The sequence below is a fragment of the Benincasa hispida genome, chromosome 4 (genome assembly GCF_027475165.1).
Source record: "Benincasa hispida cultivar pf3 chromosome 4, pf3_genome.v1.1, whole genome shotgun sequence".
Taxonomy (NCBI): Eukaryota; Viridiplantae; Streptophyta; class Magnoliopsida; order Cucurbitales; family Cucurbitaceae; genus Benincasa; species Benincasa hispida.
This window is the reverse complement of record NC_143481.1, coordinates 47,686,608-47,758,696: the sequence shown is the minus strand read 5'-3', so window position 1 is coordinate 47,758,696 and position 72,089 is coordinate 47,686,608. Positions and strand designations below refer to the sequence as shown.

Genomic DNA, 72,089 nt, shown 5'->3' with positions numbered 1-72,089 from the left:
ACCACTTATCCATCTAATAAACAATATGTTTATGGTCTTACCATAATCCTTCATCCTTCTCCTACTTAAGCATATACTCCAGCTAATAAAATATAACCTAAGTCTAGGTGATTTATCCAAGACTTTAAATGTCTAATCCATTTTGTAACACTTAAAAAACATAGACAAAACCTATGGCATACATCTAACGTGCATTATATAACACTTATATAATATCCATTTCATAAATCAATATAACAATTTACACTTAATTCTCATGAAATCCTACACATGCATACTATAGACATAGTATAACATTTATAACATACATTAAATTCATGTTTCATGCTTATCCTATGATGGGGTTTTAAATCTATATGATATACTTTATACACAATAAATGTTAATTATAATATACATTTATAATGCATAAATAATTAAAAACACTAAAATTGGACCGGTTTTGTCATCTTAAGCAAGCGAAAGAACCAAATTATTAGAATAATAATTCTTTTAAAAAACCCCCGAACAACTCCCGGATCCTTCAAAATAGCTCGAATGGCTTAAAATTGCTTGTACTGGGATTAAAACTGCTTGAACCAAGCTTAAAACTGCTTGAACCAGGCTTAAATATGCTTGAACTGGGCTTAAATCGCTTGAGCCGAGTTTAAATATGCTTGAATCGAGCTTAAATCTACTATAACCAAGCTTAAATAGCTTGAATCAGGCTTAAAAACAAAGAAAAAACCATTGAACCACTTGCAGCAGTCGAATCGGACCAGTCCAGACCAAATCATCGGTCTAGACCCTTTTTCCTCACGCGCGAATCGACAGAAGCCTAGTTTTTTTCCTTTTCCTCTATTTTTTATAGCTTCTATCACCTCCAATCTTTCTTCAATTACAACCTAGATTCAACTTTATTGACTAAAAAAAAAAATTACAAACTCTTTAACACATATTAACGGCCATAACACCCCTAGCAATTACAAATCTAAACAACAAAATTGAGCCTAAAAGGATGCTAAAATAGTGGGTTCCAATTTGAGACCAAGAACATTCAACTCATAAATTAATGGTGACGGAAAATTAGAAGTCTACTTATTCAACAACTAAAATCCTCAATATGCGATGCATATTCCTAAGATATGCGTTGATATTCATGCGTCGATGGTCATGCGTTGGAATGATAATGCGTTACGAATGTATGCGATGACCATGTGTCCTGTCACAAGTTTTCTTGCGTTCACGCCAAGTATAATGCGAACGCAAGTTTCTCGGGTGATCCGAGGTCGAACACAGGGACTTGTAGCACAATGAATGCGGTAATGTGCATGCAACAGTTTAAATAAAAGAATGGAAGGGAGGTTGCTAAGTTAACCATACTCTTACTCCTATCTAACAGACAATACAATGAGAATATGCATGAGAGGTAGAGACGACAACTTTTGACATGAAATAAATGAATGGGAAAGTAGATAAAATGTAGGGATGATTTCATTGCAATCCTTAAGAGTGACCACAAGGGTAACCTTAGTCAATGAAAGCCATGCAATCATGCTACACACAAGTGAACCTAACTTTAGGACGTATGCGGTGTATCTGCGATATTGTTGAGAAGCCTATGCCTGCCTAGACCTCCATCACTAGCTCACTAACTCTCGCCGCATGAGCGTGGCTGCTGCATAACCTCTTATCCTACTTCCGAACGCATGTAATATCCAATCTGTAGGGTGCATACGCTATGTGATAGCAAAAGGAGCTTATCCCTAAATTCCCCATTCTTGCCTATGCATTCCAACCCGCTCTCTCGAGTCTTAGATTTGTGTTTTAGACTACTCTCTCAAGTATGCCTAAATGATGAATGAAGCGCTCATAAGACAAGGTAATCGCATGAACTCTGCTAACCTAAAATTGTTCCTATCTCTAGTGGCCAATGCATACATTGCTTAATACGACCAACCGCTTACCCTCCCAGGCAGTTGGTTGTTGCTGACTTTACTCATAGACAAACAATGCGTTAGCCTATAGACAGGTGTTGCTACAGCTTCACATTAAGCAAATAAGGTTACTCACACACTCACGCAACGCACATCTCTCGATGGGTTATTACATGTTTCATATCCCTAATCCACATGACTAAGTATGTGATACCTAAGCAATCCCACTAAATGTTGTAATGAAAGTAAAGATACTAAGTAAAGAAGATGGAGATGGAGTCGAAGGAGACAGAGAAATGTATTGAAAATAAATTGTATTAATTCTTTAATCACAAAATGTCATACAATACAATATGAGAAAAGATAGGAAAATGAAATGACTGGCTAGAAGCAAAGACTTGCTTCCAGCGGACGTGCGTCAAGGCTGCTGGTGGTGCCATGGATGGGCGGAGGAGCTGACTCTCTCGAGATCTAGCTTCGGTCGTCACTTAGAATGGATGAAGGAGGTGAAGAACTCTCAAGCGTCTTCTTACACATTTTGTCTGGATCACGGGGAAAATCCCCGGATAACTTGAATTTCTGCTCATTGGCTTTTATTTATAGAGCTTGGGTCGCCAATAGCATTAATGTCAGCATCAGCTTTTGATTTTCTCGAGGTAGATGCGTTGATGCGTTTATTTCACCAACCTTGTGTTGATCCCATTAGTATGCGTTATCGCGTAGCTGCAATCATTTAATGACCGCATTCGCTTAATACCGCAACTCTACATGATGACCACAATCGCTTGACGAGCGCAACTCCCATGCGATGGACGCATACGGCTGATTACCACAACATCCATGCATTGATCGATGAGTTTACCTTTGCGATGGAGAGTTTTTCCGCATGCGGTCGTCTATAGGGTGGTCCGGTTTCCGGTTTGCGTCCACTTCCTATATTAGCTACAAAAATAGAACATTGAACGCATAATAACGCATAATAATGGGTTAGCCGAGATTCAACATGCTGATTGTCGTAAGCTCATTTTCTTGTGAATTCCTATCATGATTGTCGCATATTCTGCTTAACGACATTCATAATTCTAAATAAAAGGCCTAAGATGACATGCATTTCTGCATGTCATCAATTAACACCAACCAAACTTAAATTAATGCAAATTGAGTGTTCTAAATCATGCTCCGATATCATTTGAAAGAGTTACAAACATGATAAGGAAAGCAATTTAGATAAAATCATACTAATTACACTAATTTCGTGGATTAAGCATGCTTGTTCATTAAAAAAAAAATGTTTAAGAACAACAATGGTGTAAACTACAAATCTTGGAGAATTCTTGAAGGAAAAGTATTATTCATTTGTCGTCCATACATGAGGAGCAAAACTCCTATTTAGAGATTGAGTACAAGTAGGGGGGAGGGGTTAAAAAGGGAATTAACCTATACTTTTGTCCAATTATCCAATTTAACCCATTTCTATTTACATCATTCTACCCCTCCAAAAAGAAAACTCATCCTTGAGTTTTAAAAAGAAGAGAAAGAAAATGAAACAATTAAGAAATGAAATAAACTTGCCTCCTACATCTTGAACAAAATTATTATGAAAAAAAGTCCAAAACATAAAATTTCAATCATTCATTGAGACTCTAACTATTGTAGTGTTCAAGTACTCATTGACCAAGCCAATATCTTTAAGCAAAGAACATGTTGACAACAACTCTAATATTCTCTGCACCTCTAATATTCTCTGCACCTTTATACAAGCAACTTTAATGCAAATAACTCTAATATTCTCTGCTTTTCCCTCTTGAAGGTCAAACAACATATTGAAAACAGTGGCATAAAGACATTCATTGTGATAACCTCAAACATGTTGACTGTAGGAGTAGTATTTTTTAAACGAATCAGTGCCTTTGCTCTTCTAGGTTTCTGCAAGTGGGTTTTGTTAATGAAAAAGTAACTTCAGCATCTTTATTGTACAAGGCCTTCAGCAAACTTAAATTTACTACATCGAAAAATTTCAACACCATTTCTCATAATAAATTTATCCACTCATTTTCTTTGATATCTTACTGCCAATTAGGTTGACCTTGCCAGTCTTGATAATCTTCTTGATTTCATACCCTTGTGTTTGATCATAATGGAATTGGCATTGAAAAATGGGTAATTTCCTTGTTGTAGATGCATCATTCTTGCTCAGTAATGTGGTTGGGGACTAGCCGAATCTTCATCTTGGACTCTGATTCATCCTTGGATGAATCAGAGTCCAGCCCCAACAAATTTGGTGGCATGGGTCTAATAGGTGGATAACCCGAAAGATGTTGATGATATTGGATAGGACTAGACAACTGCATTCCTCTATCTTTAATTCTTTGATGCAGTCTTGCTGGTTATTGGATTCTTGGAGGAATTTCTTGTACCCTCCAAGACAAATCTTGCTTTCTTAGAAGCATTTGATGCTGGTTTTTAAGCCTTTGTTGAGCTTCTTGCACCTGTTCTTGATTGTTTCTGTCAGCTTGTCCGGTGGTGCTTCTTAATGAGTTCTTGGTTGATTTTCAACCATTCTTCCAACATCCAATGACATATTTTCGATAGCTTTTTGGATGCACAAAATCGTGGCTATAATGCTAGCCATATTGATTTGAATTACAAGCAATTTCACGTTAAACTTTTCGAGAGAAGTGATGGAAGTTTCTACAAGAGTTAATCACCGGTTGACGGAATGAGAGGAGAAAGATGAAGCTTCCACAACTTTAGAAGAGAGGGAAGGAAGAGTAGGGAGTTTACGAAGCCTTTTACTCATCATGAGGTCTCTTCACAAGGTCCCTACAAATCTTGGAGAATTCTTGAAGGAAAAGTATTATTCATTTGTCATCCATACAGGAGGAGCAAGACTCCTATTTAGAGATTTACAAGTGGGGGGTAAAAAGGGAATTAACCTATACTTTTGTCCAATTACTCAATTTAACCCATTTCTACTTATATCAAACAACCTTTGTAGCTCAAAATTCTCCCTCTTCACTTGGTGATTTTGATCACAAACATGTCGTAAACCACAGCTAGAGTCTTCCCTGCTATTCTTCGACCTTAGAATGGATTGTGGGATCCAAACCTCTGATGAGTTTCAAGGAATTTTGGAATTAGGGTATTTCTGGTTGGAAAAAAACTGAGAGAGAAATTTTGCATTAATTCACCCTGGAAAATCCCTCTTTAATCTCATCCTCTTTTCTTCTATTTATAGAACAAGCTATGAATAATAGGATTAACAACAAATTGACAACAAATTTGCCAATTGTTTGATGAAATTTAGGTGGCAAAATGTAGATTATTTAGAAATTGTTAAGCAAGAAGGTTAGTAAAAAAACAACTAAATCCACTAACCATTTTTAAATTGAATTTCTTAAATTCAATTTTTAATTTGAATTTCCAAAATCTATTTTGAATTTAAAATTGTTTTAAAATTAAAATTAATTGAAATAATTAATTTTAAACAAAAACAATTTTAAATATTTAATTAAACCTTTTAATTAAATGATATTTAATTAAACCTTTTAATTAAATGATATTTAATTAAATAATAATTAATTAATTGAATATTAATTAAACATTTTAATTAATTTTAATTAATTTAATATCAAATATTAAATTAATATTTTCACACTTAATCCGACTTCTTTCAAAAACAACATTTAAATCGAATTTAAATATTTCCAATGCTCCTTATTGTTTAATTCATAATTAAATGACTTTTGGTTTAAGTATATCATATATAACTAACCTTTATTCCTTTAATTGAATTTGAACGTTTCAAATTTGCTCATTACATTGCTCTAAGGTTTAACCAGATATGAGCTAGCAAGGGGACCTAATGAACCTAAAGATCATGAGCTCCAACTATCTGAGTTTAATCGGCTAAACTTTTTAACCTAGTTAACCAACATTTGTTAACTACTGAGACATTCCACTGAAGGCCAGTAGTTGCACTCTTCTCACTATAGATATATATTTTTGTCCACTTGATATAACCTTGATTAGTAAGTTGATACTTCACAGGTTGTTCGTAATTACAGTTGGGTTAAAATTACCATTTTACCCTTAAAATTTCTTTTTTGTTACTTAAGTTCTACTGATTCTCTAATGAACAATTGGTTTGTGATCTAACCACCAAATTGAGTCCTTCCCATACAGATCTAAGGATAATCCCGAATAGACAAGAGTTCATAATTAGTTCAGGATTTAGATCGATTTACCTAGATCGAGTTACCTAGGTTATCTTATTAAGTAAATGGCGTGATAAAGTAAAAGTGACTATTTCGAGGTCCAGTCTTATGCAAACTCATTGCAATAGGACACCCCACTTACATATCTCTACATGAACGATTCAAGATCACATTGTTTGTATCAAAATACAAAGTGGGTCGTATCCAATAATATTCCTAAGATAAGGTATCTAATCTTATCCTTATACTATTGACTTTTTTTTTTTTTTTTTGTTTACTCGAACTTGATCCATTTTTATGTCTCTACATAAAATCCAAGTATTCATGATATAGCCAAGTATTCTTAGTTTATTGGATTCAAGATTATAAATCACTAAATCAATAACAACCTTATTGAATAAAGAAAGTGTTTTATTATTTACAAATTACGAGTTTTAGGACCTAACATCCAAGAAGATGTTGCTCATAACTTAGGTTGGAGATGAACAACTCTAGAGTATTGATTGGTTTTTGGACTCTAGTTGCAGCAATTGCATGTGCAATATAAAAGAGTATTTTGCAGACTCCATGAGCAATAGTGAAGGTAGGCAATAACGCAATATTGATAGTGAAAGGAAATGGGAACGTGCACCTGCAGACTAACAATCAAATATAGGTAATGACTGAGGTTCTTTATGCACCCGATTTGCAAAATAATTGGTTAAATATTAGACCACTTCAAAAGAAGGGTTTAACAGTGCTTATTCAACACAACAATTGCAAGGTTTATCATCCTGAGAAGGGTGTTATCATGAAATCTACAATGTCCCCTAGCATGTTCAAAATTTCAATAATATCTCTAGGATCTAGTTTAACTTGCTTTCATATAATAATGTTGGGATTTATGCCCTAAACTTGTAGTTTGTATATTATAAATACATTGTTTCTTTAATAAAATAAAGTGATATTTTATTTGACATTTAGACTTGCATAACTAAATTCAATAAACTGACATTTAAGGTTATTTAATGTATCTTGAACAGTATATAGTTGACATACAAGTAGGTCATGTTCAAGAAAGATCTATAGTATACAAATAAGATTCGATACCTTATACTGCTAACGCTATGGATACGACTCACTTTGTAAACGTTCAAATGATTTGATCCAAATCGTTTATGTAGAGACATGCAAGTAGGAGTATCCTATATAATGAGTTTGTATAAGATCAGACCATGAAATATATAATCTCTCATTGTAACATTATTGACTAAAGAGATTAATATTTTAAACGATGACCATATGTAACTCAATCTCAATCCTGTATGAGTTATGTACTCTTGCCTATGAGGGATCGTCTGGTTGAGAGTGACCCAAGTCGTCAACTCAATATGCCTACCATTTTAAGAGAGACCAAGTTGAGAGTTGGAAACATAATTACACAAGATGAAATTCACTCCTTACAGTCTTTAGGGTAAGTAGATAAGTTGTTCTCTTAAGTGCTGACTTTGAAACTTGAACAATGGGGCCCTAGCTCGAGAGAGACTTAGTTTATGGTTGGACCATAAACAAATTGTTTATTAGAGGATCAATGGTACTTAAGAAGCAAGAGGTAATTACAGGGGTAAATTTTTAATTTGATCTAATTGTAATTACGAATAACTTGCGAAGGATCAACTTGTTTATAATGGTTATATCAGTGGATACGAAAATATTCTACAGTTCATAAGAGTGCAACTATGGGTTTTTAGTGGAGTGCCCCATAGTTGATGAATGTTGATTAATTGAATTAAAGAGTTTAATTAATTAACTTCAGATCATTGGAGCTTATAACTGTAGGTCCATTAGGTCCTCTTACTAATTTAAAAATGGGTAAACAAAGATCAAAGATTTTCAAAAAATGTTGAAATATTCAAATTGTGTAAGGAAATGTATGTTAATTTTGTATGATACAATTAATATAATATATATAGATACATTAAAATATAAAGTTAGTTTTGAATAAGATTCACAATTGAACTATATAGTATGAGAGGATAATGCACTTGAATAAGATTCAGATGATAAGTAATATGAATGAGATTCATCTTAAAACTATAGATTAAAAATAATATGAATGAGAATCATATTAAAACTATAGGTTATGAGAGAGGTGTGCATTTGAATATGATTCAAAAGTATATTTAATTAAATATATGATATTTAATTAATTAATTATTATTTTATTAAAATTAAATTAAATTAAATTAAATTAAACTCCTTCGTAGTTGGAAAGGACTGAGAGAGTGGTGAGAGGGAGTTACTCTCCTCTCTCTTCTTTATATGATGTAGAGCGTTTGCATCAATGCGATGATCTTTTCACAAAAAAAAAATCTATGCCTCTCTCTCACAAGAATTCTCCAAATTTTCTCAAAATACAAAGAATCCAAAAGCCTTCTATACTTTAAATTTTTCCTTCTTCCAAAAGGGTTCACACCAACCATTCTTGTTAGAGAATAGCAGGAAACCCTTTTGGTGGTGTCTGGTTCGTAATTCTAAGGGATATTCGTTTGTGGTGAAAGAGAAGATTCAAAAAGTGTTGTTATATTGTTCCTTGTAACTCACATTCTATCATATTAATTATTGCTGTAACTGCTCAACATGAGTGGTCCAGCTACCAGTTGGATGTCAAATTTGCATTTTTGCACGAGGAATTCACTAAAGACATTTTTGTTGAACAACCACAAGGGAAAAGAATAAAAAGCCTACAGGCTGAATCATGTTCTATATGGCTTAAAATAGTCCCCTCACGCTTGGTATAGTCGCATTGAAAGAAAATTTATGAGTCATGGATTTGCTAAATATGAGTATGAACCTACTTTAATTACTAAGGTGGACAAGAATAATATTATGGTTTGTTAGTTTGTATGTGGATGAAGGGTTAAAGGTCAAGTTGGTAATTTTTCTTACACCTTCTTCCTCTCAATGTCCAGGTATCATATACGTTCCCAAAATAAAGAGCTTCGAATATTAGAAGAAAAGCACCTATGCCTAATAAAATTAAGTGAATACCCACCCTTAATGTGATCTCTCCTCCATGTTCTTAACAAGTTGTTTAGAAGAGAGAAATTCTCAAATAATGGGAATTGAGAACCTATAAGGCTATAACACTCCATGGCCACATAAAATAAGAGTATATATATTATTCTCAAAGTATATTTGTAAAAATGGTTTTGTTAATTTAATATTAATGAATGCAACCATAAATGCCTGTCTCCATTTTGGCTTTTGATAGATGGTCGACTTGTCGTTCTCTAGCTGTATGGGGTATCTTGATCTCACATGCTCAATTAATTTCCAAGTTGAGGTATGAGGAGTAAAAATAAATCAAAATGACTTGGGATCCTAATTTGGTCACACGGTTAATTTGAGTTTAACTCAATCATAATTGATATGTATTTATTTTTTTGAATTTAGAGATTTGATCTCTATCTTTTTAATTATTATACTAAATACTTGATTTGGTGAACATGATATAAATATTTATTTTGGTTTATTATTTATAACAAGGTTAAGATAAAATATTAAAAATCTATATTGTATGGTGTATTCTCGAATCAAACCCTTATATAGTTTGGTCTAATTTTTATTTTCCGTAAAAGAAATTTCTCATCTTACCATTATATATATATATATATATATATATATATATATGTTTCATTTCTTTATCGAGTATAATTATGAGTGTAGCATCCTATTCTTCAAAATAGAGAGAATAGTTTATTAGAAAGAAAATCTTCTGATTTTTCAAAGTTTATAAGACATTAACTTATAAATTTGATGTTTCTTTTGCAAAAAAATTTGAGGTTGTGTGGCCCATAAATTTTATATATTAATTAATACATAGTTATTACAATTTTTTTTTTTTTTTTTTTTTATGAAAATTGTATTGGATGGTAATTTGAGTTTAAGGATTTGCAAACGTGTCACACACTTTTCCCATTTGCAAATGTGGCAACTTTTCATCTTCATAGATTGATTCTCAGTCGTCTCTCTCACTCTCACGTTCCATCTCCAAACCGTCCGACCAATCACTACTCCTGCTTTGTCATACCGCTGCTCGCCCATCAATTGCCAGCCACCTCGCTCATCGATTTCCATTTTTTTCCAATAAGCTTCCTTTGAGAGCTCTAGTAAGGAAAGGTTAAACTAGACGATTGTAGGTGAAGGCGGCGATAGTGAGGAGGTGGTGAAGCTAATTGGCAACGGCGTAGAGTTGGTATGGGAAAACATTGTCGTATGCGTGTCGCTCTCTCTCCTCTCTCTCCCTTTCTATCCTCTCTATCCTCTCTGTGTAGCAACCCTTCCCTTTCTAATATAAAAGAGCCCTAATTAAAAAAGATCTATTTAATTACAAAATTGCCATAAGTCTTTATTTACGTGAATGCCCTTCAATTTAAAACACTTAAAACAGCTAGTCATTTTCAATTGTATATCAATAGTATATCGAGTATATCAAGTATATCAAGTGTGTATCAGTAGTGTATCATGTATATCAAGTGTATACTAGTAGTTCAAGTATATCAAGGCTATTAGTGTATCAAATGTATATCAATAGTGTATTAAGTGTATCAAGTGTATATAAGATATATCAGGTGTATCATATGTATCTCAACTTTTTTTATATTTCTTGGGCTAAACTTGTTTTTTGACATTTTTGCAAAAGTAATAAGTCTAGACTATGAGCCTAAGACACCTACTAACTTAATTTCATGAATCAAATATCTACCATTGATATGAATATAACTCAACTGGCATAAAGCACATATCATCAAGCAAGAAATCGAGAGTTTTGAATCCTTCACCTCACACCATATATATTGTTGAACTCTCCTTAATAACCCTAAAAAACCCATTAATAATACAATTTTTTATTCCAAGATATCTTTTAAATTGATTTAAAAATTCATAATATACTATTAAAAAGCATGACAAGTTTAGATTAAAAAGATTCATTTGGTCTTTTCCAAAAAAAAAAAAAGAAGAAAATATTCGGTTAAAATACTATTGGTCCATGTACATTTGGTTATATTCAATGCGATATAAATATTAAATTTGGTCACTCAAAATTAATTTTTATTAATATTAAATAAATAATAAATAGTAATAATAATTTGTACATAAGAAAATACAATTTTTTGAAATAATACAAGAAAATACATTATATGAATGCATTTATAAAATTTACCGTGAAAAATTAATAAATAATATATAAATAAACTTTAAAAAAATCAAAGTAAACTAGAATTCAAGATTTATTAAAAGTCTGCAAATTAAAATTGAACCATTATTGAATATAGAGACTAAAATAATATTTTAATTAAACAATTTCTCTAGAGTGGACTTAAACTATGCTAAAAATATTCCAATTTGGAGAGTGATTTTTGGAATGATGGAAAATTACTTTCTAAAATCATATCATTTTACTGCCACATTGCCTTATTTGGCCCTTTTGCAATAGGGAGAGTCAACTTGCCTTTTATTTAAAAATAGATTCAGTTATCTTAGAATCTTTTTTTTTTTTTTTTTTTTTTAATTTCTTTATAAAGACCACCACCACTTTCCGCTTCACTATAAAATTAAAAGGAAATATATATCATAATAATATATATATATATATTATAATAAAGGTATATATCTATAAATATATATATATATATATATATATATATAGATATATCATCACACTTAGATTAGTGTAGTGTGTTAGAAATGATTAACAAATTTTGAGAGGTGTTTGAGACGCTCGGTTGATTTATAGTATAGTTATTACGATCAATTTGTTATAATAGTTGTGCTCGGATGCAAATTATCATAATCTAAGTTTAAAAAAATAATAAATATTATAACAAAAGGAAAAGAGAAAATGAGTAGAAAATAGTAAATATTGTAACAAAAGATATATTTGAAATAGTAATATTGTAGATAATTGTAGGTTATAACGGTTATAATTATAGCCACAAACATAGAGTAGACTTATAATAGCCAACTCTACTTATTTGAAGTTGGGGTCCAAACACTCCATGGTATATAAATAACAATTCAAGAACAAAGAGAAAGAAAAATTATTTTTAATCCCTAAACTTTTATAGAATTAACAATTTAGTCTCTAAACTTTAGTTTATAACAATTTAGTCCTGTGTTTTTAATTTTGTAACAATTTAGTCTATGAACTTTCCTATGTAACAATTTAGTCATTATACTTTAAAATTTATAACGATCTAGTCCCTATTGTAGAGATTAGGGATAAGATTTTATGAGATTTTTTTTGAATAAATAAACTGATAAACTAATTTAGGGACTCAATATTTTTATATAATACAAAGTCTACATCATAAAATAATAAAAATTGACATCTATTTTTTTATGAACTCTTTTTACCTTAAGGACTAAATTATCATAAATTTGAAAATAACTAAATTGTTACATAATAAAATTTATAGACTATATTGTTATAAAATTAAAAATTTAAGTTTAGTAACTAAATTATTATCCGACAGATATTGTTTTTTAACCAGAGAAAAAGACTTCTACATTCACATTAATAATCTTGCCTTAAGCCCTTAAAAATCCATTCAATTCCAGGGATAAACATGACAAGTAACAAGTAATTATCATTTATTACTTTTATCTTTCATTAAATGTGCTCAATACTTCAAAGGTTAAGCATTTCAATTACATTATTAAACTTATATCATTATTATTTTTTTTTTAGAATAGGTGATATTATTATACAACAACAAGGATTCTACAATCTGAGATCAAGATATCAAAACAACAAAGTACAAGTAAAGACAGGACAATAAATCCAAAAAAAAACCAACAGGATAAGATCCGAACAAAACCAACAAATAAATGCGAACTCGTAAACCGCCAGGATCCCACATACCAGAACAAAATCATTATCTATCTTTAATTAAGCTCATTTGACATCAGTAATTTGTAGTTAAATATAAATATGACATTCCATTTATAAAAAAATTGAACAAAATGAGGTGATTTATTAAAGGAAAATTTAAAACTAAATGGACAAAAGCTAAAAGTAAAAGTGTAATAAAATTAAGTGGAGTGAATTAATCAAGGATAAAATGTAATTATTGAGCAATTGAATTCGATTAAAAGAGACTTCTAATCTTCCATGATAAAAATTGTATTAGTAGTAGTCACATTAAATGTGTAATTTATTTGATAAGCTCCACATAGTTTTTAGAGGAAAAATTAAATTATTTATAAAAATAACGACAAAAAAAAAAAAAGTTAGACATGGATAGATTTTTACCAACGTCTATTGTATAGTATCGATTATAAATTTCTATCAATTTTCATCTGTCTCTATCAGTCTTTATCAAATAAGATTCAATTTTGCAATTTTGTGTAAATAATATCTCTTAGTTTTCTATTTTTGAAAATCTTCCTAATTTTTAATGTTATTGAAAATTTTCAAAAGTTACTCATACTTTAATAAAACTAAAAGAACCAGTTAAATTTATCAAATACAAAATATTTTAAATATAGAATTCAATAGAAACAAAGTTGTATTTCATGTTTTCATATATGTAATTGGTAACAAATTCAGAAATTAAATTTTAATTTAAATCAATATTTAAAATATGTTTGATATTATATTTATAAATCATAAAAGTAGGTGTAGTAATCCATTAATATTTAGTTAAGAATAAATTATTATTAATTTAGGGACTCAATATTTTTATATTTAATTAGTTTATGAACCTGAAATAATCTTAAATTCTATTTTCCGTAATACTAGAATTCTTTTTTTTTCAGACTACATCAGTTGAATTATGTGAAGTATATCCAATAGAAAATGAACACGTGTTACCTCAAATATAAACAAACAATATTTTAAATGTTAAAAACATAGCATAGCATTATCAGCAAACTTTGATGTTGGAGACTTCACCACGTGTATTCAAAATAACAAATGAATTGGGCCCTCACACACCCATCACCTAATGTAAAAAATAATTCTATAAGCATTAGTAAATATCAATTTATATTTCTAAACTTTAGAAGTTATAGCAATTTAAATTTTAAGGTCTTATTTAATAGTGATTTTATTTTGTTTTATTTTTTATTTTTTAAAATTAAGCTTATGGATACTACTTTCATTTTCAAATTTCTTCTTTGATTATCTATTTTTCATTAATGGTTTAAAAAATCAAACTAAAATTTGATAATTAAAAAAAAAAGTAGTTTTTTGTTTTTAGAATTTGACTAAGAATTCAATCATTGTACTTAGTAAAAATGTAAATCATGATAAGAAATGTGGATGGTATTGACTTAATTTTCACAAAAAAAAAAAAAAAAAATTGGTTATGGGGCCTAAACTAATAGTTGTATCAATGTAAACACTGAATTTTGAAGGTAGTATCAATTTAAATATTAAACTAATAATTGTATCAATTTAAACCCTAAATTTTTATAAGTATATTAATTTAAACCCTGAACTTTTATAAATATATCAATTTAAACCCTAAACTTTCATAAGTGTATCCAAATAAAACCTAATGGAGGGTTTAAATTGATACACTTGTGAAACTTGAAGATTTAAATTGATACACTTATGAAAATCTAGTGTCTAAATTGAAACAACTATTAGTTTAAAGTTTAAATTGTCACATTTATTAAAATTCAAGGTTTAAATTGATATAATCATTAGTTCAGGGTTTAAATTGATACAACTCCAAAATTTAGGGGTGTAAATTGATATTTTTCCACTATTTAAATACTTTAATGTAAGTTGAGTTGTTTTTTAAATATAAAAAACTACTTAAAAATATTTTCAAATATAGCAAAATATTACTATTGATTAGTGATAGATACTGATAGACAGTGACATCTTACTATATTTGAAAATATTTCTATCAATTAAACTAAGTATCCATATAAGTTTCTATTTTATTGTCAACATGAATAAGTCAGCTAACATAAATTTACTCTATAAATTTCGAGATCTGAGATTAGATCCAATCATGAATCATATTATGTTCTAGTAATTTACATGATCCGACAACTATTTTTCTTTATAATTTTAACTTAGGAATAAAATTCAATCAAATTAAACATTCTCATAATATTTTAAATCGTTTGCTTTTTTGCTACTTCACTAATCTACACACATTTTACAAAAGAATATATACATGTGTTAGCTTAAATAACAATGAAAGATCAAGGATAGTTAATGACAAGTTTCACTAATGTTGATTGGATCAAGATTACAATAAAGATCCTAACAAATATATTTTCTCTCTTTATCTTTTTCATTAAAAATTCTCTTTAAAACGTTCTTAATTCCAAACCCCTTGTCACTCACTCATTTTTTTTTTCTTACACTTCTACACACTTTATAAAAAAGGAAAAGACTAACTTTAAATCAAGAAACAAGACCCTAGTTTTGAACATGGTATTGTGTGGTACCTAGGTGAAATTTGTCTCTTTGCCTCCCCCGCTTTAGATTGACGTTTGGGAACCTCGACTTTTATTTGACTTATGATTTTGATACTTTTAATTCGCTAGCTCCTGATTCCCATTAGGTATAAAGTGATTGGGTTCCAACCCCATCCTTGATAAAAAAGATATCGAAGCAGCTTCATTTCTTTCTATCTTTCTGTTACGCGACAACATAATAATTATTTACAGTTATCGTTTTGTACTCATGATATTATATGGACTTCTTTGATATTAAAGTGACAAAGGAATTGGAATTTGGGTTTTCCTTAAAATTCAAATGAACCGACCGTCTTGATATATATATGGTTACGCTCTAAAAACCTAACATATTGTTTAAAAAAGAAGGTATTATATTATAATCAAATTTTGGATAGTTTAGTTTCTATTTAATATCTTATCTACCAATAGAAAATTCCTACACTGGCTTGGTTTTTAGGTTCATCAAAGGAAAATTGGAATCTTTTACCATTTAACACTTGAAATAAGAATTCAATATCACATTTATTAATTTTTAAAAAATAAGCGTATTTTTCTTTTTCTTTAACAAATGATCCCTCTAATTTCCTATTAAAACTTTTAGCCTGGCTTGGTGTTTATCAAATCAAAGATGTTGGAATCTAAAGATTGATAATGTCTTATAGAGATGATGCTTTCTTTTAACCAAAATTGCTTCAGATTCTTTCCTTTAATTTCAATTTATTATTGATAAATGAACTGCAAAAAGACTTGTAAAATAATAAATATTTATCACGGTCTCTCTTTCAAAGGCGAAACTTTTGACAAATATTCCTTCAAAAAAGCAAAATTGGGTAAGAGATAGAGGAAATATATACTATACCTTATTCAATGGTGGTTTTTTTCACTCCTTTCTCTATTATGAAAAAGAGGGAATTTGGACTATTCAAACATACTTTTTCCTATTTACATATATTTTATATTTTCATTTTGATCCTTATACTTAATACGATCTTTTAAAGAACTAAAATAATGTATATAAAAATTTAGAAGACGTTAAAATAGAATAGGTAAAAATGTAAACCATTGCAAAATATTAAAGGTAAAACAATTGATTAGTCTAAGTTTGTATACATTTTAAACCAAAGGTAAATATATCGAGCAATGAGAGAGATATTGTCGTTGATGCAATTTGGCTATTGGTCCATGCTAACTTCGAAATGAGGTAGCGAGTAATATGGTTAAATTGGTCTATCCAAAGTTAAGCTAGTGAGTTCAAATGATTGAGTCAACATTGTCCTCAACTGATCGAGGTATGTTAGGTCACATGAGTTGACCTATCCTTGTCGATATGTCACTTGTCAGGTCCCCATGACCGAGCTGACATGCTCGAACCAAATTATAAGGTGTGGGTCGCTCGTATTCTAGTTGAGGGTGGCACATGTCATGAATCTAAGCTAACCTATCTTATCCAAATTAGCTTGTAAGAAAGATACTTGCACCTATATAGTTTTGTGCTCAACCTCACTATACAACTATTAGAGACATTAGCAATGAAAAATAAGGAAAGGGGACACACATATGCTTTAACTCAGTTAATACAAACTTGGTACGTTAAACTCATTAATATAGTTTTGTGCTCAACCTCATTATACAACTATTAGAGACATTAGCAATGAAAAATAAGGAAAGGGGACACACATATGCTTTAACTCAGTTAATATGAACTTGGTACGTTAAACTCATTATATATACCTTATGCGATCGGTACCACTATCTTAACTCAACTCTCAAAAAGCCTCACTGAAGAATTGTCGTTCATTTGTCCACATGGCTCGTAGGGGATCCACGTGGATGGACCCAGCTAGTGGGCCCATATGCTTTAGATCCTACTCATAACAATTGTCATAGGCATTGAGTGACCCTTCAAAGTGCTATGGTCTTTGGTCTTTGATTAGATATAGTACCTCCCTTTGAGTATCCACTAAAGAATTTTATGTATAACTTCTCAATTGTCTTTCCTTATTCGTAAGTTCTCTAAAACAACTAAAACCCCTTTTTGTAAATTTTCAATTGGTTGTTTTGTTCCCTTCTATCTCCACTTGAATTCTTTCATTCATATATATATATATATATATAAGCTTTATAATTTCCATAATGAAAAAGAAAAAAGAAAAAAGAAAGAGAGAGATGAGCTTTGTATAATGACCCTCCTTTCCTCCATCGTTGGGAAATAAAAGAAAGTTGGGAATATGATTCCCATTATCAACCTATGAGAATTGATTTATATGGGCAATAATTACTTTAGGGAAATAATATATATATATATATATACACATTTATAGTATATAGTATAATGTGGAAGCTAGAGAAGCACAAAGAGTGATGGTCCATTGCCTTGGGATTTATTTAATAATATCACTTTCATGCAAACTGTTAATATTATAATACAATATATATATACAATCATCATCATCATTATTATTATTATTTATTTATTTATTAAATGTCTCCTTTGGCTCCTCAACACTCTTTTTGTGTATGGCAATGGTTTAACAATCCAAGAACCTTATTCTTCTTCTTCATCATATCCTCATTCCCTTCAAATATATTCAATAAATGGTGGGAGGAGAGTGCTTGCACGTGACCTTTCTTTAAGAAAAAAATAATAAAAATTCAAAAAAAAAAAAAAAAAAAAATTCAAGATGTAACCCTATTTAAATATTAATTATAAAGACAAAAGAATTTTATTTATTTTTTTGGGAATATTTTGGTATTTTTGTGATCTATATAAAGGCCTTATGGATATTATTTGGATTCACACAAACTCAAAGCACATAATCCCATATTTTCTCTCCTCCTTGTGCTAATGCCCTTCACTCTCCTCTCCTAAAACTAGAGCTTAGAGAGGGAGAGAAAAGAAATAAAGATCTCTTTGAGATCTAGAGAGAGAAGGGCATCACAAGTAATTTTAATTACTTAATTGGAGCATTTTGTTCATCATCAATATAATGAAGGTGAGTTATGCATTATTTTTAGGGTTTTTATTATTATTATTATTATTATTCTCTTCTTATTTAATTCAAATTCTATTTTGTTAATTTTTGAATTGTTTTCGAATATAAGTGAGCCAACTTATTTACAAATATAGCAAAATGTTACTGTTTATTAGTGATAGATCATAATAGGTACTGATAGATATCTCAAGGTCTATCACTGATGTTGATAGATGTCTATTATTGTCTATCATTGCCTACTACTAATAAATAGTGATACTTTGCTATATTCGAAAATATTTTCAACCGTTTTTTAATTTAAAATAATTATCCTTAATTTTTAGGTTTGTTATCTTCTCTCTTTTATAAGATTAGTTAATTTCGTGAACATATACACTAACTTTGACAAAGATTTAATTTTGTTGACTTTGTTTAGATAATCTTAGCTATTTCATTAAAAGAAGATAATTTGTGGTTATGGTCTTTATATTTGTCGGTTGTTGATGTTAAGACTAAGTTGTAATTGTTATATATACATTTAAAATTTGTATGAATGTGTTACATAAACTAAATAGAGATTAATTATTACAAATTTATATTTGCAAACAAAAATATTTAATATCCTATATCATTTTAGATTATTAGGTTAGAGGCTTTTGTTAGTATTAGGGGGAAAGTGGATTTTAGGAATTAAAATATACAAATTTCATAGGTATTAATATTATAATCTGATAAAAATAATAATATACACTATTTATACTTAAAAATATTAATAAACAAGAGTTAAATTAGAGGGTTTGGGGGGAAAAAGAGGAAATTAAACAAGAAAAAAGAAAATCTGATAATAGTTTTTACATTGATTTTCAGCATGTAAAAAACAAGTTTTGTTTAAAAACTTTTATAAGCAATTTTTAGAACGACAAAAGTTAGAATAGAGGGTTTGTGGGGGAAAAAAAAGAGTGAAATAACATAATTTATTTCTGATAATTGTTTTTATATTGATTTTCAGCATATATATGAAAAACAAGATTTGTTTAAATACTATTATGAGCCATTTTTCAAAACGTGTGAGAGAATCGAACTTCTAACATCGAAAACAATAGTATAAACTTTATATCAATTGAGTTATGTTAATGTTGAGAAGCATTATAGTGAAATGTTGAAAATTAAGGTTTCATTTGGTAACCATTTCATTTTTTGTTTTTGGTTTTTGAAAATTTAACCCTATGAACACACTTCTATCTCCAATTTTTTTTCTTTGTTATCTACATTTTAGCAATGGTTTAAAAAAAATCAAGCCAAATTTTGAAAACTAAAAAAAGCAGTCTTTAAAAGCTTGTTTTTGTTTCTAGAATTTGGCTAAGAATTCAATCATTGTACTTAAGAAAGATACAAATCATTGTAAGAAATAGGAAGAAAATAGAGTTAATTTTTAAAAAGAAAAGAAATGGGCCTAAACAATTAGTTTGAATATCTAATATTTAGTTAATAGCTTAAGTAGTTTTTAAAAATGAAAAATTATACAAAATAATGAGAGATGAGAGGTTTGAATCTTTGATCTTCTAATCGAGAATTTGAAATTTATGTTGATTGAGTTATACGCTGATATTCACATTCAAACTTTAAAAAATGCCATATGCCAATATGGCATATACTTTTTAAGTACTATACCATTTGCTATATTCCTTAGTTGAAAACAAAGAAAAAGATTTATACTAAAAGCTTAAGTGAAATAAAAACATTTTAACATATCATTCTTTGAATCGATAATATAAATTTGACAATTTAGTTTATTATGTAAAAATCTCATTGTACTTTAATTACAGGCCTAGAATAATTAAATATCTTGTTTCGAAAAAGTCAACTGATAAATATTTTTTTACTATACTTTAAACAAATTTCAAAGAAAAAAACAAAAAAGGTCCAGAAAAAAGGGGGACATAGTTGTCCTCTAATTCAAGGGGTAGAATTCTGTCGTTTACATAAAATGATAAGAAAAATAGAACTAATTTAGTTGTATTAAGATTTTAATTTTTGTAAGCTTCCCTTTGAAATCCTCCAAACATACTATTCTTTAGACCCTAAAATTAAAAATATATCACAACTACAATGCAATTGAAACACGTAACATAGTTTAGCAACAAAAAAAAAAGTTCTTTTTAGCTTTGTAATCAATTTTTGATTTACTTAAACTTATTTTATAAAATTAACAAGTTTAGAAAATGGATACCACTTGAGAAATTTTGGTAAATTTGATAACCATTTTATTTTTAATATTTTTATTTTAAAAATATATGTTTGTTTTCTCCTATATTGTATACTTTATCTCACATTTTTTTAAAAAAATATTTAAATTATTAGTCAGATTCTAAAAACAAATGGTTTTGAAACTAAAGCTTTAGAATTTTTCTTTTTGAGCAATGATTAGGAACAATCAATTCTTAGCTTTATACTCTCAATTTCTTTACATACAAAAATAATTAAAAAGAAAATTTATTTTTAAAATGAAAAAATAAAATGATACATGACAATTTTATATTATACAAATGATTAGGCAACACTTATAACTTGTTTATAACCTCATAATTTTGAGAGATTTCAATTCATAATGGATTTCAAATGAATTTTATTGTTCGACATTACAGTAAATGAAATGATTTTAAAATAAAAAGGGATTTAAAATGTTGTTTTACTTTTTTTTTTTTAAAAAAAACTTTTGTAACTATCGAATTTTGTACAATTTCATAAAATTTGAAAGTATTACTTAATTAACATTATCCGGTTCTGATTTTCAATTAACATATAATAGTAAAAAGTCTATATTAGTAAATTTATAATTTTTTTTTTTGTTATCATTCAAATAAAAAATTTTAAATACATTCATTTAAAAAATTTCTCCTTTTAAATAAATTAATTGATTTAAAATCATTTTTCGAATTTTGAATCACATTATTTAAAATCATTTTCTAAACTTTCTTGAATACAAGGAAAGGTTAAGTGTTTTCCCTCTAAAATAATTAAAGAAAAAAAAAAACTCAAGAAAGTAGAAAGATTTTGAAGCTTCTGAGGGGGCTCGTATCTCGAGTCAAAGTGGTGAGAAAATAGTTTAGTCGGCCGTCAACATATACGCGCTTTTAATAATAGTGTTCACTCCACGCGCCACCATTGGTTTTGCTTCAAACAACACGTGCTCTGCCTTTCCTCTTCTTCTCTATAAAAACTTAAATTCCCATCTCCTTCTTCTCCAAAACAAAACTTCAGCCTCTGTTTTTTTCCTTCAGACTCTTTGAAACTGTACAGAAAAACTAAAAGAAGAGACTGAAATTCTTGCTATTATTGTTTGATTTTGAAGATGGGTGAGGACCAAGCTTTTGGAATTTCCACCGATGTGGTTCCACAAGGCGGCTCCAAGTGCTTTGACGACGATGGCCGGCTCAAGCGAACCGGTAATTTCATACATACAGCAAAAACAGAGTCCTCTGTTTTTCTTTTCTTCCCTCTAAAAACAGGGTCTTATTTTGGTGTTTTTTGTTTAAAAATAAAAAACAGGGACTCTATGGACGGCGAGTGCTCACATAATTACAGCCGTTATCGGGTCCGGCGTTCTTTCATTGGCTTGGGCGACGGCTCAGCTCGGCTGGGTCGCCGGTCCGGCGGTTATGTTTTTGTTCTCTTTGGTTACTTATTACACTTCTATTCTTCTCTCTGCCTGTTACCGCTCCGGCGACCCTGTTTCCGGCAAGAGAAATTATACTTATATGGATGCTGTTCAGGCCAATCTCGGTGAGTTAAAATCCCAATTTTACCCTCATCTATTAATTTAGGCTCTCTATTTATTTTTTTTCCCCATAACAATTTGATCTTTTAAGGCCTCTTTGATAATGATTGTGTGTTTTTTAAATTTATGCTTAGTTTCTCGATTATAATCTTTACTTTTATTAAAGAAATATTTGAATTTTTATCCCATTTTTAAAACAATGACAATTTTTTTAAAAGTAGTTTTTAAATTTTAGTTTGGCTTAGTTTTTGTAAATCTTGGGAATAGCAAGAATTTATGGTAAAAGTAGGGTGTATAAACTTCAATTTTTTTTAAAAAATCAAAATAATAAATAGTTACTTAATAAATCTTAATTTTTTTTTGATATTTTCAAAAATAAAAAATAAGAAAAATTATTTATTCAAATTAGTAAAATTTAATTTTCTTTAATAAAAGTCTATTAGTATTTAGTAGTGATAAAAATTTATAGAAATCCATCATTGATACTATGTGATAGACGCTAATAGAAGTCTATCAATGTCTATCGGTATTTTTTTGTTATTTCTGTAAATAGTTTGACATTTTATTTTTTTTGAAAATTTTCCCTTTTTTTAATGAAAATTCATAATCAAGGAAGGAGAGTGTTAAAAAGTTTTAAACCTATTAAAAAAAAAAGAGTAAAGTTTGGTATTCCAAGTTGTTAACTTGTAGCTCACAATTGAGGGGAGGGGAGTGTTAAAGATTTAAGAATATGAGAAAGAAAGTTAAAAATGATAACTTTAATTTTTTGGGGTTAACCTTTTTGGTTGTGTTTGATTAATTTACAGGTGGTTTGAATGTGAAGTTATGTGGACTTGTTCAATATGCAAATCTTGTTGGAGTGGCAATTGGCTATACAATAGCTTCAGCCATAAGCATGATGTGAGTAAAATTTTAAATATTTTTTTTTATTTTTTTTTTTTTGGTTCTAACTATTCATTATTTATGTTTTGTAAGGCTGAAATTTAATTTTCTAATTTTCTTCTTTTCAGGGCAATTAAAAGGTCAAATTGCTTCCATGCAAGTGGTGGAAAAGATCCTTGCCAAATTAATAGCAATCCTTATATGATAGCTTTTGGTGTTATAGAGATAATCTTCTCTCAAATTAAAGACTTTGATCAGCTTTGGTGGCTCTCCATTGTTGCTTCTATCATGTCTTTTACTTACTCAACAATTGGACTTGGCCTTGGAATTTCTCAAATTGCTGGTAAATTCTCAAAACATGTCTGTTTTTTTTTTTTTTGTTCTATGATGTTTTTTTTAATAGCATTCTAGGAAGAAGATTGTGATTATGTTCTTGTTTTGATTGTTTGTTTTAGCAAATGGGAAAATTGGAGGTAGTTTGACTGGAATTAGCATTGGAACTGTCACTCAAACACAAAAAGTATGGAGGAGTTTCCAAGCTCTTGGAGACATTGCTTTTGCCTACTCTTACTCGATTATCCTCATAGAAATTCAGGTATGAATCTCGGGAAAAATAGGTGTTGAATCGGGTTATCGTCGTGTTTTTTCGATTTGATTGATAGAGCTATGTTATGTTTCTTTGTGGAACAGGACACTGTTAAATCTCCACCTTCAGAGGCTAAGACAATGAAGAAGGCAACTTTAGTGAGTGTGTCAGTGACGACGCTTTTTTACATGTTGTGTGGCGCTGCTGGCTACGCTGCGTTCGGGGACTTGGCGCCAGGAAACCTACTCACCGGGTTCGGGTTCTATAATCCTTTTTGGCTCCTTGACATTGCCAATGCTGCCATTGTTATCCATCTGGTTGGTGCCTACCAAGTGTATTGCCAACCCCTCTTTGCCTTTTTGGAAAAGTATGCTGCTGAGAAGTTTCCTGATAGTGACTTCATCACCAAAGACATTGATGTTCCGATCCCCGGCTTTCGCCCCTATAAACTCAACCTATTCCGATTGGTTTGGAGGACAGCTTTCGTGATCGTCACAACCGTGATATCGATGCTTCTCCCGTTCTTCAACGACGTCGTTGGACTCCTTGGAGCTCTAGGATTTTGGCCTCTCACCGTGTACTTCCCGGTCGAGATGTACATTGCGCAAAAGAAGATACCAAAATGGAGTTCAAGATGGTTGTGCTTGCAAACCTTAAGTTTCGCCTGTCTCATAATCTCGATAGCAGCTGCAGCCGGTTCAGTCGCCGGGGTCGTTCTAGATTTAAAGACCTACAAGCCCTTTAAGACAAGTTTTTGATTCTCATAGATTTGGCCTTTGTGGGAACTCACAGTTGATGGAAGGTGTGCTGCAATGGAAGAGGGTGGCCAAAATGACATTTTTAATTCAAGTTCATAAAGAAAAAGGCTTCCAACAGTGAAGCTTTCTCTTCTCTGTTAGTTATATTTTTACTGTTTTCCCAAGAAAATAGATGAAATCATGCATGTACATGTTTAAATTGTCACATTTCCAACTTTGTACTCTCCATTTCACAATGAAAAAAATATATAATATATATAAAAGATTTCATTTGGTCTATTCAATATTTGTTTAATTTTAGTTCATCTAATTTTCATAAAACTTTTAATTATAAAAATTAGTTAAATAATAATGATAATTTTCATTATAGTAAAAAACTAAGAAATGATTTAAAATTTTTTATAAAGTAAATAAACTAAAATTAAATATTGATTTTAAATTTCCATGAAATCTGAAAATTTTACAAGAGGTAAAGGAATGTTTGACTTACCATTTTTATTAATTTGACTTTACATGGCATAAAATGTGGTAGATTTTGGAAACTAGTAAGCAAATTATAAAGTTCAAAATAGAAATTTTCATGTCTAAATTTTAGAAATATGGACATGTATAATTTTTTAATGATAAAATGAAAATGTCTCATATCTTATATCAAAATCAAATCTATAAATGTATTAAAAAAATGTCGATCTACTATAAAACTATTTTGGCACCCATTTTCAAAACAAATCCCATCAAAAATCCCAAAAGGTCAAAAAAGAGGTAAAGTAATATTCGACCCATATTTTCATAAATTTGACTTTGTAGTATAAAATCAAATAAAGTTTTTAAAGTTATGCTTGGAGATATAAACTCAAGTGACACAAAGTACACCAAATAAGATTTAACTTTATTTATTAACTACTTGGTAGTTATTATACCAAGTATTTTGGAGTAGTTGAACATTCTTAAATTTGTAAGTCTAGCCATGGTTTTTTTTGTTATTCGTAAATATATATTTTAAAAAATATCACATCTTATTTCTATTTTTATTATTCCTATTTTAACTTTGTTGGTGGGTGTATATCGATTGTATATATGATATGGTTTTTTTGTTTGATAAGTCAACTAATATTCTTTATATTTGATATATCAAAGTCATCAAGTGTTTGTACGTTTGTTATTATTTGTAGACTTAATTTGAATCTTTAAGCATTTTTTTTTGGAGTATTATTTGTCTTTTATATTATCGTCAACTTATAATATTTGAATTCGTTCTGTTTGTAACTATTTTGAATGAATGTTTACAGGTTATCGGTACACCAATGTTACATTTGAAATTGAATTTTGAATGTGTGTTGATATATTACTGATAAATATGAACAAATGTATTCTTATAAAGTACTAATATACCAATGATACAACAATGTTATACTTGGAAATGAAATTGAATTCAAGTTGATATATTATTAATAAACCAATGTTATACTTAAAAGTTTGTTTAGAATGAATGTTGATAGTCTCTTAATACACATTAACGATATACTTGAAATTAATTTTTAATAAGTATTGATATACTATTGTTATACTTTAAATGAACTTTGAATAAGTGTTTGTTAAATCACTGATACACTAATAAAATACTTGAAATTGCATTTTGAATGAGTATTGATATGTTTTATCTATTGATACATTATTGATATATTTGAATTACATTTTGAATAAGGTATTGATTTACTATTGATACATTAATGATATACTTTAAATGAATTTTTAATGACTACACTTATATATTATGGATACACACGAATGTTATATTTTAGGGTAATGACATTGGGTAGCACTTTTAGGAATAAAAATTAAGTGCCTATAGCAACATTTTAAAATAATTGCAAACATGACAAAATATATTAGTGATAGACTCTCGTCGATAGATTTCTACCAATAATACGATCTATCCTTAATAGACCTCTACTAGTGATATGATCTATTATCGATAGATTTTGAAAGTAAAATTTAAATTTTGCTATATCCACAAATTATTTTGCATTGTGCTATATATGTAAATACTTTGAGTCTAATTGCTATATTTGTAACTACTCTAATATATTTTGAACGAATGCTAATAAATTACTAGTACACCAATGTAATACTTAATATTGCATTAAACAAACGATGACATAGTATTGAAACACTAATATTGTACTTGAAAGACATTTTGAATCAGAATTGGTAAACAATTTTTGTAATATTTGAAAATTTAGAAAATCATGACTAGATTTGCTAATATCCATATGTTTTTTTTTCTGTTACTTATTGCAATTCTTTTTTTTTATAAATGCATTTATGAACTTTTTACCATTATTATTATTGATTATTTTACCATTTAATTTTAGTTTTTAAAAAAATATACTTATTTTTTTCATAATGTTTTTTCATATAGCTCTTAAATATATATTTTAGGCCTCGTTTGATAACCATTTCATTGGTGGTTTTTTGCTTTGAAAATTAAGCATATTTTCACCCCTTTTTACAATAATTTACATCTTTCCTAAGTACAATGATTGAGTTCTTAGCCAAATTCTAAAAACGAACAAAATTTTTTAAAAGATACTTTTTTAACTTTGCAAATTCTAACTTGGTTTTTTAAATCATTAGTAAAAAGTAGATAATAAATGAAAAAATTTGGAGGTGAAATTAGTATCTATAAGCTTAATTTTTAAAAATAGAAAATAAAAAACTAAATAATTATCAAATGGGACTTGAATGTTTAGTTAAGTTTCAAAGATAAAACTAAATTTATGAAATTTTGATGCTGAAAATAAGTTTAAATTGTGACCATGATCAAAATTCACTCATTTGAAGATCACGTCTCCAATTTCACAGTTTCTCTTGGTCAGAGACCAGTGTCTTCAATATTTTCGTAAATCTCCTTGCCATTGAAAACCATTGACTTTCTAGGCATGTAAATTTAATCGTACATTAATTAGATAAGTAGATGATGATAAGTATATAACGAATGACAACTATATTAATGGTACGAGATCTTTTGAGTGAAATCAAAAGTAAAAGTCACGACGGTGAATACTAACTTAGACAATATCATACCATTATGAAAATATTCGAAAATATGTTGTCGATAACAATTGGTATTAGAGGAGTGCTCTTGACTTAAGTCATGTTGATAAAATTTTTGACTGTCGAATAAAGATGTAATGAAACATCGAAAATAGTCATAATATAATATGTTGTTGAACTCTATTGAATAGGCGGAGATATATAAGGTCATCCCACTAACAATATTATCATCAATTGTTGTTTTATTTTATTTTACTTTTAATCCCAACATGGTTGATTAGATAAAATACTAATCCATGATCAAGTTTATAAATATTTATTCACTACTCTACAATGGTTGAACTCAAAAGAAATTAATAAAGGGTTTTTCTCTCTCTAACCTAACTATGAATCTTTTGTTACATGAGAGTTACATGCATATATGCATATTTGAGGTGAGAGGTTTGATTCATACTCTCACAATTATTATACTAAAAAAATATTAAAAATATAGAAATTTTCAAAAATAGAAAAATAAAGGAAACCATTTACACAAAATAACAAAATTTTAATCTTGATAGAGATGGATAAGAGTGTTAAAAAAATCCAATGACCTGAAAAAATCGATCAACCCAACCCAACCCATGTGGTTTGGGTTGAGTTCTCAACTCATTTGGGTTGGGTTGGGTTCAAATAAATGAAAATTTTATGGGTTGAGTTGGTTCATGAGTCACCTAATATAACCCAAACCAACCTGAACCAACCCGAATTTATTATTAACTTTAAAATATATTTTTTTTATTACTTATAACAAAATTATTTATACATATAATCATGTTAATTTTATTTAATTCTAATATTTTTTTAATAATTTATTCTTCAACAACTCTTAAAAATAGTTTCTTTACACTTTAGAAATAAAATTTTCACTATATAAATTGAAATTGAGTTGATAATCTTAATTCAATATATGAAATTAATTAAATTAGATTTTTACATATTTACGTTTGACTTCTTTTTAGAATGAAATTTTAAATAAATGACTCGAACCACCCCAACCCAAATATTTCATAGTTCGGTTGGGTTGGGTTCATTTTTTAACAAGAGTTTTCAACCCAACCCAACCTAACCCATCAACACCCCTAGATGCTAATAAAAGTCTATCGGTATCTATCAATATAAATTCTTTTGCTATTTTTGTAAATAGTTTGATATATATTTGTTGTTGTATAAAAATTTCCCTAAAAAAATATATGGTTTGTAAGCCATCACAGTTCCAAACTGACCAAACTAATAATCTCCCTCTCCAGCTCTTGGGAAGAAGAAGGGGCAACTAAGAGGGAAAAAAAAACCTTGTATATATTGCATGCAATTAAATGATTATGGTTAGGCAGATAAAAGATTCTTTCAAGAGCACCATTGAATGAGCAAGTTCATGCTCTCAACTGTTCTAAACAGAAAATCAATTTGAACCAACAAATCCCATAACAGTCTCTAGTGTTGAATTTTTTAAAGAAATTATTATTTATATCACCATATAAGGTAGACTATGGTCAACTTATCAGAAGCCCACTTAACTTTTCAAGGTCATTTTCACCCTTGTCTTTGCTTCTAATATGTAAATGCTTTTGGGTGAGAAAGTGGAAGTAATAGCTTCTACTTTAATTCCCATGGGAAAAAGGTGCACTCTTTGTTGTGTGATTCAAAATAAAGATGTTAAGAAGAATCTTAGCAAATTAAATGTTTTTTTAGGTCCCTATAAAACCTTTTGGCTCATAGTTTAGTTTATGTTAATTGTATTTGAATTGTATAGGGTTTTTGTTTGATTTATAGAGTTTTTTAATGATATAACTAAAAGAAATTGTTTGATTCACAATTTTCATTCATTTCTGTGTTCTATAACCTGAGTTTGTGTAAATATATCTATATCTGAATTGTTCAAAAGTATGGATTACAGAAATGTAGGTTTTAGTGTAACCTATATTAATTTGGTTTTGTAAATTATTGATCAGGTTATTAAACATGGGATTATTTAGGCTTGGTTTGATAATTATTTAGTTTTTTATTCTTGATCTTTGAAAATTAAGCTTATTAACATTGTTTTATTATTTATATGTTTCTTTGTTGTGTCATTGTTCACTTTTCATTAATAATGTTTACAAAAATCAAGTCAAATTTAGAAAATGAAACTTGTTTATGTTCTTAGAATTTGACTACGAATTCATGAAATTCTTCAAGAAATGTGAAAATCATAGTATACAATTTATTAGATAACAAGCATAAATTTTGTTTGGGGCGTGGGAAACCTATGCGCGCTCATCATTGTCGCAAGCCTCTCGTACGTGAGATTGTCTATTGGCCCAATTCTCCTAGTTTAGTCTTGCCTTCCGAGCTGACCTGCATGAGAGATCCTCACATTAGTGTACGATGCCTAAATTAGTACAAAGAATGTATAGTAGAATTAAGCACACAAAAGTAAGATCATATTTTCCTTTAGAAGATTACTTACTCTTCCTTTTTGAGGTCATCAAATAGGGTTACTCATAATGTCCTTCCTCTGACATGCGCTTATGGTTACGTGTAACTCCGATGTTAATTATTAGGGTAGTTGCAATGCTCGAGACTGCAAGACGCTAGACCGAACACAACTCGATTATTTTCCTATTGAGATATATATTCACCAGTCTCATTGGTCGGCTTGGATCTCAAGGCTCTAACCTTTTCCTTTTAAGTTGCACATTTTCCAATATCGCTCCTAATTTTCCTGAGGCTTGGGCCTGTAGACACTTTGGACCTTGCCTGGGGTAATTAATCCTCAACAAATTTCAAAATTAAACTAACAAAATAAGATTCTAATACATTTAACTCGCAAGATTAGCAAATCCCTAGTTTTGGACATGCAAATTCACCCAACAGTAAGGTTGATTTCTTAACCCCGGATTGATAAAGTCTTATTAGATTTATGGAGCCAAAACAAGTAGCAAGATTAGAGTACTTGAAAGTACAATGTTGAGACATTGGATTAGGGCGTTGAACACACAATCACAAACACAAAAGAAAGATGCTACTAAAAATCGTCATAGCAATATCTAACGTTACCACAAATGTCCATCAATTATGCTAGAAGATGCTACATGTTAAACATTTGTTATAGCTTCATGAAATTATTTTGAAGTGTGGGATGAGAGTTATTCGGAATCTCCATATTATATTAGAAATTTAGAACTTATAATTACGAAAGACTGGATGTAGTCTCTAGTTTACAAAAAACTAAAAGTATATTCTTCATTACATGTCGAAAGGGATCCATCAAATTCCTAAGAGCAATCGAGATTCCATTTTGCCAATCCAAATCTACTGATATATATTTCATTTTCAAGCACATAAGATTCACCATATTCTCTGAATGGTGCACATCAAAATTTCCTGTCAGCCAGCTTAAAAAGCTTGGGTTCATTTTTCTACATGTACAATTCAAAAAAGCCTCTTATATCTCTCCGATGAGTCTTATTTGTAGGAAGCCACCACGAAATTGGTAACACTTGTTTAACGCACCAAAGAAAAGTACACCACAAAAATCTCATACTTCATGTCCAATAGTTGATAGGGATATGCATCAAAGAAAAATAGTCGACTGTATTCCCGCTACACCGTGCAATTTATCCAATCGTTCAATCAATGTTTGCTACATGATAATTTTTTTTTACTTTTGTTAAAAGAGAAATATCTGAGTGCATCTCAATCTGCGCTCATTTTCGTAAAATCCATCTAAGTATCCATTCACAAGTTGTCACATGACAAACTTATTTTCTTAAAAAAAAATAAAATCATTTTTTTAAGGAAAATACTTTAAGTACAGTATTGCTCTTGTATGTAAAGAAATGGGAGTATGGAGTTAGGGTTGCATTTATACTTTTTTTATATTCTTAAGTGTTCAGATCAGTTTGTACGCACCGGACGGACTAATATCACATGACAACGCATTTGATCCTATAATATTTATAAATAGGTAGCCACCGCATATATTAGTTATTTCCAAATGCATATCAAACTGTTATTAAAAAAACAATCATATTATGAAAACTCCATTGAATAACTTTAGTTTTCTTCTCTATCCCTTAAAATCAAACCTAACAAAAAAAAAGAAAATGAAGGGTTGAAAACGCCGGAAAGTCTAAAATCGGCGGCCGCCCACTTGCAGCGGATTAGTTGGTAGTGGGTTTGGTTTCGTGGAGTTTACTTTATGGGAAGTTTATCTTTTCATTGTAAAAGTGATTTGCTTTATCTCTTCCCTTTTGATGGGACTTTGCCTTTTTTTTTTTTAAGTGGACATTTGGAGGAATCTCCAAGGACCAAGGGAAAGGCCTAGATTTTTTTCTTTTTCTTTTTTTCACTTTTATTCAGTGCATTATTTTTATCTTTTTACTGCTTCTAGTTGGGTTAATGATTACAAGCAAAGACACAAGCTCCATTTCTGAGAAAATGCATACTTTTTTTCTTTTCTTTCTGGTACATTGAATGTAGCCATTGCTCAAAATGACTAACCCAAAAAACATCTTATATATTGAGGGTTGATCTTGCTGGAAAGTTGCTTTTCATTATTGAACTTTTAGAGCTAGTTACATAAGGGTGATTATCGGGATATATAACTAAATACAACTATATCTTATGGTACAAGACCGAGACGTTTTAAATAAAACTAAAAATAAAATCACGAGAGTTATGCCTAAAATGAAAAATAGGATCATTGTTAGACATGAGGTATCCTTGGTGTTCAATGGTACGTTTAGGATTCATTCTCAAGACTAACAACTTTTGTTCAAAATTGTTGAGATTCTCACCCCACACACCTAGGTGTTCAGAGTTCGAGACCATGAGTACTCTTCTCACTACAGGAATTCTGACTTCTCCCGATGTCACATTTCATCGGAAAAGTGTGGAAAATTTGTCGGGAGAGGATCTCCCTACGCATAAACGGTCATCGGGATTTTGGTCGGGAGAAATCCATTAGGAGAGGATCTTCTGACGAACTTTTGAATGGCGTCGGGAGTTAAGGGGGAACTCCCGACGCACTACAATGCGTCAGGAGTTCCTAGAACTCCCGACGCCTAGTATACGGCATCGAGAGTTCCCCCTAACTCCCGATGCCGCTTAGGCGTCGGGAGTTTCCCCATAACTCCCAATGCCACGTAAGCGTCGAGAGTTTCTCCTAACTCTCGACACCACATAGGTGTCCGGAGTTCCACCATAACTCCGGACGCCATTTTAGAGTGCATCGGGGGATCATATATGCGTGGGGAGTATTAAAATTTAATATATCGTTTGTAATTTTTTAAAATTTGATATGAAATCTTGTAAAACATATAATACCAAATAAAGATTCACATAAACGAAAATGAAGTCCATTTTATAACAAGTAAAAAATTACAATATCCAAACGAAGTCGATAAACATTCATATCAGAAATACATAAAAGAAGTAAAATGAAAACAACATCTAGAATACTTCTCGAACACAGCATCTTCAACAATTGTCCCAGCTCATCTCCGAACAGCATTCTACAATAAAACAAAAACATTGAAATGTTATATCGATAAACAATTCAAATTCACGTTCAAACTCCAATACGGGTGGTAATGAACATCCAAACGAGTAAACCATGATGACCAACACACATAAAACTTAAATTTGTCCCCAAAATGGTTTGAGGAATGAATATATAAAACTGGGTGTAACTTAGATTGCAGCTAACTATTGCTCTTTGCATTAATAATTTACGTTTAAAAGGAAAATAGAGAAGATCATCCCAATAAAACAACACTACTTTCTCCATATTTTGCTTCTAATCACAACAACAAAGACAATAAATGACAAAGTTGTTTCTTCTTTCTTTGACAACAAACAAAGTTTTTTAGATACCAAATAAACCAAATGGAGAGAATAAGAGTAAAAATAAGTGAGAAAAAGAACAATTAAAACAATATGTGATGCCAAGAAAAATTTAAAAAGCTAATCAAATTGCATTGGCAAAAAAAAAAAAAAATGGTCATCCATACAAAAATTTTATAAATCAACTTTTGATCATCCTTACAAAAATCTCATAAAACAATATGTAATTTTAATTTTAGTTGTATATGTGTGTGGTATGAATCAAATCAGAGCAAAAGGCAAGGAGAGAACAAGAGGCAATGAGAGAGAGAGAAAATGAATGTGGCTGAAATAAGGGCAGATGAAAGTCTAAATTTTAAAGAATAGTATAGGAAAGAGCAAGAGGCAGGGAGAGAGTGAGAGGTAGGGAGAAAGCGAGATTCAGGGAGAGAGTGAGAGGCAGGGAGAAAGCGAGAGGAGAGAGCGAGAGTCATGGACTGTGATTAGGCTTTTGAAAAATCAAGGCATGGTGGGATGCTTATTTGTATGAGAGTGTTGCGGCTTTAAATGACACATATTTACAACCAAATCAGAGCAAAGACACCCTCTTAAAGCTTAAAGTTTCACATTTCCACAAAATAGTGCAACTACACAGGCAAAAAGAAATGTAGGAGGAGGGTTTGTGAAGGATGTAGTTACTTACATGGTGATGGATGATTTGACTGTGAAACCAATGTCCACCATTTCTAGTATTACTCTCCTGAACAAGTTTAATATCAAAGAAGTTGGTGCTTTGGTGGAGAAAGTCATTACTTTGGATGTCAATCAGGGTGTGAAGCTACTGAGGGTATCTTTGATATCCAAGACTGTTCTTACAGATGTCTAAACTTTAAAGAATAATATAGGAGAGAGCGAGATTCAGGGAGAGAGCGAGATTCATGGACTGTGATTAAACTTTTGAAAAATCAAGGCATGGTAGGATGCTTATCTAATTTGTATAAGAGTGTTGAAGCTTTAAATGACACATATTTACAACCAAATCAGAGCAAAGACACCCTTTTAAAGCTTAAAGTTTCACATTTCCACAAAATAGTGCAACTAGGCAGGCAAAAAGAAATGTAGAAGGAGGGTTTGTGAAGGATGTGGTTACTTACATGGTGATGGATGATTTGACTATGAAACCAATGTCTACCATTTCGAGTATTACTCTCCTGAACAAGTTTAATATCAAAGAAGTTGGTGCTTTGGTGGAGAAAGTCATTACTTTGGATGTCAATCAGGGTGTGAAGCTACTGAGGGCATCTTTTCAATCCAAGACTGTTCTTACAGATGTCTAAACTTTAAAGAATAGTATAGGAGAGAGCGAGAGGCAGGGAGAGAGCAAGATTCAGGGAGAGAGTGAGATTTAGGGACTATGATTGAGTTTTTGAAACATCAAGGCATGGTGGGATGCTTATATAATTTGTATGAGAGTGTTGAAGCTTTAAATGACATATATTTACAACCAAATCAAGGTGTGAAGCTGCTGAGGGCATCTTTGCAATCCAAGACTGTTCTTACAGATGTCTAAACTTTAAAGAATAGTATAGGAGAGAGTGAGAGGCAGAGAGAGAGCGAGAAGCAGGGAGAGAGCGGGATTCAGGGAGAGAGCGAGATACAGTTGAATAAAAAGTAAAAAATAAATGCAATGAGAGAGCCAACAAAAAACACATCAAAATCCAGTTGTTTGGCTACCATAACTGCAGGATAGCCAACAATTCTTTAATTATCATAAAGCTACTTAAGACATAACTAAACTTTACTACCATAACTGCAGGATAGCAACATATTAGACAACTAAATAATGTAATAATCATACCTAATTTGATGGGTCTCCTCTATGTGATCGTACGATGTCTTCAATCATCTTTTTCATTTCTTCCATTTGTCTTGCATGATCCTCTTGCATTATTTTCTAAACGCCTTCAAGTTCCTTAATCCTCGACTGAGACTGTTGAAAATTGACTCTCAATTCATCCATTCTCGCCTCCGTTCCTTGAGTAGATGACGAGCTTGATGAGATGGTACTCCTTCTTGACTTAGGCTTAGGGCCCCAACTTAGACCTTTTGAACATCCGGGTCGTCTACCTAAAACAGTCTTACAGATTTCATCCCCTGTTAGTGGTTGAGAACCTTCTACAGTGGTGCTAGATTGTAATTCCAACATTTGATGCTAGACATAATAATTAAATGGGTAAGAACGAGCAACTAAAGTTAAAAGTGAAAAAAAACACGACAATAAAGAAAAAAAATGCTACATGTACACTTTCAGCTGCCTCGTTCCCAAACTTGCCACCTTTAGAATGTATTTCCCTAAATAGGTCAACACGTCCTATTTCTCGACCCTCCTTTGCCTGCAACTCTGCCTGAATTTGCAGGAATGACTTCGATCCACCTACGTGGTCGAACGGTAATTTCTCTCTATTCTTCCTGTTCGTCATAGACATTTCCTACATTTGAAGAAAAAAATATGTCAATAGTGTGATGTATTAGTAAATGCAGCAAATGATACATGCCATAAATATTGTACCTAAAATGCTTCACTCTTGAAGCGGTCACACAAAAAGTACCAATCTTCTGGCTTATTTTTAAGCCAACTAGGCAAACTGGCATGTGCTTGCTGAGGATCTCCACATTTTCTATAATGTCTGTGCAAATCTGCTCTAAATTCTTTGAACGAGTTTTGCATTTGATGTTCTATAAAACGGTTAAGTCGTTGACTGGACAGATCAAGTTCGAAATGAGCCTACAAAAGAGTGAGGGAAGAATTAGCATAGATGATGTTCATGACTGTAAAAGAATAAACTTATAATTACTTATCAATAATTGACTTTTAGCCAATTCTATGAACTCGTTTGGAACCTCAGCAAAAGTACGACAATGTACTGGAAATGCAGATCTCACGGCGACGCCGATCGTATTTCTAAATCGTACCGAATGTTGAGATATCGGTTTCGTCTCCCCCTCATTTATCACGATTGGAATTCTCCCATGTTTTTTGATGTATTTTTCCAACTTGATGTTCCGCGAATTCTCTTGTTTCTTTCGATTGGATGATGAGCCACTATCTAAAGAATAAAAAATTTAAAACAGTTTATGATGTATTTCAGTTAACAGAATATATTTCAAAATATATTAACCTGAAGTATCACCTACAAAAGATACCGTGTTGCTTAGATATAACTCTTGGAATTCTTCATCAACCTCTCGTTGCCTATTAAGGGTTGACATCGTATCTATACAAATACAAAAAAGAGAAAACAATATTAAATTAACAATAAATACGTGTAAGCTAGAGAAAAAGAGAATTGAGTAGATACATCATTACTCATCATCGTAATCTAATTCAAATTATTCATCAGCACTTGAACTGTCATTGGGAGATAATTGTTCTTCATCATCATCGTTTATGAAGTCATGATCGCCATGTATAGTAATTGGTCTTTCCACAACTGTAGGATCAACGTCAACTCTGCACAAAGTAACCTCCTCAATGGCTTCATCTATTCGGATGCCACCAACAATTTCTAGTAAATCTAGTTATGCGTTTTTAACATCATCCACTTCTGGTACATCCCATATTCATTTATTTTGGACTACTTGAACAACTTTCCAATTGCTACCATGTTTGATGTCATAAATGTACAAGATTTGTTGTGCTTGGATAGCAAAGATGAAAGGCTCGTCGACATACCAAAAGTGTGATGTATTGATCGATTTGTATCCTAAATCCACATGTGTCCTATTACTTTTGTTGTTATCTGTGTCAAACCATTTACACTTTAACAAGAAAACGCATCTTCTGTTCGCATATTGGAAATCTAATACTTCGTCTACAACACCGTAGAAATTGTTATCCACACTTGTGTTCTCACTGCTATCCCTGGCCACTAGGACTCCACTATTTTGTGTAGCTCAACGATTATCACGCTCTACAGTGTGAAACCGTACCCCATTAACAATGTATCCATTGTAAGAGCGCACCTCAGACGAAGGTCCCATTGCAAGTGAAAAGAAATCATTGGAGATATCTTCTCTCTCGCGCCGTTGTAGAACCTGATAATTACTTATACATTAAAAATGAATACGAAAAATGAATCATCCCTCAAATGTTGCCTACAAAATTGATCATTTAAATGTTATATCAAAGGAGATACCCTAGAATTTAGAAAAGGAAAAAGTTTGAAACATACTTGCGATAGTCTGTTATTTCTTTACAAGTGTTGAGAATGTACCAATGTGCAATACGATTTTCCTCCACTGATAGCATCCGTACTTATTCCTTAGTTTAATCCATTCTTTATTCATCCTTAAAAATAAATATTTTCTGACCAACTTGTAATCCAAAACAATAACCTGGATTAGAGGACAAAGTACAAAGTATTATTAAGCATTGAGTTCCATAATTTTTATTTCTTAAGGCAAAATAAACACATAGGTCCCTAGACCGCTTAAATTGTCTTAACAACTTTCAAATGTTTTATTTAGTACGTCTCCAAGCTTTCAATTTTGTGTCTAATATAGGCCTTTCATCTATTCAACATCTTCTAAAATTTACAAGCCTATTGGACACAAAATTTAAAGTTCAATTTTCTATTAGACACAAAATTTAGTTTTATGTCTAATAGATTCTTTAAACTTTTTTAAAATATTAAATGCGTTAACTACAATATTTTTAAAAAGTGGGGAAGAAGAAGGGGTCTGGTTTAAACCATAATTTTGGGGAGTGATAATCCACCAAATTGCAGAAATTGTAACATATATTATAGTAAATTAAGTAATCCATAACCTTAAGAATTAAAAGGAAAAAAAAAAAAAAAAAAAACTCAAACCACAATAACATCTACAATCCATAATTCATAATTCACATTAGATTACCAACATGCTAGAAATTAAACATTAGCAACATTAATTACCAACATTAGTAACATACTAAAAATTAAACATTACCAACATTACCAACATGCTAGAAATTAAAAACAATGGCTTAAACTAAGATACAAAATAAGAGAAAATAAATGAAATGGATGTACACGAATCTAAATGAAAGCTTGAAAATAAACAACAAATTTGCGAGCAATGAAGAAGGAAGGTGGCGGCAGACGGCGGCGCGAAGGGGGAAAGGCAGGCGGCGGTGCAGGCGTGAAGAGGGGCGGCAACAGGGGGGGAGTGGCGGGGGCGTGAAGGGAAGAAGGAAAATGGGGCGGCGGGTGTGAAGGGGGGCGGTGGAGGAAGGGGGTTAGGGTTTTTTGAGAGGGAGAGATAAAAAATTTTGGGGGAGTGGGGAAGAAGAAAGGGTCTGGTTTAAACCAAACCCCTCTCCCGACGCTGCCCGACGGGCGTCGGGAGATCTTTCGAGAGTTCCCAGGGAACTCCCGACGATTAACACCCGGTGTCGGGAGTTCCCCATCTCTCCCGACGACCTAACTCCCGATGCATTAAAACGGCGTCGGGAGTTCCCGTTTTTTTTGTAGATCTCATACCAATTGACTTATCTCTATTATTGTATAATATTGTCTACTTTTGACATAAATTCTTTAGACTTTACTTTTAGAGAACCATCCAAATAGAATCATTTCACTTAATTCATGTTTATTCCTCTCCCCGCTTATTTGCACCTAACAAATCAAGAAGTTTTATATATTTGAATCATCATATGAATTTTATATCCCATATATATAGTCGAAGTAGTTGTTTATTCCCCTCCCTAGTTTTGTTTTAATTTTTGTGTAGTGGTTTCACTTGTGTCTTTGTCCATCTCTTGCCTAATTATTTGAATTTTGAATACTTGATTCTTAATTCCAGATATTTATTCATTCTAGTTTGTTGAATATCTTGAATACTATATTTTTTAAATCTTGTGTACTTGTTTCTTTGCTTGTGATCCAATATTTCATGTCAATCTAGCTTTTAGGTTCAAGGTTTGCTCCTTGGTTAAGTACTTGATATTGAAAATTGTTCGCTATACTTATTTCTTATTGCTTTAGAGAGTTTACATTTGTGAGGAAGTGCTACATTTGAGCATAAACGCAAGTGATCATTATCTTTTGAATGAAACTTGTGAGGGAGTGATCATAAGATTCATTTGTGAGGGAGTGCTACATAAACATAAGAAAGCTACAATCAATCGAAAAAGTTAGAATCGATGGACTTAATGAGAAAATGATAGTCGAGATGCTTTTCGACCTAGAAGAAATTCAACCTTGTGAAGATTTGAAAGAACGGGTGCACTTAGCCATCAAAATAGAAAACTAACTCCAAAAGAGATCTTCAAGATGTACTCTAAATCTAAGTCTAGTTTCAATGCCAACATACTAGTGGACCATGTTAGTTTACCTACCATATATGAGCATTTTGATAAAATAAAAGGTAGTAAAGAAAATCTTGCTAATGTTGTTTTGACGTGTGATAATGTTATGTGTTTTAGTAGGACAACAAATAACAAGAAATCACAATTGTAATCTTACTACTACAATTGAATCACTTATTTCTCGAGAAACATGTGTGATAGTAGTAGATTAGAGAAAGATGGTAGCAATCCTGAAGAGATTTTTAAATGGATAACTTGAATTCTAAAAACAAAGAAATCTAACCTTTTTACTTACATCAGAAAGTACTGACCGACATCAAATTGCCTGTTTGCAATCATGATTCTCATCCATCACCAATTGATGTGACTCCAAACATGATTTCACGTTAGATATAAGTCGTAAGATCATAAAATTTTAATAATGGGTGAAAATTTGTATTTTTTTTTTATAAAAATCATAACGTGCCTTCTTAAAATTACATTTGGAGGTCTCATCAATTCGTGATGGGTGCAAACCCGCAATTGCAATTAGGCTCTAAGGAGAATTTAGTACTTTGTGAGATGGGCAAAATATAAATTCTCACTGTTTTCATAATTTGGGTCATTCAACGTTAGCCCAACCAAATTTGAGACATTCATATAATAAACTCAAATTTGAAATTAGAATACTTTATGATGAGATTGCTAGTATATTAGATTCCAAAGGAATATATGATACTCTCATATTATTCCTTCCAAGAAAATTGTAAAACTTAAACTTAATACGTGTGAGTTAAAAAACAAGAGACATGAGACTGAGACAAAAGACAATAGAAATATAAGGAGAAAAATGTAAAAACATAAATGAGAGAGAAAGACATGTGAATAATACTTAGTCTATAGGTAAAACTGAGATAAATTCCAAGACGATGAGTTTTAAAATTTGTAGTGAAATTCCTTCTTAATTTCAAAACAAAACATTCAAGACTATTTTTAACAAAAGATTTTGTTTTCTGATATGTGAGTTTCAACTAAGTTTGTTTAATTTTTCTGAAGAGTATTTTGTAGGTTATTGGAAGCATTGACTATGAAGCAACGCTCACAGTTTGGTCCTTTTTTTTATAACAATGTAGAGCAGGGGAATTCAACCTCTGATTTCGAAGTTGATAGTACAAGCACTATGCCAATTGAGCTATGTTCATTTTGGCTAGTTTGGTCCTAATTCGTTCTATGGATACAAGTTGAATGATAATTGGAAGGATCAACATTCTTCCATGTAATCCAAGATCACCATAGAAAATTCATTTTCAGGGACAAATTTTTAGTGGCACGAGCAATTTTTGTTGGTAAGAGCTAATTTATAGCAACACATGTTAAAGACAGGTCCAAAATATTATTATTAGCAACACAATTTAAATTATTGTCATTAAAAGATTAGGTAATTACAATTGGTAGCACTTTCATGGCTAATAATTAAGTATGTAGCAACTTTTTCAAAGAGTTGCAAATACAAAATTGCAACATATAACAATCAGAGAGTTGAATCTAAATTTTACTATATCCATAAATTTTTTTACATTGTGCTATATCTACTAATTTTTATACATAATTGCTATATTTGCAACTATTTCATAAAGATTCTAGAACATGCTAATAAATGCCACTACATATTAATAACATTTAGCAACACACTAAGGCATTAGTGAAAGTACATAAACTTGAGGCAAAATTTTTAGCCTTTTGTTTTCCCTCCTTCCCCCATCTTTCGCTTATTCTCTTCCAAGAGCTTCTCCCTCCTCTTCTTGTGTCTTTCCCTCCCTCGCTGGTCGTCAATCGTTTAAATGTAATCGACTAGTCAATTTTTAATTTGTTCAAAAAATTATTATATTTAAAATTCTATATCTGATATATGTATTAAATTGGGTGTTATTTTTGTTTATTAAGAACGAAGAATATATATTTAGTAAGAAGATTACATGTTGGTAAAAATACACTTTCAAAGACAAGCTTGCATCATCATTATATCAAACAAATAATGACATACTAATTGTTGCTAAAAACAAACTTAACACATGAGTGTCATTGAATATTAAGTTTTAGCAACACGTGATAAACTTGTCACTGATATCTATTACACATGAGGCAACTACGACATTTACAGTGACATGTCTCTGCACATTGCTAATATTTTTAACGGCATTTTTCGGCTTTCAATTATACATTCTACGCATTACTATTATGAATCAATGAAGAGATTTGTCTTGAAGCCTAAAACAGAAACCTAATCTCGAGTTTCTTCTCCGATGAGAATTTGACATTCAGTTCTGGACTATTAGAGGGTTTAGTTTGATTCCTTTTTCGACCAAGTCATGAATTCGGAAAGAAAATGAAACAATAATCAAATAAAAAAGACCGTTAGACACTTAATGAGCAGATAAGTTTGAATTTTTACATTCTTAATCACGTTGTTCAATTCTTTGATCCAATATATTTTAGGTCTCTCATTGTTTAAAAACAAAACCAGACATCATCTCCTGTTTTTCCAATTTTCCAAAGGTGAGTGGAAAAAGAAACAAGTGAATCAAAACTTTTTTCTCTAAATTCAACGTGCGAAGTTAATTAGAAAAATTCTCCAAGGTTACAATATTCAAGAACACTGACCAAAGGTTTGATTTTCAACCATATTCTATTTTGATCACTAAACTTTAAAAAATGTATGTCTTAGTCTTTGAATTTTTAAAAAATATTTATTTTGATCCCTACCATTAAAATTATATTGATGAGGAATACGTTTGGATTAACTTTTCAAATATTTAATTTTGAAAATAAGTCATTTTGAAAAAAATCAAAATGTTTAGCAACTATTCAAAATAGCTTTTAAATGTATTTTAACTAAATTTTATAAAAAAAAAATTAAATAAAAATGAATTTTTTAGAAAACTTTTACCTTAGTCAATCCAAACATGTCAAAGATCTGCTTAAGGATGAAATTGCATCTACCATTAGTTGAGTAAGATGAAGGTGAAGTAAAATATCAACCACCAAGTGAACCGACCAAAATTTTAGATGCAAATTGACTTTTGAGATCACTATAGAAAATTGCTTTATCACATAATTCAAAATTGATATCCTAAATTTTTTAGTATAACTAACTTATTTGGTAGACTAGTCATCCAAAAATACAAATAACCTCATCATTATATTAGTAAACAGAATCTTAATAAGATCCAAAAATAAGTACTTTTTAAAGGTTCAAGGATCCAAAAAGATGTTTTTAAAAATTTAAAGAACCAAAATAGAATAAATTTCAATATACCATAATAAGATTTAAACCCTGAACGAAATACAAAATGTTGAATGTACACTTCACCAAGTACGGTTTACAAAACAAAGATAAAAAAAAAGATGTTCCAACTTTTAATCCACAACTCCTTCCAGGAGAAAGAAAGAAGAAAATAGAAGAAATAAAACTCTACAAAAGCAATGAATCTGGCACAAATTTAAAGAATTATGAGCACTATTTGATTGTGAAACCATATAAATCACAACATCAATTGGGTATGAAACTATGCTTTAGCCTATGGAATACAAATTTCTGGTATTACCCCAATGTCAAGCATTCACGACCTATTAGATCTTTCTCTGAGAACATGTTGAACATGATATCGGTCACCAGACGGCCTCAAGACTGACCTGCAGACAGCAGACAGACTTTGCCACGCTAGTCTTGTCGTCTCTCCATGATTAGGATATTCATAGTTTACAAGTGACATGGTAGTTGAAGAAAACAATCATCCGAGGTGTGTCTAAAGTTCCTCTTTGCTGAATTTATTCCAGGCTTCCTGTTTCAATGTAAGACAGATTTCACAGTAAAATAAGACAGTCAAGACAAGCAAAACCAGTAACTGAATTATACTTTGAATCTAAAAGCAGCCATAAATTGAACCACCTAATTTTGGACAAGAAAGATGAGAAGTATAGTCTTAAATCAATCCTTTGTTTCTCTTAGGATTACAATACTTACATTCCAAAAAGGAAATGATTAGGTAATTATAATTCTATAAATAATCAGCATCCGTATTGGAAACTTATAGCTGGATGAAATTCTTTTTATGAAAAAAAACAACCCGTTTTTCTAACATGTAACCAAACTTGAAAGATCATAAACCTTCGTCGTTTAAAAAACAGGAAAGCAGAGAGCAAGCTCGAACAGGAAAGCAGAGAGCAAGCTCAAAGCTAAAGATGCTAAATAGTGGAAAACGAAAAAGGAAGAAAATGAGAATATTGGCAAGCTACCTTAAGGATATCAAAAACCTTCTCTGCTGTATATTTCTGTTCAATACTGGCACCCTTCTGTTGAACCTTATCTGGATGAATGCACAAGACTGCCTTCCTATAAACTTTTTTAACTGAGGTTGAAGTAATCATCTCTGTCAATGAAACTGGCTCCCAACCACTTCCGGACCATAGAACCTAATCACCGGTAGAATGGAGATCAATGAGCATGCTAATAACTGAATCTATATTGTAACCAATTAAAGCAGGAAATCTGTACTTGTTGATTGTATGCTCGTAATTCAGGGTTAAAGATGGCTTTCATGAAAATATACTTCATTTCAATCATCAAATGCAATCACTGCACCGGCCCGTGCGCCTTTATGTATATAACTATTTAAGTTTCTACAAGAGGTTATGTATGTCTATGTATGCATACACACAGATAATGAAAGCAAAACCAAAGAAGCACATGAATATATAATTATTTGAATCCAGAACCACCGATAGTAGGAGGCTACCCTTAAAACTAACATGTCAATAGTCCCAAAAACCAGATATATCCAAAATCATGGCCCATAGACAAAATACACCGTGAAACTCAATAATAAATGATCGAGTCCTTATAAGCATTACCGCAAGTCATACAAAAGGCCAGGGAAGTAAACACATTCTAAGAGTGCTACTATTTACTGCAGTACAAAAAAAAAAAAATAATGATGGTTTTAAGCTTTTCTGTCTCCTTTAAACCAGCCAACTGCCAAGTGTCTTTACTTAATCAAGTTTCCAATATTAACTTATCTACGTACTAAGTCAAAAGAAAACTTCATACATTTTAGGGACTACTATTTTCCTATACTACATACCAGCCTACACTTTTCTAAATCCTGAGTCCTTCCCCTATCACAAAACCCAACAGGAAATACATCATAATAGTTCCACATGACTAGTTTCTTCTTCCCATGAAGGGGAAATAATGCACAAGCAGTTGAAGATCGGTAACTCTTTAAGAATAAGATGATCTTCAACTCTTCTAGGACCTCTACTCTTCCTCCATTCGGCTTCTTTCCTTACATAAATAGGGTCTCTAATTCCCAGTTTTCCACTATATATTCTTGGTGGGTTTCCAACAATACTTGGGATCTTCAGCTGAGAAGAGGTTAGCCCAACCATCCTGCTCCAACATAAGCATCCAGTCAAGCCAATGACTTGGTTTGTTGGATAGCAGACCCATTTGGGCTCTTCTAGGTGAATTGGCAAACAAAATTCTTCACCTTGGGAGTCCTTTATTACCTTCCCGGAAAGGTAATAGTCCAAAAACAAACGAATAAAACAAATAAAACGAAATCTTTCAGTAGGTCAAGAGACATGGGAGCTTGAATACTATGGATGGAGTTCAAAAGAGAGATTCAAATCTAGTCTCGTCTCCAAATATGTGTCTGATGTGTAAAAGCAGGGCACAACTTCTGTTAACTTCAGTCAAAATATTCAGTGGACAACCGCCAATCGAGTGCCTTATACAAATCTTTTTGTAATATTTACCTCTTTCCTTATATTTTATATTGAAGGCCTTTTATTCGATTCCACCTTTGTATACTCTAGGGATCCTATCCATAAGGCCTTTAGGTTGAGCTTCTTTTTTGGTGTGTTTGACTTCATTTTTCATTTCAAAAAAATAATAATAATAAATTCAATGGTAAAAAAAGCTAATAGAAATGTTCACATTGAGAAAAATAGAAAATAACAAACAATAGGTAAAGAACATTAGAATGAGAGAGAAAAACTAAACAAAGAAACATACATATTGCAATGATGATAAAAGTGCACGCATGTTGCCTTCCTTCCCAGCAGCCCAGCGCTTGATATCAATATCTAAAGATTCAGCAATCCTCTGGTCAAAGCAAACACAAAACTAGCATTAAACCAACCAAGCCTTTAGATTTAGCCCAAATGAGAATTGTAACTGCAAGTCAAAACAAAATATAGCAATTGAATACTAACACGCTTCTCTTCTTGCTCGTGCTGTGTTTGAAAGTCACGCTGATTCAAATCAGCCACTGCTCTGGCCTGAAAATAAAACATTAAGATAATGTAAATGTCCCTGTTAAAGATGAACAAAAATGGAACTGCAAACTTCATAAACATTTTGCCACAATTGCTAGAAACCTAACTTTTCCCTTTAAGTCTATCTTTTTACCTCAAATCCTACTAGGAATCGGTTTGGACTGCTTTTAATTCAATGAAGAAGAACATCCATCTAAGAAGACAGGTCTAGCTTCTAATAGGTACAAAATGTAACAAAGAAGAAAGAAGAGAGAGAGAAACACAAACTGCACGCTCTTGGGTCCTCTGTAGACGCCTCAGTCTAGCTCTTCTTCTTTCTTCACTCTCTCCGTCAACTTCTTCAAAATGTCCAAATGAAGGAGCATCTACCATGAAAGCAAAGAGGGGTTGGAGAAAAATCATACATTGTTTTTTTAGATAAGAGGGGAAAAATCAAATTTTAAGAGATTGAAGGAAAGAACAAACAATCAAGAAAATAGTAATCAATTGCATATAGTCATAGCTGAAGCTGTGCATTTCATAGTATGTATATCACCTCCGAAAAAAAAATCATCCACAAGATTTACAGCAGAAGAAGATTTCTTTATGTGGGACAAAACTGCCGAAGGAGCAGGTTTGGGTATTTCAGGTGGTTTGTTGTATTTAGGAACTTCAAATAGAGGATCCTGAAAAATAACCACACAACATTAACAGATATGTCCATCCAGTAGTTTAGGATACAAATAAACAAATATAATATTGCTTTAACTACAAAAAGCTTTCATATTCTTTTTTCTTCTGTACAAGAGTTGGAGGTGTTAAACGGTTCTTCTCACCAAAGTTGTTGTTCGTGACCTTGGAGCACTCTTTGATCGAGGACCCACATTGAAAAAGGAGTCCAGATCGTCAATAGTCTGTTGATGATCTACTCCTGCAGCATGTGCATCTTTACTAGTTCTATTTGTTGTGCGTGTCGAGGCATCCACTTTCCCTTCACTGTTATTCCGCACCTTCCCCTTTGCAAAGTCCTCCAATTCCTCTATAGGAGAGGAAGAGGAGCTCTTAACTGCACAGAACATTTTCATATTGTCAAATTTTGAAGAGATTGGACAGATCAATCCTTATGAATTTTAGGGAAGCTGAAGCACCTTTAACTGCCTTATGACCTGGCTTTGGTACTGGAGGAACCCTGAATGGTGGGGAAGAATTGGAGGAGCTGTCAAATTTTGTACCTCCAGAATTATTGAACTTGGCAGTTTCCTCAAGCGGATCTGGAAAAGCCTCAGATGAATTATAAGAAGCTGATTCTAGTTCTATAAAAGGATCTTTGGCTGAACTAAAAGTTGATTTAGTATGAGACGTTGATGGCGGAGTCAGACTGTCCTGCATACTTGCTCTGCACAAACAAGTAAAAATAGAATGCATCAATTGTACACGTTAAAATTAAGAGAAAAATAGAGATTCGTGAATAAAAGGAGTATGCATGGAAGTCATCTAGTCAACAATGGAAACATGTAGAAACATCATAGAGCGAGAGTTTGGCCAAAAAAGGGCTCATGGGGCATACGTAAAAAGGATTTCTACAACAACCAAGAATTTTTTCCCCTATTGAAGAGTTTCACTTGCCGCACAATATTGTAAACAATCAAATAATTGAAGATAAATTATTTGGCTATCATGGTATTTAATTGCAGAGGAAATATCGTCTGTTTCACTCCAATTAGATAGTTTTTATTTCATTAATATTGCAATACAATGCTTCTGATTGGCGAGCAAAGCTAAGCTTCTTTTTTTTCAAGAGAAAATTTAAGCTAGTAAAATTTGCCTTGGAAGCAGATACGTTAGATGCAGACTAGTACAGATCACTTGACGTAAGCAATGAAAGTGAAAATTAATTTCAAATTTTAATGGTTTCTCAACATATATGGGAACGAAAACAAGGAAATGACATGCATTTTATCAACGATAGGTCTCAGATACCATGAGAAACTGATCTTACAGTAAAGAAAATGAAACTGTGAAGCCAAGATTGCTTCTTCTCATTTAAGAAACTAGAAAAAACAACAAATGAAGCAAAATTCTATATCAATTGTTTCCTAAGTTCAATCACACTGCCACGATGATACAGTAAATTCACCAACAAAAAACAGAAATTAAACCATACTTTTCTGGTACCATTAACATAATGCAGGCCAGTTTTTTCAAGAATCATACATTGATTATACCTGTTAATTCGAGAATTGCCATCACCAAAGCCAGAAATCAATCCATCAAAAGGGGCTGCGTTATTTGCTGCATTTTTTAATCCGTTGGGCTTCGGAGTTGTTTTTGCCACATTGCTGCTAAAATCACCAAACAAATCATCAATTTGAGAGGTTTGATTCAAAGACGAGGGGAATGATCGGACCGGATCCTCCTTCTTCGCTGTAACCGAGCTCTTGAATCCAGGAATCCCATCAAAAACATCATCATAGCTTGGATCTGAATTCTTCGACCCAAAAAATATCGAATCGTAGTCAAAAGAAGACGGAGAACTTCCAGGATTCCCCGAATGTTTCGTTGACTGATTGAGACTCCCGAAAAAATCATCGTAAGAGTCGGGTTTAGTGTTCTTTTGAAAAGATAGGTCACCAAAACCAGAATCGAAGGAGGACTTGCCATTGAAACCAGAATTAAACCCGGAATTCCGAGACTGGAAGGTGTTTGAAGAGGCAGTTGGCTTAGATGCAGCCATTGGAGCCGATTTTCCTTGCGGTTTCAATCCATATCTTTCGGTTAATACCCCAAACTCGTCCATTGCAGACGCAATCACAAATTTTGAAACAATGGGATCAAAATTTAAGCTACGAACTCCGATCCCAGATCAAAAAAGTAAAGAAAGCGTGAGAATTTCTCTTCAACAGAATATTCTTGAAAGCAAAAGCGAGCAGGAATGAAGAAAACAAAAAATTAATGTAATTCCAATTGCAATTGAAGCATAAACATGAAACAAAAAGCTTCAGGAAAACAATTTTCTAAAATTAATAAGAAGAAAATATCAGAAGTTCTTCTTCTTGTTCGTGGCCCCTCCGCCTCTGTCTCTGTGTGTAATGAAGTCACCGTACGAATATTTGAGTGGAAGCCACGAGGCAATCACCAGCTCTCCTTCTCGCAAGCCCGACATCAATTTTATATTTTTGTATTTTTTTTTTTTTCCTTTTCCAATTCCGTGTCCGTGTCGGTGAGAGACAAGCAATTTCAATTTATGGTTTAGTTACATTTCAACTTTTATTTTACTCATTGTAATTTGGAATTGTAATAAATAAGTTATTGTTGTGTTGTGCAAACGCATTCATAATATTCTTTTTTCCATTATTGTTATATAAAAGTTGGAAAGGTTTAAAATTTATTGGAAGTATTTGAATTAAAATTAGATAATTGAAAATGTAAAAACTAATATTAGACATTCAAGAATATATAAACTAAAATGAAATTAACCCAAAATATATTTCAAAAATGTTCCTTTTATTATGAATATTTAGGGTTGGCAAAAATTCCCGCGGGTCGTCATCCCGACCAGGGCGAAAAATCCCCAATTTGACCCTACCTCCGATTTAGGATTAGCAGATGGGTTGTTCTCTTAAACGTCGATGCTTAGATATTAAATTAACAAAATCAATTAAAAGTTTTAATTAATTAGTTAATTGAATTAATTTTTATATATATAACTAATAATATAAATAAAATAGTTTTATTTGAAAATTAGTTTTAGAAAACAATTTTGAAAACAAAAACCAAATTTGATAAATTCAAAGTGGAGATTTCCAAGGCACCTTATTCATTCAGTTCCATTTTCTCTATGAAGTAGGAGCTAACCTTCATGCAAGTTTTGAATTTGCATGATGAAAGCTCTATAAATAGAAGTGTTAAGTTAAATAATTGATTCATGCTTACAAGAACTTCTTGAAGAACTTTGTAGAAATCATAACCCTCCAAACCCTCTTCATATCTTCTATATATCCAGCTCAATTTAGTATTTCCACCACACAATCCTTGCAAGAGAATAGTAGAGAAGATCTTTATGGTAGTCTACTTGTAGATTGAAGCATTTTCACGTGGAACTCAGTTAGTATTGAAGAAGATTTTTCAAAGGTATTGTGTTCAACAAACCCTCTTCTGTAATAGTTATTTTGAAGCATGTTTTAAACTCAAATTAAGTATAATTAGAGTGCTTATTGATTATGATTTGCTTATTAATTCTGATTTTCTCCGTTGCATGTTAATTTACTCTAACAATTGGTATCAAAGCATGATTTAAGCACTCCATTGTTGTTAATTTGAGTTTGGTGGGTGTTCTTCATGAACTATATGAAAATGGTGAACTGATATGGTTTTTTAGTGTTTTGGCATTTGAATCTTTTTAATTATGTTATAACTCTTGTAATTGGCTCTTGTTTGATGGGCCTTAATGTGTATTTAAGAGTTTGTAATTCATTTGGAGTCATTAAAGTTGTAATTAGGATGTAATTGAAGAAAGAAGTAAAGAAGGTTGAAGCGGTAGAAATTGAAAATTCAAATTTTTACCAGATACTCGATGCTCGATAGAACACTCGACAGCATACTTGATGATATTTCATGAAATACTCGATGCACGATGCCATACTCAATGGTACTCGATGCGTTTACTTGATGATATTTCATGCCATACTCGATGGTAATCAATGCATTTACTCTATGATATTTCATGAAATACTCGATACTGGATGATTGACGACGTCTACTCGATGGTATTTTTGTGAAATATTTGATGCTCGATATCATACTCAATGCACACTAGCATAGTCGATGTTGGTTGCTTGTTTATACTCGATGGTCTAGAAGTTTTTTTAAGCCGATTTTACTGATTTATGTAATAGCTAGCCTTTTATTTACTTGGTAATGCCTAAACCAAAACCATATAAGTTTTTTTGTTTGATTATTTATGCATTTGATGTATGTTATAATTAAATAATTTTTTGTATATGCATAAAGTATGTCATGTAGAATTAAAATCCCACCATAGGAAGCATGTTACATGCATTGAAGTATGTTATAAAATTGTTATAATTCATAGTATGCATGTATAGGGTTTCAATTATTTTTAATACAAAGATTATGTTAAAAGTTGAATGCCTTTGATATATGTTATGGATGTTTAGCATATCTTTTTTTTTGTAAGTTGTTATAAAATTGAATTAGACATTAAAATTCATAACAAAGATATAAAGCATGCTCACTTAGGTTAATAACTTGTTTTAATAATTAAAATAGGTCGTTATCTTATAAAATTTGGTTACAAACTCAATCAATTCACAATCCTGTCTAAGGCTGGGGGTACTTAAGTTGACGGTTTACGTAACACCTCCTACCTGGGGATTATGACTAAAATAACGAGAATTGATAACCAGTTTTATGAGCATGCGTGAATGGTGTGAGGTTTAAAATTAGTTTTAACCTAGACATCGTAGGTTAAATTCAAATATAAACGTTATATTTGGATAATAAACACATAAACGTAGGTTGTTCAAAATTAGCTGTAACAAACCTAAGTTAAAGAATATCCAAAACATTTAGAATACTTCAGTGGGAGATTAACAATATATATGATCAAAACGTCCTCAAGAGTTCACACCGTGAGATCCATGCTCGGCTTCGTGTCGATTTTAACTCGATTGCTCCATTCGGAAAGTGTTTGCATGAGTTAATAACAAGGTGAATGAGGGAGGTAGTTCATAGTAAGTGGGTGAAAGAAATGTGTCAACGTATCCTACGATCTCCTCCATTAGTTTGAACCGTGAGATTCCTATGTTGCGTCTACTGTCATTTTTAGGCGGCACTAGCTAGTCGCTAATAATGGTGATCCCTTTGAAGGGTTGTAACATTGGATTCAGAACAACCCAAGCTTCAGAAATGAATAGGGTCATATAGTTCCATCTTGCACATTGTTTTCCAATTCGGGGTCATGTACATATCGTTCTATAAGATCTGAAAATGGTGGGTCACACTTACAGAATTCTAAGTGTTAGTAAGTTCTTGACCGAAAAGCAGTAGCTAAATGATTGTCGGAATATGAGTTATTCTGGAGATAGTATTTAGTCAAGAATGTCTTGCTTTAGTGAAAGAATATTTGACTGCCTCATATAGCATTTATTTTAACTCACTATAGTATCGTTGCAAATAAATAAGTATTTAGTCAACCCTTACTCTTTTACGTTTCCTATGTTCCCTATTTCTCCTATGTGCACATAGCTCCCTACGCATGGGCTTAGAAGCTAAACCCGTCAGCCTTCTAACCATCCCATACGAGGATCCTCCCACAGGCTCAGGAACTAGACCTCTCGGTCCCCTGACCATCCCGTGAGGTTTCACTTTTAGGCTCAAGAACTAGGTCTATCGACCTCTTGACCATCTCGATCACATAATCTCATTCTCATGCTAGATACTCATTCATAACATAAGCATATACAATTAACTCTAAAAGATATGCTTTAAGACTTAAAGGAAAGTACCACTCACCTTGGTCGTTTAGGAACCTTTCTCTCTAGAAGTTCTTTGATCTTCCCGGGCTCCTCTTTTGAACCCTAAATTCCATATTCAAATTAAAATTCAGACTACTCATAGTTCTAAGCTTTATTGCGAGTTACTCTCTTCTAAAAATATGCTCTAAAATGTCTCAGGAAGCCTACCTCAAAATCTTAGCTCATAACTCCTCATGGTTTGGCCGAAAAAATCAAAACATCAAGACTAGCCCGGCTTACCCAACAGCTCGACCCCTCTGTCTTGTCCTCACTTTCCAGCCCGATTCCTTGGAGCTTCTTCTCCGGCAGCCCTACCCTGAAACTAGACTCTCCTAGCTTTCAAGTTGCTTTGAAATCACTCCAAATGCATAAGTATTCTGGGAGAACGCCTTGGCCCAAATTGATGCTACTTTCTGTCCTTTCTGCCCGACAGCATCTTCCCCTCTTGGAACCTCTTGACCAACGCATGGTCTTACTATCAATGCATAGACTCCTTCCAATTATACCTCATACCCTCTTCTTTATGCCTTTTGAAGAGAATTTGAGTTCTCATTTGAAGTCTTTGGCCCTATTTATAGGCGTCCAAGATCTCTCTAAGGCCGACACCTCCTACTTGGCCGTATGTCCAAGTGTCCCTTCCTTACACTATTACCGCAATCTTGCATCAGCGCAAGCCAAGGTGTCTTGCTCCCCTTTTACTAACGCATAGCCCTCAATTTTTCATGTCCTCTTATGCATCCACCTCACTTGCTTAAGGCCTAAGGTTTCTTCCTAACAAGCTACATGTCCGGATGATGACCTTGAATGCGTCCATCCTTCATATGCGTCCATCCAAGTTCATATGTGTTCAACTAGGATAATGACCAATACCCTTTCAACGCATACTACTAGCATTGTCCTATGCGCCCACATGCCTTCAGATGTCCAATGCATAGCACATGTCCAACACATAACAACCTTTGGGTTAACTTGGTTCTCAACTCAACACCTCAAGGCATAGCTCACAATCACTTAGGTTCTTGCAAACGCATCCCTTATGACCAACGCAACTAACCTCATGAACCTTATTACCGTAAGCCTTAGCAATGTAAGGACAAATCACCACGCGTCCACCTTTGCTCATTCCATCACCTAGCTCATACTTTAGTAAGGCCGCCACATCCATTGTATCCATCGCATCCATCGCCGCATGCCATTGCATATTACCAATGCATTCCTTCGGCCGCATATGCGCATACCATCGGCCGCATAACTTCGGTCGCATCACCGCATGCCTCGACCGCATACTCTCGCGTAGCAAGGCCTCCGCATGCCACCAACATATAGTATCGCCGCATGGTATTAACGCATAGCGTTGCCACATCGATGCATAGCATCATCGTGTGACACCAACGCATAGTGCTGTCGTATACCGTCGACGCATACCTTCGGCCGCACAATGCATAGCACCGTCGCATGATGCCAATGCATAGTTGCTGCCGTATACCATTGACTCATACCCCCATCACCGCATGCCATCCATCGCCGCATCCTTCATTGCCGCATGCCTCGCACCGCAACACCGCATGCCCTTGCATTGCATTCCCTTACATCACCGCATGCCCTCACACCACCGCAAACTACCAACACATTTCCTTCGGCCGTATGCCTTCAGCTGCATACATGCATACCATCGTGTCCAATGTCCAGCGCCCTTGGATGCGCAACTTAAGTTGCCACATGCATTGTTCTAACCTCTTAAGACAGTGGCTGTCACATGCATTGTTCTTGGTCATACTTCAGCCTCTCTCCATGCCCAAGTAACCTCTCAATACTTCATGGCCAACGCATGGCACCACACCAACGCATTGTCCAACACTTATTCATTTTTGGCTTCCAACTTATGGTTATACTTAGCAAAATTCCACTAGTTATGGCTTATTTCCAAAGTTTATTTAACAAATCCTTTTAATCACTTAGAATTTCCTTCACTTCAACATAGGATTTAACTTCCACCTAGTTAATTTCCTTACTCACCTGCTTAAGTAGGAAAAATGGAAATCCGGGTTTCACAATCATGTCTTAAGTGATAACCAAAATGGTCTGTAGTATATGGTTATAGGAGGGAAACCTTATCCTAGTAACGCTACAGATGTGGCTCGCTTTGTGAAATGGTCACAAGTGTTATGATTTGTCACAGATGGTCTGTTCCTAATCATTTGTGTAGGGGACATGCGAGCGGGGGCGTCCTATACAAAGAGTTTATATAAGACCAGACTACGAAGTGTTAATTTCTCATTATATAACACCGTTCATGACAGATACTTCACCTCACTAGGATGACCATAGGTAACATGACCTCAATCTTGAGTAAGTTGGGAACTCTTGCCATTGAGGGCGGTCCTTTGATTTGCATGGGTGTGAGTGGCCAGGTCGCCAACTCAAACCTACTACTTTAGGGATTCGTCTGATTTGGGAGCTGAAAACTCAGCTACACAAGATAGAATTTACTCTTTCCCCGAAGCAAGAGCAAGTAGATAGATAGCTCCCTTAAGGGCTAATTCCAAGGCTTGAACGATATGGCACCACACACCTTCTCTTAGCCTGAGAGTATTCACACATAGTTGGACTATGTTGTATTGTTCATTAGAGGGATCAGTGGTACTTAAGGAGTGAGATGTACCTACAAGAGCAAAACGGTAAATTGGCCCAGTTGTACTTACAAGCATCTGTGAATGGTCATCGTACTCATGATTGGTTATATCCGTTGGACACAGAAATATATTTGTGGTAAGAAGAGTTCAGTTGTTGGTCTTTAGTGGAATGCCTAACAGTTAACAGATGGTGGATCTCGTGGCTAATGAGTTTAGTCAGCTATTCACGTACCGTTGGAGCTTCGAGCCATAAGTCCATAAGGTCCACTTGGTAGCTTGGATAATGTTGAGAATCAGTGTTTGGGTTAGTTTGAAATGTTCAAATTGACTAAAGGGAGTTCGATTATATATATTATAATTGAACTGGTTAATTATATATGATACAATTGACTAAATATATGAGATACATTATTTAGGAGGAAATTGGATATAAATATGATTTATATCAAGTAGAGGAGAAATTACTATAGTAGATATATGATATCAAACTATAGGTTAAGAATATAATATGATTATATTCATTATTTAATTAATTAGGCGGTTATGAGATAATTGGCCGAGAATCTCCGGAGTTGTGCGAAAGTGTGAAGATCGAATTCAGTTCTTGTAACTAAAGAATAAAATGAAAATTGTTTTCATTTTGTAAAAGATTCGAAAATTCGCTCACAGTGTGAGAACTTTACGATCGCTTAGCGTTGAGAACCTATGTGATAACGTCCATTTTTCTAAACGATCGCTTAACGCACCAAGCACACCTAAATGATCGTTGACTATTTTCTAGACGATCGCTTAGTAAAACCTACACGATCGTGTACCTTTCTTGAAACGACAAACATCCGACTATACGATAGTCATTTACTATCTCCCACTTGCTTGTTCGTACTACACGATCGTCTTTTCCTCCTCCCTCTATGAATTCCATCAAAGTCCACCCTTTGGATTCTCACTCCGAGAATACCGAGGGCTTCAAGTGGTGGTGTTATCCCCTATTGTTGTTGGTTCGTGCACTGCCATTCATGTAGACGACCGTGGTGCTGTTAGGCGACTGTTTACTGGGCGATAAAAAGTGTCGAGGAGTTTGCTTCCACTGGATTGAGTTCGAGTGAAGATTATTTTCAACTGGTACGTTCACTCAGTCTTTTGTATTTTAATTGATAAAGCATACCTATAATTAGTGTTCTCACTCAGTCTTTTGTATTTTAATTGATAAAGAATGCCTATAATTAGTGTTACAATGCATATTTATTTGTTAGAATATATGTGTGGTAATTCTATCACAATAAAATTGGAAAGATTCGCATCTGCTCATGGATACTCTTGTTTAAGAGTTCCTTCAATTAGAGTCTCTTCCGAAGAGCTAACTAACTTTTCGTACTAATGTCATAATGAATAAGATAAGTTACAATTTGACTACTTTATTAAACGAACTACAGACTTATCAGTCAATGATGAAATTAAAAGAGAGTGAAGCAAATGTTGTTTGATGTCAAAAGAAATTTCTAAAAGGTTCTTTGTCAGGAACGAAACCCACTGACAAAAAGAAGTCTGTCCCTTCTTCATTTATAGACCGAAATGTACAAATAAAGAAAAAGGAAAAAGGGAATAAACAACCCACTGCAAAGAAAAACAAAGCTCCCAAAGGAAAAATTTTCCATTGTGGAGAAGACAGGCACTGGAAACGGAAATGCCCGAAGTATTTGACTGAGAAGAAAATGGAAAAGGCAAATCAAGGTAAATCAGATTTGCTTGTATTTGAAACATGTTTAGTGAAAAATTCTCACTTAGCCTAGATATTAGATTTAGGAGCCGCTAACCATGTTTGCACTTTTCTACAGGAAACTATTTCTTGGAAACAACTCTCAGAGTATGAAATGACTTTCAAGGTGGGAACGTGGGAAGTCATTTCAATAGAAGTAGTGGGATTTTTTGGAGATTCTTTTGTCTTGTTAATAAATGTATATTATGTATCAAAGATGAAAAGAAACTTAATCTCCATTTCATGTCTACTTAAAAATATGTATAAAGTATCTTTTGAAGTTAATGAAGTGCTCGTTTTTTCAAGAGGTGTTCATATTTGTTCTGCTAGACTTGAAAATAACTTGTATGTGTTAAAACCAACTAAAGCAAAAGCTATTTTAAATATAGAAATGTTTAAAACGGAAAAAACTTGAAATAAAAAATGGAAAATTTATCCTAACGCCTATCTTTGGCATCTCATACTTGGTCACATAAATCTTAACAAGATTGAGAGATTAGTTAAAAACGGTCATCTAAATCAGTTAGAAGACAGTTCCTTACCTTCTTGTGAGTCATGTCTTGAGGGAAAAATGACTAAAAGATCTTTTTCTGGAAAAAGTCTTCGTGCTAAAGAACCTCTCGAACTTATACATTCAGACCTTTATGGTTTGATGAATGTAAGAGCACGAGGTGTATATGAATATTTTATTATTTTATTGATGACTATTCTAGATATGGCTATGTTTACTTAATAAGTCACAAGTTTGAAACTCTTGAAAAGTTTAGGGAATTCAAGACCGAAAAATAACACTTATTAGGGAAAAGAATTAAAACACTTCGATCAGATCGAGGTGGTGAGTATATGGATTTACAATTCCATAACTATTTGGTAAACTATGGAATTCAATCCTAACTCACAACGCCTAGAACACCACAACAGAACTGTGTTGCAGAAAAGAGAAACTGAACCTTGTTAGACATAGTTCGATCCATGATGAGTTTTACTCGGTTACCTCAATCCTTTTGGGGGTATGCAATACAGACTGCAGTATATATTCTGAACATGGTTCCCTTAAAAAGTGTTTCTGAAACACCGTATGAGTTATGAAAAGGACGAAAAGGTAGTTTACTTTACTTCCAGGTCTGGGGATGTCCAGCACACATGTTGGTACAAAACCCTAAGAAATTGAAACAACGTTCAAAGTTATGCCTCTTTGTTGGATACCCAAAGGAAGCAAAAGGAGGGTTGTTCTATGATCCCTAAGAAAATAAAGTATTTTTTTCGACAAATGCTACATTCTTGGAAGAAGATCATATTAGAAGTCATCAACCTCGCAGTAAACTAATATTAAAAGAAATGGCCAAAGATACTATAGATAAATAATAAAAAAAATTGTTGATGTAGCTAGACCATCAACAAGGGTTGTTGCCTCATCACATTCTTCTCAAGAGTTGAGAATGCCTCGACGTAGTGGGAGGATTGTTCATCAACCTAAATGCTACATGGGTTTAACAGAAACCCAAGACATCATACTTGATAATGGTCAAGAGGATTCATGACCTTTAAACAGGCAATGGAAGATATTGAAAGAGAACGATGGATAAAAGTCATGGACGTAGAAATAGAGTCCATGTACATCAATTCTGTCTGGGATCTTGTAGATCAATCAAATGAGGTTAAACTTATAGGTTGTAAATGGATCTACAAGAGAAAAAGAGACCAAACTAGGTGCAAACCTATAAAGCCAGACTTGTGGCAAAAAGTTTTACCCAAAGGGAGGGGGTCGACTATGAAGAAACCTTCTCTATTGCTTCCATGATAAAATCAATAAGAACACTCTTATCCATTGCCACATATTATGACTATGAAATATGGTAAATGGATGTCAAGATAGCTTTTTGAATGACCATCTTGATGAAAGTATTTTTATGTCTCAACCAGAAATGTTCATTAAATAGGATCAAGAACAAAAGATTTGTAAGCTTAAGAGATCTATTTATGGGTGCAAGCTTCTAGATCCTGTAATATAATATTTGACACTATGATCAAATTTTATGGTTTTGAACAGAATGTTGACGAACCTTGTGTGTACAAGAAGATAGTCAATAAAACTGTAGCATTCTTGGTCCTTTATATTGATGATATCTTGCTCATTAGAAATGAGACAAGTTACCTTGCTGACGTAAAGAGATAGTTAGCATCACAGTTCCAAATGAAAGATTTGGAGATGCTCAATATGTTCTTGGGATTTAATTTTTTGAAATCGAAAGAATAGAACCTTAACACTATCTCAGGCATCGTACATTAATAAAATGTTGTCAAGATATAACATGCAAAATTCCAATAAGGGTATGTTACCTTTTAGACATGGAATTCATCTGTCAAAAGAACGGTGTCCTAAGACACCTCAAGAAGTTGAGGAAATGAAAAGAATTCCATATGCATCGACAGTTGGGAGTCTGATGTACATTATGTTGTGTACACGTCCTGACATGTGCTTTGCAGTTGGGATCCTCAGTAGGTTCCAATCTAACCCAGGTCACAGTCATTGGACGGCTGTTAAAAACATCCTCAAGTATCTCAGGAGAACGAGGAATTATATGCTTGTGGACCTAAGGATTTGATCCTTATAGGATATACTAATTCTAATTTTCAGATTGACGTAAATTCTAGAAAATCTAATTCAAGATCAGTTTTCACTCTTAACGGAGGAGCTACAGTGTGGAGAAGCATTAAACAAAGTTCTATAGCTGACTCCACGATGGAAGCAGAATATGTAGCTACATGCGAAGCAACTAAAGAAGCAGTGTGGCTACGTAAGTTCTTGATAGATTTGGAAATCGTTCCAAATATGCACCTGTCCATTACTCTATATTGTGATATTAGTGGTGCAGTTGCTAATTCCAATGAACCTAGACATCACAAACATGGAAAACATATCAAAAGAAAGTACCATTTCATCAGAGAGATCGTACACCGAGGAGACGTGATAGTTACGCAGATAGCCTCAGAAGAAAACCTCGTTGATTCGTTTACATAGGCCCTCTCGGCTAAAGTGTTTAAGGGCCACCTGGTTGGACTAGGACTACGAGCAACATAATCTAGGATAAGTGGGAGAATGTCAAAGGGTATTTTGGATGCCCTAGTTTATTGTATATTTCTCTCTTTATTTCTCAACATTGTAAACATTATATATTTATATGTTTATCTCACTAGAGTATTAGTCCAAGTGGGAGATTATTAGGAATGTCTTAAACTCGCAGTTCGTAAATATTATTAACATATTCTATTTATCAATAAAAATGTTGTTGAGTTTTTTATTCAATAAATTACTCTTGATATTGCATCCTTCTATGAAAATCCAATAAACGAATCCACGGCCATAATATGAATACTTTAACTTTGTGTAGTGATAAAAATGGATCAAGTTTTTAGTATGTAGCCAAAATGATCTATAAGTATATGAATGAGATTGGGTACCTTATCCTGGTGACATTATTGGATGCCGCCCATTTTGTATACTGATACAAATGATGTGATCCGAAAATCATTCATGTAGAGACATATGAGTGGGGGCATCATATACAATGAGTTTGCATAAGACCAGACCTCGAAATAGTCACTTTTCTTTATAACAACCGTTTACTATTAAAACTGACTATCTCAAACTCAAATGACCTAGGGTAACTCGATCTTAATCTTGGGTTGACTATGAAATCATGTTTATTTGGGATTATCCTTTGATATGCATAGGTGAGAGTAGTCCAATAGCACTGCTCAATAAGCCTCCCATTTTGGGGATAAGACCGGATAGATAGCTAGGGACATAGCTTTGCAATATGGAATTCATTCTTACCCGGTTTAGGGTTAGCATATGGGTTTTTTCTCTTAAGCGCTGATGCCTTGTCTTGAACAACGGAGCCCCACCCTCTCATGGTAAAGATGGTTATGATTTATAAGTTGAACTATAAATCAATTGTTCATTAGAGGATCAGTGGGAGCTTAAAGAGCAAGATGTGTTTATAGGGGTAAAATGATAATTTTTGATCCAACTGTAAATACGAACGATCTATGAAGGATTGACTTACTGATTATGGTTAAAATGGACAACAAATATATCTACAGTGCGAAGAGTACAACTATCGAGCTATAATGGAACGTCTTGATAGTTAACAAATAGTGATTAATTCGGTTTAAAGAGATTAACCAATTAATTACAAGTCGTTGGAGCTCATATCTGTAAGTCCATAAGGTCCCTCTACTAGCTCGTAATTTGAATTAGTAAATTGAGTAATCTTGATGAGATTTGAATTAGGGTTTAGAATTTGAAATGTTCAAATTCAATTAGGGTTTTTATTTATTGTATTTGATACAATTGAAATGTTTAATGCTATCGAAATTAAACGAAATTGGAGAAACGATTAATGTTTTAAATATGATTTAAATATTAACTGTATAATATTAATTTCATAATAATGGAATTATTTTTTATTAATTCAATATTAGATATTAAATTAACAAAATTAATTAAAAGATTTAATTATTTAGTTTTATTTAAAAATTAATTAATTGATATATATATATATATATATATATATATATATATATATATATAACTAATAATACAAATAAAATAGTTTTATTTGAAAATTAATTTTAGAAAACAATTTTGAAAACAAAAACCAAATTTGATAAATTCAAAATGGAGATTTCTAAAAGTTGGAAATCTCCACTATGGTGCAAGGCACCTTATTCACTCAATTCCATTTTCTCCATGAAGTAGGAGTTGGCCTTTATGCAAACTTTGAATTTGCATGATGAAAGCTCTATAAATTGAAGTGTTAAACTGAATAATTGATTAATACTTACAAGAACTTTTTGAAGAACTCTGCAGAAATCAATAACCCTCAAAACCCTCTTCATATCTTCTATATATCCAGCTCAATTTAGTGTTTCCACCACACAATCCTTGCAAGAGAATAGTAAAGAAGATCTTTGGGGTAGTCTACTTGTAGATTGAAGCATTTTCACGTGGAACTCAGCTGGTATTGAAGAGAATTCTTCAAAGGTATTGTGTTCAGCAAACCCTCTTCTTTAATAGTTATTTTGAAGCATGTTTTAAACTCAGATTAAGTATAATTAGAGCGCTTATTGATTCTGATTTTCTCCGCTGCATGTTAATTTGCTCTAACACCCATTGTGCTCCTCAATTTCACAACACGTTAATACCACGAGCTCGTGTCATTTTCCCCGCTAAAAGTAGGTCCTAAAGGTATTTTGGTTTTTCCCTCTTCGTTAAATGTTATTTTGCATATTCAATATCTATTAAATTTCTAACATAAGTACAATATTTTATGATACTGCTACCAAGACAAATCTCATAAAATTAGAATTTTTCGCACTTGATATTAACGACAATAATTATTTGTCATGGGTACTTGATGCTGAAATCTACCTGGATGTTATGAATCTTGGAGAGACTATTAAAGAAGGAAATATGACATCCAGTCAGGACAAAGCAAAAACTATGATTTTCCTTCGTCATCATATCCATGAGGGATTGAAAATGAAGTCTTACAATAAAAGATCCTTATATCTTGTGAAAATTTTTGAAAGAGAGGTATGATCATCAAAAAACAGTTATTATTCCTAAAACTTGTTATGAGTGGATACACTTAAAGCTACAAGATTTCAAATCAGTAAATAATTACAACCACAAATTATTTTAAATAAGTTTGAAATGTGATTATGCAAAGAAAAAATTACTGATGTTGATATGTTAGAGAAGACATATTCTATATTTCATGTCTCGAATATGCTCCAGAAGCAGCAATATCAAGAGAAAGGTTTTAAACAGTATTCTGAATTAATTTCATGTCTTCTCGTTGCCAAACAAAATAATGAGTTATTGATGAAAATTCATGAATCTCAACCAACCGGAACGATATCATTCCCTGAAGTGAATGTTGTGAATTTTAATAATAATTGTGGTCCAGGTCGTGGTCGCAGTCGAGGTCATGACCGTGACAGAGGAAGAAATAATTATTATTTTTGTGGTCGTCATTTTAATCATTCAAATTTCAAAAGAATCACATAAAATGATGATCACAAAGGAAAAGCTCCACAAGATAAGAGTCAAAAGTGTTGAAAATAAATGCGTCCGATGTGGAATGATTGGAAATTAGTCACGTACCTGTCGTGCATCAAAACACTTAATTGACCTCTATCAAGCCTCCCTCAAGGAAAAAGGGAAAAATGTGGAAACAAATTTTGCATACCAGGATAATGATATATTTAACCCATCCCATATGACAAATTTGGATGTGGCAGATTTCTTTCAATCTTCTAAAGAGAAGATTAGCGCAGTTTATGGAACATCAAGTGTTTCTTTTGATTTTGAGAATATCTAGACTTAATGTTATTTTTTTCTTTTATCTATCTTCATGTTTTTTTTAGTAACTTTGTATATTTTAAGTGTTGTTTTTCTTATTGTAATTATTTTCTTTTAATGAAAAATCATCGATCATTTTCATATGTTGAGTGACTAAAAAATGAGTAAAGAAGATCTATGTATGGCAGACAGTGCAACTACACATACAATACTTACCAATAAAAAATACTTTTTCAAATTAACAATGCTGAAAGCAAAAGTAAAAACAATATCAAGTTCTGCAAACTTGATCGAAGGTTATGGAAAAGCAAATATTATTTTGTCTTGAGTAAAAAAATTTACAATTGACAATACATTGTTCGCTAGTCAACTAAAGAGAAATCTTCTAAGTTTTCAAGATATATGTTGCAATGATTATCATATTGAGACCAATAGTAAGAATAATGCGAAATATCTATATATTATCTCTACTGTCTCAAATGAAAAATGTATATTGAAAAAGTTGTCTACTTTATCTTCTGGATTGTATTATACTCATATACGAGTAATTGAAACATATGCAACAATGAACCTGAAGTTCATGAATCCAGATATATTTACAATTTGGCATGACCGAATGGGTCATCCAGGATCTATAATGATGAGGAGAACTATTGAGAATTCAAATGGACACCTATTAAAGAGCCAGAAGATTTTTCAATCTAATGAATTATCATGTGATGCTTGATCTCAAGAAAAATTGATAATTAGACCATTACCAACTAAAGTGGGCATTGAATCACCTCAATTTTTAGAACAAATTCATGGTGATATATGTGGACCTATTAACCCACCAAATGGGCCATTTATATATTTTATGGTATTAATAGAAGCTTCCAGTAGATGGCTACATGTATGCTTATTATCAAGTCGAAATCTTGTATTTGCAAGATTACTTGCTCAAATAATTAAGTTAAGAGCACAATTTCTTGATTATACAATTAAGACCGTTTGTCTTGATAATGCTGGTGAATTTACATCCCAAGCTTTTGATAATTATTGCATGTCAATTGAGATAATTGTTGAACATCTTGTAGCTCATGTTCATACACAAAATGGTTTAGCAGAATCATTTATAAAACGTTTGCAATTAATTGCAAGACCACTACTTATAATAGCTAAGCTTTTCTCATCCCAATGTGGACATACTATTTTGTATGCAACATCACTTGTACGCATTGAACAAGAGTATCCATGAGCGGGTTCGGATCTTTCTAATTTCGTTGTGGCCGAACTACCACACACACAATCTAACAAACAGATATGCATTGTAACACTAATTATAGGCATGCTTTCACAATTAAAATACAATAGATTGAGTAAACGTACCAGTTGAAGACAATCTTTACTCGCCCTCAATCCAGCGGAAGCGACTCCTCTACGGTTCTTATCGCCTAGCAATTTGTTGCCTAACAGCACATTGATCGTTTACACGAAAGGCAGCGTATGAACAAACAGCAATCGGGGACGACACTACCACTCGAAGCCCTTGGTATTCTCAGAGTGAGAATCTAAAGCGTGGACTTTGGAATTGGTAGAGGAAGAAGGAAAGGACAATCGTGTAGAACGAATAAGCAAGTGGGAGATAGTAAATGACTATCATATCGTCAAGTGCTTGTCGTTTAGAAAAAGGTACATGATCGTGTAGGTTTACTAAAAGATCGTTTAGCAAAAGTTAAGCAATTGTTTAGGTCAGCTCGGCGCGCTAAGCGATCATTTAGAAAAGGTGAGCGATCGTAGAAATCGCGTGCGATCGTTTAGTGCATGGGTGTACGATCGTTTAGGCGATGGGCGCTATCGTATAAGCTCTCAACGTTAAGCGATCGTGATGTTATCACACTGTGAGAAAATTTCTTCATCTTTCATAAAACGAAACCAATTTTCATTTTATTCTTCAATTACAATAACTGAATTCAATTTTCCCACTTTTGCATGATTTAGAAGAAATTCTCAGCCAATTATCTCATAACCGCCTATTCAATTAAATAATGAATATAATCATATTATATTCTTAACCTATAGTTTGATATCACATATCTACTATAGTAATTTCTCCTCTACTTGATATAAATCATATTTATATCTAATTTCCTCCAAAGTAATGTATCTCATACATTTAGTCAATTATATCATATATAATTAACCAGTTCAATTATATCATATATAATCGAACTCACTCTTGTCAATTTGAACATTTCAAAATGACCCAAAAACGGATTCTCAACTTTATCCAAGCTACCAAAAGGACCTTATGGACTTGTGGCTCAAAGCTCCAACGGTACGTGAATAGCTTATTAAACTCTTTAGCCACAAGATTCACCATCCGTTAACTATCAGGCATTCCACTAAAGACCAATAGCTGAACTCTTCTTACCCCAGATATATTTCTGTGTCCATCAAATATAACCAATCATGAGTACGATGACCCTTCATAAATGCTCATAAGTACAGTTGGGCCAATTTACCGTTTTGCCCCTATAGTTACATCTCACTCCTTAAGTACCACTGATTCTTCTAATGAACAATACAACATAGTCCAACTATGTGTGAACACTTCTGGGGCCAAGAGAAGGTGTGTGGTGCCACATCGTTCAAGACCTAGAATCAGCCCTTAAGGGAGCTAATGAGTAAATTCCATATTGTGTAGCTGAGTTCCTAGCTCCCAAATCAGACGAATCCCCAAAGTGGTAGGTTTGAATCGGCGACCTGGCCACTCGCACCCATGCAAATCAAAGGACTGCCCTCAATGGAAGGAGTTTCCAACTCACTCAGGATTGAGGTCATGTTACCTATGGTCATCCTAGTGAAGTGAATTCTTTGTCATGAATGGTGTTATATAACAAGATATTAACATTTCGTGGTCAGGTCTTATACAAACTCTTTGTATGGGACGGCCCCGCTTGCATGTCCCCTACACAAATGATCAAGATCAGACCATCTGTGACAAGTCAACACACTTGTGACCATTCCACAAAGTGGGCTGCATCCGTAACATTACTTGTATGTCACCACATACATGCTTAAGTTACATCCAGATAACCAAAAATTTTAGGTTTATTGGTTTGTGGTAAAGCAAATAAAACAAACAATTGAGCAAAATCAAGAAGTGAAGTAAAATATCATATATTATACATCACAAGCATTCGTACAAACTGTTTACAAACTACAGAACACGAGACTTTAAGGCATCAACCCCAACAATCTCCCACTTGTCCTAAAGCGAAATGGGGTGTATATAAAACTAGTACAAAACAATAAACTAGGGCATAAAAGCCCAGTAAAAGAAATCTCCCACTTGCCCTAGTCCAGCTGTAGGCGATCTTGTAGACCTATGCTCTGAAGGTGACCCTAAAACACCGTAGTCATGAGTGCCTTCGTAAACGGGTCAGCAACATTGTGCTCTGAAGCGAACTTCTTAACGATCACGTCCCCTCGATGCACTATCTCGCGGATTAGATGACACTTTCGCTCTATGTGTTTACCGCATTTGTGACTCCTAGGCTCCTTGGAGTTCGCCACGGCCCCACTATTGTCACAATAGAGGGTAATGGGCCTAGACATATCTGGAACAACTTCCAGTTCTGTCAAGAACTTCTTGAGCCAAACGGCCTCCTTAGCAGCTTCGTAAGCCGCTAGATACTCCGCCTCCATAGTGGTCAGCGATGCACCTCTAGTGCTTCGCCACACTACAGCTCCTCCGTTAAGAGTAAAGAATGACCCTGAAGTGGACTTGCAAGAGTCCTTATCAGTCTGAAAGTCAGAATTCGTGTATCCAGTAAGGATCAAATTCTTTGGTCCATACACGAGCATGTAGTCCCTCGTTCTCTGAAGATACTTGAGGATGTTCTTCACTGTAGTCTAGTGACCCTGGCCTGGGTTAGACTGATACCTACTGACTATGCCCACAATATAGCAGATGTCTAGTCGAGTACAGAGCATCGCGTACATCAAACTACCAACGGCAGACGCATATGGGACCCGTCTCATGTCCTCAACCTCTTGAGGTGTCTTAGGACACATGTCCATAGACAAAGTTGAAGGATCTCTTACCGAAGAGTTCCATGAGCACGTTCGGATCGCTCCAATCTCACAATGACCGAAATACATATTATACATTCAAACGCACGGTTATGCAAAAAAAATCTTAATTATAGGCATACTATAAACAAGATATACCAAGGGAGAGAATGCCATACCAGTTAAAGACAATCTTCAATCTTCGGAACTCAACGCAGCAGAACCCTCCACCCGATCAACCAACGCTCAGCAGCAACATCAACTACAGCAGCACAAACAACTGCATGAACACAAACGTCGCAGGGACGACACCACCAGAAAAGAGCCCTGGGTATTCTTGGAGTGAGAACCCAAAGCATGGTCTTTAGTGAATTTGGTAGAGGATGGAGGAAACACGAATCGTGTAGGCGATAAGCAAGTTGAGGGAAAAAGGCACTATCGCATAGCACAATACTTATCGTTTAAGAGAAGCTACACGATCGTGTAGGTTTTACTGAACGATCGTTTAGGAAATGGTACATGGTCGTTTAACAAACTCTGCACACTATACGATCGTTTAAAGAAGCTATGCGATCATGTAGGAAATAGTGTGCGATCGTTTAGGCACGAGATGGATGATCGTTTAGGCGCGAGACGACTATCGTATAGGCTCTCAATTTTCTTAAGCCATCATTTTCGATTTCATAAACGCGCTCTTGCAAATTCTTTTACACGATTGATGAATGCTTCAAAAAATGAAACCATTTCATTTTTATTTCATCGGTTACAATACCCAATTCATTCCCACTAACCCACGTCCAAACGTGATTTTTAGGTTAATTATCATATAATTAACCAACTAAAACATTAATAAATATAATTATATTATATTTTTATCCTATTGTTTGATATCACATATCTACTATAGAATTTTCTCCTACTTGATATAAATCATATTTATATCTAATTTCCTCCAAAATAATGTATATCCTATATAATTAACCAGTTCAATTATATCATATATAATCGAACTTTCACTTGACAATTTAAACATTTCAAATTAACCCAAACACTGATTCTCGACTTTGTCCAAGCTACCCAGGGGACCTAATGGACCTGTGGCTCGAAGCTCAAATGGTCTGTGAATAGCTGACTAAACTCTTTAGCCACAAGAACCACCATCCGTTAACTGTCAGGCATTCCACTAAAGACCAACAGCTGAACTCTTCTTACCACAGATATATTTCTATGTCCATCGGATATAACCAATCATGAGTACGATGAACCTTTACAGATGCTCGTAAGTACAGTTGAGCCAAATTACCATTTTGCCCCTGTAGTTACATCTCACTCCTTAAGTACCACTAATTTCTCTAATGAACAATACAACATAGTCCAACTATGTGTGAACACTCTCAGGCCAAGAGAAGGTGTGTAATGCCACATCGTTCAAGCCCTGAAATCAGCCCTTATGGGAGCTATCTATCTACTTACCCCTGCCTCGGGGAAGGAGTGAATTCCATCTTGTGTTGCTGAGTTCCCAGTTCCCAAATCAGATGAATCCCCAAAATGGTAGGTTTGAATCGGCGACCTGGCCACTCGCACCCATACAAATCAAAGAACCATCCTTAATGGTAGGAGTTCCCAACTCACCCAAGATTGAGGTCATGTTACCTATGGTCATCCTAGTGAAGTGAAATCTCTATCATAAACGGTGTTATATAACAAGATGTTAGCACTTCGTGGTCAGGTCTTATACAAACTCTTTATAAATGACGCCCCTGCTCGCATGTCCCCAACATGAATGATCAGGTTTAGACCATCTGTGACAAGTCACAACACTTATGACCATTTCACAAAGTGGGCCACATCCGTACCGTTACTAGGATAAGGTTTCCCTCCTATATCTATATACTATAGACCATTTTGGTTATCACTCAAGACATGATCAACTTATATGTCACCACAAATATGCTTGAATCACATACAGATAACCAGAGATTTTATGTTTATTGGTTTGTGGTAAAGCAAATAAAACAAGTAACTGAGCAAAAATACAAGATATGAAGTAAATATCATATATTAACAACACAAGCGTTCGTACAAACTGTTTACAAACTACAGGACACGAGACTTTAGGGCATTAACCCCAACAAAAGTGACCCATGCCTGAATGGAAGTAGGCTCCTCTTGGAGTCTTGTATCGAGTATTTGAGCAACATCTTATCAATGTACGATGCCTAAGATAGTGCTAACACTTTGTTCTTACGATCCCGAAAGATCTATATACCCATAACAAACTGAGCCTCTCCCAAATCTTTCATTTGGAATTGGGTCGCTAGCCAGTTCTTAACTACAGTCAGTAGACCTAAATTATTCCCAATGAGTAGTATATCACATACAACACTAAGAATACTACTGAAGCATTCATGATCTTCTTGTAGACACAAGGTTCATCAACGTTCTGGTCAAAGCCATATGACTTGATCGCAGTATCAAACCGTATGTTCCAAGATCTAGACGCTTGTTTTATCCCATAAATGGGCTGATTCAGCTTGCAAACCTGTTTCTCTTGACCTTGGGCTATGAAACCCTCGGGTTGCACCATGTAAATGGTTTCCTCAAAAATGAAAAATAAGTTAAAAAGACTTGGTTGAGGATGTAAATACCCATGAAGAAAACCTTAACATGACTAATGAGGAAAGTGAAATATCTAAAGATAATAATGAGATTTCTATAAAATATGTCATAACAATATAAAGATGGAATCGAACTAATGTAATTATTGACAATATTTTTGTGTATAATGTTGCTCTTGCTATTATATCTAAAAATGAGGATCTTGAACCAATATCTGTTAAAGAATGTCGACATAGAAAAGATTGGCTTCAGTGGAAATAAGTAATCGCAAAATTAAACTAGCTTTCAAAACGGCAGGTTTTTTTACCAGTAGTCCGAACACCAGAAGGTGTCAAACCTGTGGGATATAAATCGGTATTTGTGAGAAAAATAAATCAAAATAATGAAGTCACAAGATACAAAGGAAGACTAGTTGCACGAGGTTTTTCACAAAGACCTGGTATTGATTATGAGGAGACATTCTCCAATGGTGGATGCAATTACACTAAGATATTTAATTGGCTTGACTGTGTATGAAAGTTTGGATATGCATTTTATGGATGTAGTCACAACATATTTATATGGATCTCTTGATAATGATATTTATATGAGATTCCCAGAAGGATGTAAGATATCTGAAATATACACATCAAATTCCCGGGAATGGTATTCAATAAAATTATAAAGATTGCTATATGGATTGAAAGAATAAAACAGTTGTGGTACAATCGCCTAAGTGCATATTTATTGAAAGAATGATATCAAAATAATTCAATATGTCCATATGTTCTTATAAAGAAATCAAAATCAAGATTTGCTATTATAACTATATATGTTGTTGACTTGAATATAATTGGAACTTCTGAAGAGCTTTCAAAGGCAATAGAATATCTTAAGTAAGAACTTGAGATGAAAGATCTTGGAAAAACAAATTTTTTCCTTGGTTTACAAATTGAGCATTTAGCAGATGGAATTTTTATTCATTAGTCAACTTATACAGGAAAAAATTTAAAAAGATTTTATATGGAGAAAGCACATCCATTAAATATTCCAATGGAAGTCCATTCATTGGATATAAAGAAAGATATATTTTGACCTCAAGAAGATAATGAAGAACTTCTTGGACCTGAAGTACCATATCTTAGTGCAATTGGTGCACTTATGTATTTGTTAATAATACAAGACCAAATATTGCATTTTCAGTAAATTTATTAGCAAGATATAGTTCTTTTCCAACAAAAAGACATCGGAACGGAATTAAGCATATACACCGTTATCTCCGAGGAACAATCAATATGGGTTTGTTTTATTCAAATAAATCAATTTTGATCTTGTTGATTATGCAAATTTTAGACATTTATCTGATCCGCACAAAGCTGGATCTCAAACAGGCTATCGTTCACATGTGGAGGAACTGCTATATCATGGTGATCGGTAAAATAGACCATAATGGCCACTTCCTCAAATCATGCTGAAATTCTTGCAATTCACAAGGCTAGTCGAGAATGTGTATGGCTAAGATCAATGACTCAGCACATTCGTGAAACATGTGTCTTGTCTTCTAATAAAAACCCCCCAACAATATTATTTGAAGACTGCTAGGATTGATGCCCTAAACTCTCGTTAGGTCCTGTAATTTGTAAACACCTGTATTGAACAAATGCTTGTGATAATAATATGAGATAGTTTCTTCACTGTTGTCTATGAAACATGAGATGTTTTAATTGTTTTACCATAAACCAATAAACTATGATCCCTAGTTGTCGTTGTAACTTAAACATGTATGTGGAGACATACAAGTGGATCAAGCCTTAAGTGATAACCAAAATGGTCTGTAGTATATGGATATTGGAGGGAAACCTTATCCTAGTAACACTACGGATGCGGCCCGCTTTGTAGATAGTTACAAGTGTTGTGACGTGTTACAGATGGTCTGATCCTGATCATTCATGTAGAGGCATGCTTGTTGAGTTTTATGTCCTAAAACTCGTGGTTTGTAAATAATAAAAC

General features: G+C 32.8%; 2 protein-coding genes and 1 pseudogene across 3 annotated transcripts; 1 reads left to right on the top strand and 2 right to left on the bottom strand.

The window, feature by feature from the left end:
- Window positions 1-18,338: 18,338 nt before the first annotated feature.
- Window positions 18,339-24,856, top strand: LOC120075953 (amino acid permease 3-like). The gene is made up of 7 exons (XM_039029710.2): window positions 18,339-18,594; window positions 21,926-22,019; window positions 22,123-22,356; window positions 23,158-23,251; window positions 23,362-23,576; window positions 23,689-23,828; window positions 23,924-24,856. Exons 1-7 carry the CDS (start codon window positions 18,589-18,591, stop codon window positions 24,575-24,577), a joined length of 1,437 nt encoding a protein of 478 aa, XP_038885638.1. The 5' UTR covers window positions 18,339-18,588; the 3' UTR covers window positions 24,578-24,856.
- A 10,579-nt stretch (window positions 24,857-35,435) lies between these two features.
- On the bottom strand, window positions 35,436-36,751 carry LOC150036771 (uncharacterized; annotated as a pseudogene).
- A 6,354-nt stretch (window positions 36,752-43,105) lies between these two features.
- Window positions 43,106-49,401, bottom strand: LOC120075730 (Chaperone DnaJ-domain superfamily protein). 2 transcript variants are annotated; one of them, XR_005481414.2, is made up of 9 exons: window positions 48,353-49,401; window positions 47,276-47,523; window positions 46,964-47,193; window positions 46,684-46,813; window positions 46,282-46,513; window positions 46,086-46,151; window positions 45,886-45,975; window positions 44,106-44,282; window positions 43,106-43,651 (listed from the first exon to the last, which is right to left on the bottom strand). XR_005481414.2 is itself a non-coding variant. In XM_039029365.2 (9 exons), exons 1-9 carry the CDS (start codon window positions 48,922-48,924, stop codon window positions 43,616-43,618), a joined length of 1,647 nt encoding a protein of 548 aa, XP_038885293.1. In that variant the 5' UTR covers window positions 48,925-49,401; the 3' UTR covers window positions 43,106-43,615. The 2 variants fall into 2 exon arrangements, 1 of the variants encoding a protein (XP_038885293.1); XM_039029365.2 differs by having other exon boundaries at window positions 46,416-46,513.
- Between the last annotated feature and the right edge of the window lie 22,688 nt (window positions 49,402-72,089).

Coding starts and splice junctions, on each gene's coding strand:
- LOC120075953 (XM_039029710.2), top strand. Junction 22,357..23,157: donor TGCTGTTCAGGCCAATCTCG/GTGAGTTAAAAT, acceptor ATTAATTTACAG/GTGGTTTGAATGTGAAGTTA. Junction 23,829..23,923: donor TTATCCTCATAGAAATTCAG/GTATGAATCTCG, acceptor TTTGTGGAACAG/GACACTGTTAAATCTCCACC.
- LOC120075730 (XM_039029365.2), bottom strand. CDS start 48,924: ATGGACGAGTTTGGGGTATTAACCGAAAGATATGGATTGAAACCGCAA. Junction 47,524..48,352: donor GGCAATTCTCGAATTAACAG/GTATAATCAATG, acceptor TTGTTTGTGCAG/AGCAAGTATGCAGGACAGTC. Junction 45,976..46,085: donor ACGAGCAAGAAGAGAAGCGT/GTTAGTATTCAA, acceptor TGCTTTGACCAG/AGGATTGCTGAATCTTTAGA.